Source organism: Canis aureus, chromosome 32 (genome assembly GCF_053574225.1).
Source record: "Canis aureus isolate CA01 chromosome 32, VMU_Caureus_v.1.0, whole genome shotgun sequence".
Classification (NCBI taxonomy): Eukaryota; Metazoa; Chordata; class Mammalia; order Carnivora; family Canidae; genus Canis; species Canis aureus.
Genome location: NC_135642.1, coordinates 38958229 through 39028875, shown reverse-complemented (window position 1 = coordinate 39028875; position 70647 = coordinate 38958229). Strand labels below are relative to the sequence as shown.

Below are 70647 nucleotides of genomic sequence, written 5' to 3'. Positions count from 1 at the left end.
TGCCTGAGTCTCTGCCTCTCTCTCTCTCTCTGTGTCTCTCATGAAAAAACAAATAAAGTAAAATAAAATAAAATGCAGCAGGAGAAGGGGGGCTTGGATGCCAGGAAGCACTGCCCAGCAGGCAGCTGTGTCCCCCGGGCCTAGAGCTCTGGTCCTCCAGGTGCTCCCTGAGGCCGGAGGGGTGGACCACAGCCTCCCAAAGGGCCATTGGAGAGGTGGGGTTGGCGGGAGGCAGTGGCAGGAGGCCTTTCCTGCTCTGGTTGTCAGGCCCATGTGGAGGGGGAGGCCTCTCTCAGGGAAGCCAGGCGTTGGTCACTTGGCTGGGTCCCCAGGGCGGGAGGTGGGAGCAAGACAGTGCAGTGGCTCCCCGTCCTCTTCCCTCATCGATCTGGCTGCAAAGACAGAGCAGGGACGACCAGGTCAGAAGAGCCCACGGATGGAGGAGGAGAGGAGAGGAAGTGGGGGGGCAGGGGCAGGTGTGAGCATGAGGGGGGCAGGACCCAGCACCCAGAGGAACTGACATGAGAAGAAACAAGACCGGGAAGGAGCACCGTCAGGGTGGAGTCCCGGCCGGCGCCACCTGCGGGGTTCATCCAGAAGCACCCCCGCCCGCAGCGGCGTGCAAACCCGTGCAAACCCCTGTGCTCTGCTTCCTGCAGCCCCGAGGGCCCTCCCTAACCTGCAGCTTCCCCCTTCAGCTTGTCCCCCACACGTTTGCCAGAATAATCCCCGAGGAAAGACACGCGTCGATGCATGGCTCCCCGGCCTGTAGTGGCTCCCCTCTCCCCACCTCCTGGGGGTGCTGGGCTGTTCCCAGGGGGGTCAGGGAGGCACCCCCTAAACCAGCTGCCACCTTCTTCCACCCCGGGATGGCTCTAGTCTAGGATTGCCAGGACAGCCACTTAAATTTGAATTTCAGATAAACAACAAATGCTTTTTTAGGGTAAGTATGTCCCACATGGTGCATTCATTGTTTATCTGAAATTCGAGTCTAACTGAGCATCCTGCATTTTTATTTTGCTAAATCTGGCAACCCCTAGTCTCGTCCATCCGCTGGAGACCCGATGTCATCCCATCTGCCGTCCTGTGCTCGCGGGCTACCGGGAGATGGTGGGAAGCTGTCTTGCAGGTAGTTTATCTTCAATTACATTTATTTACGCAGGCTTAGGTTAAATGAATGCATTTATTTTAATATGTTTGTTTTATTTTGAGGAAATCCACTTTTTAAGTGGGCAGGAGGGATTGTGTCCTAGAGGCGAGGCTTCTCCATTGCTTTCTTGCCTGAAGTGACCCAGGGGGTGGGGATTTTTAGGAAAATTGGGGATGATAGCCTTTAAAGTCAGAGAATCTGGGTTCAAGGAGAGGGCCTGTCATCAACTCCCTGTCTGACGGGACTTGAGAATTTCTGTCACTGCTCTGGCCTCCGTGCAGAAGGGGCTAATACTCTCTCTGCCTGTGAAGTGGCCTGGGATTTAGGATTCATGAGCACACCCCAAGAGCGAGCCACATGAGTGAGGGGTTTTGTTATTGAGGCCCTGTTGTCTGGGGTTCCAGAGCCACCTGGACCGGAGGGCCAGAGACGCGGCCGGACCCCTAGGCTCCGCGCTGCTCAGAACTTGGCCAAGTCTGTGGCACTGGGGCCCTGAGTGTCAAACCTCTTGACCTCTTCCGCCCCCTTGGCTGGCCATGCAGTTCAAGTGTGTGGTCACCAGAGGTCAGGCTTGCATGTTGGTGGCCAAGTCCTGCCTTTTGTGGTGCTCCCAGGGGCTTCCAGTCTGAGCTGGAGGGGCAGCGAGGACCGGCTGTGGCACATGTCTCATGTGGGCCTGAGGCTATGACCCGCAGCTCTGGAAGGTGAACTACTAGCCTCCCTTGTATTTGCATTCTGCTCAGGGCCTCCTGGAGGGCTCTCCATCTCTTTGGCCTTCCCCAGGAGATCCCATGAAGGAAGTTAGTTTAGATGGCTAGAGTCCGTACAGAATCCTGGGCAGGGAATTTGGAGAGGGTTCGAGTCCCTGTTGCAGGTCGGCCTCTTGTTAGTGTCCTTGGGGATTATATGGCCTCCTAGGACTCAGGTTCTTCTTCCGCAGAACGAGGTAACAATGCCTCTCCTGCAGGGATGTGTCAAGATCTGGAGAGAGGACTTGTGACTACCGGCAGGGCCGGTGTCTCTAGACCAACACAGCCCCTGTCTAGAAAAGCTTATGTTGAAGGTGGGGGCATAAAAGAAACACAGGGAAAGGACCCAGCTGTCGGGAGGCACCACAGGGTCCTTGGCGGAGTCCTGGAAGCCAGCACCAAGCTCCAAGGAGGGAGGGGGTGCTGGAACCCACAGAGGGCAGTCACTGGTCTGCTCCTTCATAGTCAGGGGGACAGACTCAGGGCTCACTGGGTGGGTGGCCGAGCTGGGCTTAACGGCCTCTGGAAACGGGCGGTAGGTCAGGCACCCAGGGCAAGTGTGCCCGACGAGCCAGGTCACAGCCTGCAGGCTGCTGGGCCTCTGGGATTTCAGATTCCTTCCGTACATTTCCTGAGCACCTGCTCTGGCTGTGGGAGCTTATTCTTGAGGGGTCGACACAGATGCTTCCAGGGCAGGGTGGCGAGCAGCACGGTGGCTCTGATCTGGGTCCAGGCACCAGACTCGGCACCCAGAGAAGGTTCTCCTGCTCATGGTTGCCCATTGTCCTCCAAGAATCTCCCACATCCAGCTCTATACTGCACAGGGCGAAAGATGGATGACCTGGCGGGGGTAGGGGGGCAGTCCCGGGAAGACTGGGTGTCTTTGAGCAGGGCCGCCGTTGCCTATTAACAGTCTTGCCCTCCTCCCAGCCCCAGGCCTGCTGCGTTGCAGCAGGTGGACAGCCAGGCACTGGCTGGAGAACACGGGCTGTTCTCTGGCCCCTGCCCCCACCCCGGGGTCGTGGTGTGGCTGGTGGCTCCGGGAAGCCTGGGCGCTCTGCGTTGTCCCCTTTCTCAGGGTGGGTCCCGATGGCCTTCACGGATTGCCCTCTCACCCCATTGGGTTGCTGCGGTTTGCTCATCAGCAGAAATGACTCCTCACCCACAATTGCATCAGTCTTTCCACAGATGGAGTGAATCACATTGCAAGATGTGGTTACAGGCTGCGTCTGTGCTCCGGTCAGGGGCCAGCTGGACCAAGCCAGGCCGGGGGTTGGGCTGTGACTGGGGACCCGGGAGAGGGAAGCAGAAGCCGGGAGGGAAGCGCCGGCAGTGGCCGTGGGGCAAGGCCAGAGAGGTCGTGGAACGCGTCCATGCAGGCAGGGCAGGGGACCAAAACCAGTCTCCGGCGACCGTGGCTGTGACCACACCGGGGAACCATATGGCTTCCTCACCCCCAGCCCGACCACGACACCAAGAGGAAGAGAAAAGAGGGGGACGAGCTGGTACGTCCTCTGACACAGTGCAGTGTACGGGGGAACCAGGGAGATGAGTCGGTTTTGCTTCTTCCTCTTTCTTCATTTTCAACTCCCCTGCCCCGCTTCCTCTTCAGCGGACACGGGCTGAGGGCTTCCACCCTCAAGCCCCAGCTCTTCCTTCTCTCTGCTCGCAGGCCTGGCCTCCAGCACCCTCAGGTATAACTAAGTGTCCGTGTCCGGTTGCCTGGGTTTTCATTATTCTTGCCAGAGGCAGGGAGAGGCAACCTTGTCCCCTCCCAAGGCGGTAAGAGCCATTGAACCCACTTTGCAGGTGGAGAGGCTGAGAGCCAAAGGGAATGTGGCAAGCTCCTTGCCTCCCTCCCCTCTTTCTGAACCCCACGGCACTGCTTGGCTCATTGCATCAGAACCCCGGGACCCATCAGCATCTGCCAGCTGGACGAGGGCAGGTGTGGGTGGCCTTGTCTTCGTGACAGCGGGGAGAGTAAACACAACAGCTCCAAGGTGGCCCAGCAAGCGCTCTGCAATAGGATTGGGGTTTCAGCCTCCCCAGTGAGAGGGAGACAAATGCGCACTGATGTGTGGAGGGGCCACCGGAACACAGCAGCGCCAAATCTAGGACCGACACAGACCAGATCATGCCTGGGGTGTCCTTAGACAGGTGTGGATTTGCCGGAGTGACAGATAAGCTTGTGGGAGCCGCTGAGATTTGGGTTGGGGGAGGGACTGTTTGTTACTGCAGCACGGTCCCGCCTCTCCTGACTACACAAATGCCAAGCTGAGGAGATTGACCTCGAGCCTAGAGGCCTGGGGGCCACCAGGCAGTACTGGAGAGAAAGGGTAGGATGCATCTCAGTATGAACAGGCACGGTTCTGCCCTCGAGGAACCTTGGTCTGGTGAGGGTCGCCGTCACGTCAGTGCACAGATGCCATCCACTGTAGTGCTTTACCGGAAATACGCAGGGAAGACTGCTGGGAGGTAAGCAGGAAGAAGAGATAGGGCCTCAATTGTGACATTTAAAGACATTTGGAAGGCTAAGGACGGCAAGAACATTTTATCTTAAAGGCCACCTGTGATGAATTGGTGGTGGCTGCCTGGAGCACTGTGTTAAGAAGGATTCTGAGGCTCTGTCTGGTGTTTTAGGGAAGAATGCTGTGAGCAGTTGGTGATGTCCTCCCTAGGCCTGGAACCTGGGAGTGACAGCCAACATGTCATGAGTCTTCCCGTTTCGCTATGGAGCTGTGGGACACCCCAAGGATGTGGGGGAGAGTGATGAGATCCTCATACCAACGTAGAGCAAATAAATGGAAGAGGTGTGATTTGAACTCAGGTCTGTCTGACAACAACAAAGCCTGCGTTCTTACAACGTCTCTGCCTTCTTGGCCAGAACAAGCATATTTCAGCATGGAAGCTCCTCTTTAATTTCATCAGTGATCCTTCTTCTCACTCATTTTCATCTCTTTCTCTTATCGCCTCCTCTTCCCCCGTGCACACCCTCATCGTCTTCTGCCTGGCATCTCCCCTGTTCCCCCGTGGCCTGCTCCAGCAGGGACTCCCAGCTGGAGGGCTGTGGCTTGCCTGTGTGCCAGGAACCTTCTCAGCTGGGAGGTCAAACCTCAGCAGATGAGTAAAGCTTAGTAATTCCTTAATTCTTCGAGGGGGGTGTGCAACTAAGGGGGGGTGATGACTGCAGATGGAACCTTGAGCCGAATGTGGGACGCCGTAGCAGAACCCCAGGGTAACAGCAAAGGAGGGTGGCGGGGAGGCTCTGCTCGTTGTGATGACTCGGGGCTCAGGCGGAGAGGACAAGCCACCATCGTGAACCTCGCCAGCCCGACACCAGAAGGAAAATGAGCCCTGCAGTGGCTCACCCCGAAGCCGGGGCCCGAAGCGACTTCCCTCGGTTCTGCTCACAGCTCACGGGCTAGAACTAGGCACGCGGCCTCCCCAACTGGCAGGAGTTTGGCGGCAAGCTGGGGGGCCGGAGGAATGTGGGGAGCAGGGCTCCCGAGTACCATGGGATACGTCCTGCCCGGCACAGAGCCTGGTAGGAAGTAGATGATCAGCAAATTCTTGATGAAACCGTTTCCAGCCCGACCACAGTTCCCAGAATAGCTCTTGCGAAGGCCCTGCTGGCCTTCACATTGCTCCACGCGGCGGACACCTCTCAACCCTCGTCTCCCCTGACCTTGCACGTCACACCTCACTTTCGTTCTCAATGCACCCTTCTTGGCCGAAGCCAAGACACAAGGCTTATCTGACTTCCTTCCTACCTCTTGGGTCACGGCTTCCCTGTTCCTTCTGCAACCGTTCCCCTCCTCTCCGGGCCTTCCAGTTTGGATTTTCCCACGGCACGGACGCCTTCGCTGCTCACTAAACTGTTCTCAGCTGATCCCATCCACCCCCAAGGCTGGAATATCCCCTCAGCTTCTGTTGGGCTCCCCTCTCTTTTGAGCTCCGTGGTCACACGTCTCACTGGCCACTTGGCGTCTTCTTAAGAATATTCAACGTCATCTGAAGCCTAATATGTTGAAAGCCAAAGCCGTGGTCTTCCTCCCTCCACCCCGGTCCCTCACACTAGCCCCACTTTTCCAGGGCTCTCCACCTCACCGTATGGCAACGCCACTCACCTACTTGCACAACCAGAGCCATTCTTGGCCCTTCCTTCTTTCTCCCACATCCTTTCATTTTAAATCCCTCGCCGAGCCCTGCCAGTTTTGCTTCTTCCTATCTTTACACTCCATCCAGCCCCCCTCCTTCTCCATCACCAGTCCACGCGGCTCTCGCTCGTGTCCCATCTGGTTGCTGTCAGGTCCCTCGAGTGGCCTCCACGCGCACCTGGCCCCGCCCAGATGTTCCCCATGCTGCAACCAGAGGGATTCTTACAAAATGCAAATCTGGGCACACATTCCCTTTTCCCCGTGAAACACTTTTACAGGCTGCCACTGTTCTTGGGACAATGATAAAATAAAATTCTTGGGCAAGGCTGGTCTCTGCTTGCTTCTCATCTTCTCTCACTCCTGTTACAGTGCTGCGCACTTGGTACACCCGGGAAGTGTTTTTTTTTTTTTTTTAAAAGATTTTTTTTATTTATTTATGATAGAGAGAGAGAGAGAGAGAGAGAGAGAGGCAGAGACACAGGCAGAAGGAGAAGCAGGCTCCATGCCAGGAACCCGATGCAGAACTCGATCCCAGGACTCCAGGATCGCGCCTTGGGCCAAAGGCAGGTGTGAAACCGCTGCGCCACCCAGGGATCCCCATGTTTTTTTGATTGAACCCACATGCAGTATAAGAGAAAGTGGCCCTGGGGATCCCTGGGTGGCCCAGCGGTTTAGCGTCGCCCTCGGTCCAGGGCCTGATCCTGGAGTCCCGGGATCGAGTCCCGCGTCAGCCTCCCTGCATGGAGCCTGCTTCTCCCTCTGCCTGCGTCTCTGCTTCTCTCTCTCTATGTCTATCATGAATAAATAAATAAAATCTTAAAAAAAAAAAGAGAGAGAGAGAGAGAGAAAGTGGCCCTCGGTTCTGTGGCATTAGTTCGATCATTTCTGCCATTAAGCAGCAGCAGAGGTTAGCCTGGTATGGCTTTCCTGGATACTGAGGCGGGGTCAGGGTCCCTTGGCAGGACCAGCGGGCACTGATAGGGGCCACCGTTGAGTTCTGAGCAGCTGGTGCGAGGGCCTGGGGGCGGGCAGGCCGATCCTTTGATGTAGCTCAGTCCGGGTTCAGAACCTAGGTCGTCTACACTGGTCTGCACACTCACTGCAGCTGGTACCGAGGAGGTGTCCCGCACGGTGGCGATTTGCATGATCCCGACGGCCTGCGGATGAGACCGTGACAGAAGCAGGGAGCGAGGCCGCTGGCTGGGCCAGACAGGCAGGCTACCCTCATGGTCACCTGCCTTCATCCCGGGGGCTCCCCGAGCTGGGGCCGGGGCCCCCACAGGGTGGGCTAGAAGGCAGTCTCTATTTCTGGGGCCAGGGCTGAGTCAGCCCTCTCCCTGTGGTCTGAGGCTGTCATCTGAACCACGACAGTCATTTCTTTCTCTGTGGCTTTGAGGTCTGGGGGCAGAGGGTGTGGGCTTCCGAGACCCCTCCGGCTGCCATGGGGAGTGCCGTCTGTCGGGACCCAGGGCATACAGGAGGGGCTCCCTGGGGGAGCCTGGCCCGCTCCCCAGCGGCTGTGGCCCTGTAGGAAGAGTGAGAGCTCCAGGTGTGCAGAGGGTTCATCTTCTTCACTCCCGAGGAGGCTGCGACCCTCGTGTTCCACGGCTCACATGTGAGCAAACCAGAGCACGGAGAATTTAGGGGATTGAGCCAAGTTCCCACGGCTGTGAAGTGACACCGCCAGACTGGGTGCTAGGCCTGCCTGTTCCCCAAAGCCACCCCTTTGCCCTTGTCCCACGCCACCCCCTCTGGAGATGGCAACTCTTCCTCTGCTCTGAGGGGCCTAGAGGAAGAGGAAGTGAGGGAGGGGAGGGGAAGCTGAGTCCTGGCAGGATGGGGATTTGCCTGATGGTTCACATGAGGGGACAGAGGGTAGGGGCTTCTTGTGAGGGGCGTGGGATGCTCAGGAGGCAGGGATTCATGAGGGGTGCTGAGGCACCCCAAGACTAGCAAGGGCAGATGCTGTGACCGCCCCTGGCCTGGAGGGGTAAGGGGAGGAGTGTTATGGGGACCTGGTGAGGACTGGACGGACCCTGGAGGGGGTGCTGTGCTCAGGGAGGATGGGGGGCAGCTAGAGGGCATCCCCCTACCTGTTTCCTCCGCCGTCTTACGTCCCGCAGGCCTCCCCTTGCCCAAACCCCAGGAGGATGCAGTCCTAGAGGTCACAACCCTGGGGATGGGGATCCAGGAGACCCACGGGGGCAGTGGGTTGGAGGGCACAGTGTCTCCTTTTGTTCCTGTCTGCCCCCACTGCAGGTGACAGTCAGCCGGCCTGCCTTCTCCCCCGGGATGGCAGTGCTTGTCCCCAGGGCCTCCTCAGGCTCTTCCTGGGTCTGTTTCGTGACAGGTGCTTTCCCAAGGCCGGTGGGGGGACATCCTGCATCATCCTGGGAGAGTGTTCGGGCTGGGACCAGGCCTCCCTCTTTGACTGTCCCCGTGAAGCCTGGCTTCTGAGCCCCCTTCTCAATCTCTCTCTCTCTCTGTCTGCCCCCCCCTCCCCCGCACCCGAGGAGGACAGCCTGGAGGCCCCCTGGTTCTGCTCGCCCTCCAGGGTCTTCCTCCCACCTGACGGGGGCGTCTGCAGGGCCGGCGAGGCCGAGGGATGGGCGGGCAGGCCTGGGAGCCCTCTTGAGCACAGCCTCCTCACCAGCAGCCCTCCCCAGAGCCCCAGAGCCGAGGGAGCGCATCCTGAGCCAGCAGGGCCAGGAAGTGAAACCACCTGCTCAGCACTTGGGGGGGCTGGGCCCGGCGGGGAGCCCCAGGAGGGAGAGACTTCTTGGCCCCGAGGAGGGCCCGAGAGCCCGGCCTCCTCTGTCCTGGAGGCAATGAACCCCCTCTCAAGAACCCCGGCGGCTCCTCAGCGAGGGCGTTAAATATTTATGAATTAGCGGAGTTCACGATGTTTTCTGAGCAATAAGTTTTCATGATGTGTGTTTGGTGAGCGAGGCAGCTGCCCTGCCAGGACCCACCCGTGCATCAATCCCGCTTGTCATCCGCCCCCTCCCCACACCAGCTCTTATAAATAACTTTGCCCGAGATGCTGGGATACCGGGAGCTCCTGAGGAGGGTGGGGGGCCCGTGGCCCACTCTCTGTGGGGCTCGGTGACGTGCCCGCCCGGCCCCCACCCCGGCTGGTAGGAGCGTGTGCCGAGCCTCTGCAGGGCTGCAGTGCAGGGGTCCTGGGGCTGTCACCGCGGGCTGGCTGAGGGGGACAGAGTCCTGTGGGGTTCCTCCTTCTGCTCCTCACGGATCGAGGAAGCAATATGAGGAACGGGCCTGGCTTCATCTGCTCGTTTCCACTTGGCCGAAAGTGAGTGACTTAACCCTGAACCTCCACTTCCTCATCTACGGAATGGAGGTTAGAAATTGTGGCAAGATTGTCGTGGCTCGGAGGCAATATTAGGTGGAATGCTCCAGGGATCCCTAGACGCGGCCCTTCTTCCCCAGGGGTTCCCTGAGGGCTTCATGTGGCCCCAGGGCAGCTGTTGCAGAGTGGAAAGCACGGTACCTGGGCACAGTGCAGGGCTCCGGAAAGCCCTGCTCTCGAACCTACACCAGGGCCTGGATCTGAGTCTTGCGGTGCCCTGTAAGGCAGTGGGAACAGCTTAGGGAGGGCCAGAAGGGGCAGGGGAGGGCACCTGCCCCCAACCTAGTGCCCAGGCTAGCCAGAGAGAGGCCTTCTAGGGTAGGACAGGAGGGCTGGCCCAGCCACCACTGGAAGGGGAGGGTGGGGGGAAAAGGGAAAGAAGCCCCACCCCTACACAACTCCCAACTCAATGGAGCAATTGCCTTTGCCCCGGACTCATCCAGGCTCGGGGAGGGCTCAGGGATGAGGTGGAGGGGGAAGGGAGAGGACCAGACACTGGATCTCCACTTGGCATCAAATCACCAGATGGGTAAGGCAGGAAACTGCCAGGGCAGAGGCAGGAGGCAGGAACGTGATCCCCGTTGATACTGATGCAATCCGGTTAGGTGGATTTCAAAGCCAACTTGAGGAAGACACAAGGGATGACTGGGAAGAGTGGCTCCCAAGGGTGTGGAGACGGAGAGGAGGAGGAAGGGGCCTCGGCTCTCGCCTGGCCCTGCCCAGGCCCGCAGAAGGGTCAAGAGGGGACGCACACAGCACAGCAAGCCACAAGAACCAGGGCCATTCATTTGCTGCCGGAGCAGCAGGTTCATTCCGCCCTTTGGAGGTTACTTCCGTGTCTCGAAAATTCATCCATCACGAGATTACCTCCATTAGCGGATTGGTCCCTAGAAACGTCTCTGCGGCGAGGGGATGTGGTTGGAGAGACTCGGCCTTGGCGGCCTGTGTTGTCGGCCTGACCCTCAAAGAGGAGGCCCCACCGTCTCCGGTGTCCCAGCGAACCCCTGCCCCCACCCCTGCCCCTCCAGTCTATCGTTCCGAAAAGGACCACGGTGACCCTTTAGAAAACCCAGAGCTGATTGTGCTGCTGGTAGACTCATCGAGGACCACCCGGTGCTGTTAGGATAAGTCCCCTCCCCCCCAACCCCAAGCTGTTTCCCTGGCTCTCAAGACCCCGGGCAAGTTCTCCACCCTCAGGACCCCTTCCCTCTGTGCTCCAGCTCCCAGACCTTCGGGCGGCTCCCGGTCCTCCTGGTCTTAGGGTTTTGCACCTGCCATTCCCTCTGCCAGCACTGCTCTGTGCATGTCATTCCTCCCCATCCCTCGGGGGCTCGGCCAGCCGGGCCCTCTGCACAAGCTGTGACCACCCCGTGCTCCTTGAGGATGCTGGCACGCTGCGGGGAGGTGGTCACTTGTCTGGTTGACTTTGACGCTCTGCCCCCCTGGCCTGATCGTGGTCAGCCCGGGGCGGGGTGGGGGGGCCCAGGGCGGGGAAGGTCCCCAGCAGCGTCGATGGCCTCGTAGCTCGCCCACCTCACCGGGTGTGCTGAGAACATCGGACGCTGTGGGACGGTGGGTCCGGGCGGAGCAGAGGGTTGCGGTCAGGCAAGTCTGGGTTCAAGCCCCGACTCTGCCGCTTACCGCACACGCGGGGCTCGAACCTGGATTACAAACCGAGAAGCCTTTATTTGCTCGTCTCTAAACCGAGCCTATAGCTGTTTTCCTGATAAAGCCGCTGAGGGGGTGAGCCGGCCACGCCTCGGTGGCTGCAGGCCACCGTCCCTGGTCACCTGGCTTTTGGCCTCCTCGAGGCCCAGCTGCAAGCAGGGCCCTGCGGGCGCCAACATGAACCTGCCAAGGGGCGACACTGCCTCCGGGGTTGGGGGGCTCCCTCCACCCCTGCTCACCCCTGTCTGCTCTAACTGCCCCCCCAGCCCCCGGAGCAGAGCGGCTGGAGGGGGAGGCGTGCATGTCACCTCCCTCACCTGCAAACAAGGAGACGGAAGGGAAAAACGCAGCCCCCGGAAAGCGGCGGAGGCCCACTTTTGTCGGCAGCCCCGGCGCGGCCGCGTGTTGCTCGCAGGGCACAGTCGGCCCGACTCTTTATTTTTTAAGTAACCGACTCATGAGTCAGTCGGTTGGCTCTTGGCTCGGTGGTAAAACGCAGGCCACTATCAAGGAAATAGCTGATGAACGACAGGCCTGGGACGCCGTGGTGCCAGCGCCGCGCTCGTGACTCCCGAGCCTCCCTGGCTCCCTGGGCCCAGGTGGGAGAGCGTCGGAGGTGGGCGACGGTCCCCTCTGGGCGGCCGGTCACCCCCAGGCCGTGCTTGCTGTGATTAGACAGCGTCTAAAGGAGAGGCACGAAAGACTTGTTGATCTTGGCCGGGGTCCAGCCCACGGGGGGGTTGGGGGGTGCCCGGGCCCAGCAGGAGTGTGGAAAGGCCTGGCCGCGCGGGGAGGACGTGGCGGCTGCAGTGGGCCCCGGCCTGGGCCCTGCCCTGGGCCCTCCCGGCCACCCCGCTCTCCTGCCCTGGGCCCTCCCAGCCACCCCGCTCTCCTGCCCACCGCCCGAGCTGCTCTCTTGGGGTAACAACCCCCCGAGAACAAAACGAGGAACTGCAGCTCCTAGAAAAAGCTGCGCTCCTTCCTCCAGCCGAGTCCCCACTCGACAAGCATCTCTGAAGGTGGCCTCCCGTCCATCCCGAGGCCTCCCCCCTCCCTCATCTCTGCGAGGAGGCGTCCTGGCTGGGAACAGGCCCCTCCGGCGTGGCCGGGACTGGGGGGCGGCCGCCGGAGCCCTGCTTCCTGCTCCCCCAGACAGGCGGTGCTGGGCGGTCGGGAGGTCGGCCGGAATGTGCTGGAAGGGCCCTTGGCCGCAGCCCGGGCGCTGCCCCCGTGTCTCCTGGGCGTGCGCAGGCGCCTGGCCCCTGGGAGCCCGGGTTCCTCCCTCTGCCGCTGGAGGAGTGGAGGGGGCGGCCTCAGGGCCCCGGCCACAGCCACGCTCTTTCCTTTTCAGTTTCTCTACAAATCGGGGGGCGCCACCTCTTCCCAAGGGAATCTTGCTTGGGGGCTCAGCGCAGACAGCAGAGCTGCTTGCTGGAGGCAGGGGTCCCGTCCCAGCGCCCTGTGTGCCCAGCCGTCCCCTGGAGGCCCCGAGGTGGGGGGGACCTTGGGGACCGAGGAACAGGGATCGGAGGCTGTGGGCTTTGGTCTGAGGCCCGGCCCGGCCCTGGGCTCAGGAGGAGAATGTGTCCCTTCGCTGAGGTGAAACCCCAGATGCTGCCTCGGCTGCCTCAGGTGGACCGGACTCTATCCCGGACTGGGGGACCAGGGGGATGGGGGGGCAGGGGGACTGAGGGGCCAGGGGGCTGGGGGCCTGGGGGACTGGGGAGCAGGGGGGCTGGGGGACCTGGGGGGACTGAGGGGCTGGGGCCCGGGGGGGCCGGGGGGCCGGGGAGCCGGGGGGCTGGGGGGCAGGAGGGCTGAGGGGCCCGGGCCTGAGGGCCTGGTCTGGGGAGCCGGGGGGCTGGGGGGCCAGGGGGCAGGGGAGCCAGGGGGCGGGGGGACAAGTCCAGCAAGAGCACGATGACGACGAAGACGACAACGACCAGGACGCTTTGCTGTCACCCAAGTCCCTTGGGCACCTGGCAAGCCGCCACCGACGTACGTACGCGGAAAGTCACCAGAAAAAAAAAAAAAAAAAAAAAAAAACAACGATATAATCTGACAGATTTTTCACAGGCTTAAATATTCATGAATTAAAAAATTGGCAGAATTGTCTACGTTATTAGCTTCCGCCGTGGCTGCAGGAGCAGTTGGCACGCTGGCTGTTCTTCAAGATCCGTTAATCTCGTCCATCAGAGGAGCCCCCATTTTGAGCCCCACTCTCTTTCCCGGGGAGGGTGGGCAGGGGACGTGGGAGAGGGAAACGCTGCCCACCGCGCCGGGCCGCCAGGCAGGGTCTCTGCGGGGCCTTCTAGGCTCTTGGCCTGGCAGCGAGCGCTCGGCCCGCTGAGCCCCCGCCCCCCCGGGAGGTCAACGCAACCTTCTGGGAGGCCAAGCCCGCCAGGCCCACGCAGGGGCCTCGGAGTGAGGAGGGCTCTGGACCCAGGCGCAGTCCTTCCCCGGGGGCACGTGTTGGGGGCAGGAGGGCCCAATAGCCAAGTGACAACACCCAGCATGCATGGAGCACGTGCTCTGCGCGGCCTCGGTCCACATGCGCGCACCCTCTCCTGCTGGCATCAGGGAGGTGGGAGGTGGGTATACACACGTATGCACGCGCAGCGCTTGAGGAAAGGAGTCAGGACGGGTTAAGTCACTTGTCCAAGGTCTCAGAGCCGGTGAGCAGCAGGGCCGTGTTGCGGATCCAGGTCTGCCCCAGAGGTACTGAGAACATGGGGTGTTAATCGCTGGCCCGTGGTGCTTCGTTTTTGTTTTTTGGGTTTTTTTTTAATGATTTTATTATTTTTTCATGAGAGACACAGAGAGGCAGAGACACAGGCAGAGGGAGAAGCAGGCTCCATGCAGGGAGCCCGACGTGGGACTAGATCCCGGGTCTCCAGGATCACGCCCTGGGCCGAAGGCAGACACTCAACCGCTGAGCCACCCCGGGGTTCCCGCCCATGGTGCTTCAAAGACACATTCTCTCAAACATCCAGCATCTGCTGGGAGGAAGCTGCTTCTTCCAAAGCGTCGAGCAAGGGTGTGGGTCAGATCCCCCCGACAGAAATTGGAGACACAGATTAATTTCGTCTCTCCTTGCTCCCTCCTTCCTTGTTTCCATCTCCCCCACTCCTTCCCTCCCTCCTTCCAGTCCTGTTTTAAAATGCAGGTTTTATTATTACTCAGGTATGGTGAGGCCATGAGATCAGGAGAGGATTGCCAGTAAAAAGGGAGTTTATTACTGACGCGTCCCAAGAACCGGTGTGGCAGGCTGCACCATGCAGGGCTATGGGGGAAGTAGTGGGGTCAGCCTGGAGGCAGAGGAAGGGAGGGGAGACCGGGGCCAGAGTCTTTATAGTGGTTTCCGAGGGAGGGAACGGATGGGGAAGGATAATCAGGTTTAGGGTTAATTTGAATAATTCTAGTAGGCTCTGGGGCATAGGGACTGTCCCTAGTTGTCTGGTAGCTGTCCCTGGGGTGCCAGAGAAGGTGGATAGTGGCCTGGAGCCCTGGAGATTGATACAGGAGGTGGTTGGGAGGGGCAAGGGCTTTGGACTGGTTAGTTTGCATATGAAAGGTATACTCACCTGCAGTTGTTTACTATCTCTAGGAACGGACTGCTCTTGGGAGGGGCACTCTCTCCAGGGCCAGCAAAGCCCCAGGTATCAAAGTGTCAGAAATATCAAAAATAAAAAGGTATAATTAATATACTCCCATCCATCCATCCATCCATCCATCCATTCATCCATCCACCCACTCACCATCCATCCACCACTCACCACTCACCCATCCATCCACACCCAACCACCCCCCACCGACCCACCCACTCACCCATCCATCCACACCCATCCACCCACCCACCCACTCACCCATCCATCCACCCACTTACCCACCCATCCATCCACCCACTCACCCATCAATCCATCCACCCACCCATATAGACATCCATCTACCCATCCATCCACACCCATCCACCCACCCACCCACTCACACATCCATCCACCCACCCACCCACTCATCCATCCATCCATCCATCCATCTATCCATCCATCCACCCATACACACATCCATCTACCCATCTACCCATCCATCAAACCACCCACCCACTCATCCATCCTTCCATCCATCCATCCATCCATCCATCCATCCATCCATCCACCCATGTATTTATTGGGCTCCTACTATGTTAAGGCTGAGCTAGGCCCTTGATACCTCTGTAAGCCTCGCTCTAATTTGTTTTTCAGGATGCTGGTGAGAGTCACATGCTCACCAGAGCCTGCTTTTTACCTACCTGCCTTCATCCCAGAGGCAGAGTTCCTGGAGCTAGGCCAGGAATTCCTAGGTCACTTTCTACCCTCAAGTCTGCCTGTTGCCCAGGAGCCAGGGCTCACCAGGGGGTATTCATGTTTGAGTGATCTCCAAAATATTCAACACCCAGAGGCAGAGGAGCCAAGCAGAGGTAGACTGTAAGCAGCCTGACGAGCCACATGGGATGCGTTTGGGTGAATGTCACCTGCCTGGGTGAGACCAGCTCACGCAGTGCCGCTCAGAGGGTTTGAGGGGAGGACAGTGTTTGTCAGCTTGGGACCAGCAGTCTTTCTGGGTCCCAGAATATTCTTCGTGGCTGAGGAGTGATAACTATCTGCAGACAGATTGAGTGGGGGAGCTGGTGTTTGGGTAGCAGTTCTCACGTTTATCATCAACAATAATGATGATTAGTCATCATAATAATTAATAACTATTTAGACTTGCATGGTGCTTATTTGTAGAGTATTTATTCCATGCCAAGTGCTTTATAACAGCTTATAATTGTAGCCAAAGTTTATTCAGCTCTGCTGGGGGCGCATTGCTGCTGAGCTTAGGACTGTCCGGGCCTGACCTTGTTTAGTTCACACGCCACGCCTGTAAGGGAAGGCTGCAAACTCCCTTTTACGGGTGAAGGAGAAGGGTAAGGGTCAGAGAGGTTAAGTCACCCCTCCAGGACCACACAGCACAGTAAGTGGACGAGCTAAGTCTCAAAATCCGCGTCTGACTCCCACCACCAATCTCTCCTCTGCCCAGCCTGACCCTCAGGCCTTTTAGATCCCAGGTGCCAGGAGGTCAGAGAGAAGGTTCAGGGCCTGGGCAGTGGGTGAGGAGCCGAACCAACATCTTGAGCCTGACCCTGTCTATGTCAGGGTCCCAGTCCAGGTGGAACCACGGGAACGTTGAAGGGACAAGTGTTCTCACTGCAAGCTCATGGTCAGTCTGACACCAAGTCTCGGACCCCAGCCTGACATGAGTCCATGGTCGCTGCACCAGCCCCGCTGCCCCTGAGAAAGCCACCAGGATTAACAACCAGCTCCCTAAGTTCAGCTCCAACATATTGGGACTTCCCAACTGGATTCAGAGCTGGCATCAAGATCCTCAGCCAACCCCCTTTATCCCCAGTGCTTCCATGGCTGGTGCTTATGTCACCACCAGGTGACACATGCAGAAACACACACAGGAAATCCTGAGGTGTGCTGTGAGGATGCCGGGAAAACCCACCGGGCCAGTTTTTACTGTAGCTTCAGGACTTCTGGGGAATCGGCTGGTGGACTCAGGGGATTTTTGATGTCGGAGATCAGGATGCCAAAGTTTTCCGGCAGTCACACAGTGTTTGATTCCTCCAGGATGACTTCCCTAGAAGTCTCTCCTTGCGACATGAATTCCTGACTCAGTTAAACCAGGAAGGGTGGCTGGTGGTGTGGGACGGTGTCTGAGGGGTGGAGCCTGGGTCCTTCCTTCTTCGGGAAACCGAAGGCAGAGATGGAGGATGGAGGAGCTAGGGGAGGATGGCCAGGCAGGAGCCCATCGCTCATTGGAGGCTGGCCGGACAGCTGTCCCCGGGACCAGTCAGCCTGGGTGTCCCCTGCATGAGCTCCTGGGCTTTGGACTTATCAACAGAGGTGAAGGGCCTGTAGCTGCCGGAGAGGGGCCCACTTCAGGAAGGAAGCCAAGGCAAGGCCCGGGGGCCACTATCCTTCTGGAAGAACATGCAGGGCTTTTTGCTCCTCAATTACCACTGTCCTCACGACTTCTGTGATGTGGGCAGGAGAGATGGTGGTGCTGCTGGCCCTGGGTGAGAGTTACGCGTTCAAAGGCTCAGCATCCTCATCTGTAAAATGGGGATAATAATATATGACTAATGTTTTTTGGGTGAGGTTGAAACAGGCCAATAGGTTGTCCAGAACACAGCGCACTGCATAGGGGTTAACTATTACCATCATGTTGGTTCGGGCCTTCCAGCTCTGTGATGTTCTGCTTACCTTCCTGAGCCCATTCCCTCCTTTGTAAAATAGGGGGTATAAATCTTGCCGCCCCCGGGGGGCTCGGGAGGTATCAGGAGTAAAGCACCTTGCTCAGTGCCTGCCTCTCAGTAGGTGCACAGTTAACGCTCTTCTCTTTTCCCTCCTTCCGCATAAAACTGAGGCCCAGGGAGGTGGCTACGGAGGCTGGCACAGGAACCCAGAACTAAAACCAGAGGTAGGACTTGTCTTTTCTCTCGGTCCCTCGGCAGACAAGGCCCGGCTTTGTGGCTCAGCCTGCATTTTGGCTGCAGATTCTAAACCCGTCTGTCCCCAGAGGTTGGGCTCTCTCGATCTCTCACCAATCTGGGCCGATTGTCCCTATTACTCGGAGAACAGTTCATCCTAGTTCTAAAGCACAGAGACACTCGTGGCTCCGTGGACTTCTTCCGACTAGATTAGGGTGAGGTCGTTAAAGTCTTTGGTGAGCTAGAAAAGAAAGGTAGGATGGAAACAGGAAATACTCTTTCTGAGCTCAATTAATTCCCGTCTGCAGGCAGGACTGTACCAGCAGACTGACTCATCCCAGATGGTGAGGTCTCTCTCGGAGCTCATCTCCATGCCTCCCACCGCCTGTGTGCAGTTTCCTCTAGAACCCCACCCCCACCCTTCCTTCCCCTGTAGGGTCTGGATCATCACTGCAGAAGAGCCCAGATGCAAAACTTTGCAGATTGAAATCTTCCAGCTCTCTGGCATCCCGTAGCCACCATGGGAGAGGTCCCCAGGCCACCCTCCTGCCCAGAGATCCGGCCAGAGCTCAGGGCCTTTGCACACGAGGCCTGTAGGTGGCAGCAGTTCCTGAACCCGGGAGGAAGAGCCGGGAAGGAGAGGGGGGTTGCAGAGAGGGAGGCAGAGCCAGGAGGAGGCCTGGCGGTTAAAGGTGGGGCCTGGGATCAGGAATCGGGTGAACAGTCTGGAAGGCTGCTCAAGACAGTGTGTCGGCAGTACAGAGAGCTACACAAGGAGGGCAGCGTGAGAGGTGGTTCTACGGCCCGACTGCCTGGTTCAAATCCTTGCTCTGTCATTTCCCAGCTGTGTGACGTGGCCAAATTACTCCCCCGCCACCCCCCTCCCCGTCCCGCGTGCCTCAGATGCCCCATCTGGAAAATGGGAATCATAATAGTATCGGTATCAAAAGATTGTTTCATGATTAAATCCAAAGTGAGTTGGCAGGGTAAGTACTCATTAAAGATTGATTCTGTGCTAAATGTCCCTTTGGTCAAACTATGAATGGCGCCCTAGAAAAATGCTGTGGTTGCATTGGCTTCACCACCTAGTCTGGGAGAGGGAGATGGTGCATCAGCAGGAACACGGGCAGCACCCAGGCTCACAGCCTCGGCGGGGACAGACTCTAAGCCTCTAAGCGATAAGCTGGGACCCCCAGGAAGCTGACCTGTGCACCTGGGGGCTCGAGATTCCTTCTTCCCAACCCTACAGGGCTTAATCCTCTGGGATTTGCTGGGCCTGCTGGGCTGCGGGGAGGGGCAGGGGCTTCCCACTAAGTGGGAAGGGAGGGTTCAAGGAGAAAAGCAGCTGAGGACAGGCTGCCCTCCACATGGTTAGCTCTTGACAGCACCTTTTCATTAAACCATCTCTTTTCAAAGGCTCCAGTCCCCAGCATAATTGAGGCTCTGGTTCCCTCCGCTGCTGTCTGCTTGTTTTCCAAAGAGCTGCCTTGGTGCCCCTCGGAGCCATTGACAGATTTTCAGAGCAACAATTATGAAACCCAAAGACACTTCTGGGAGTGAGCATGAGCCTCTCTCTCTCTCAGCACCAGTGCATCCCAGGCCTCGGGGGGCGGGGCGGGGAGGGACTGGATTGGTCACAGCCCAGCCTTCTGGGGGAAGTGAGGAGGCTCTTTTGGTAGAAAAGTCTGCTGGCCTCAGGAGTCCCCAGCTCCCACTCTGTCTCCCTATTCTTCTCTCGTCCTGCCTGCCAGTGTGGTACTGGCTTTGAACTTGAATGCCCTAGAAATGCATTCATTAGGCAGATAGCACTGTTGATGCTGCAGCATCAGAGGCTCCAGCCTGCCCACGGAGAGTTCAAAGACTACAGATTCGGGCTCCCAGTGAATGACCGAGTCCCCTTTGCAACCTCTTCTCCAAGCGGCCCTGGCTTCTCCAGCCACGGCTAATGGAGAGCTCAGTACCTTCGAAGGCAGCCAGTGACTCCATGTGTAGGCAGCTCAGGCAACTGGCTGGTCCCCGGCACAGGAGGACCCTCTGTACCCCTCCCTCGTAGTCTAACCTCGGCCTTACAAGTGCCCGTGGGAGCTGGATCTGATCCCCGACATTTCACAGCAGGATAAACAGGAAGCTGGACACCTTTGCTCAGGTGCCAGGGGCCTGGCCCCTTTGCGGCTGGGCCTCGGCTTGCTGAGGAAGGATGCTGCACCCAAAGGGGCTTCTGGCACTTTGATGTCAGGCTGGTGCACGATGCTTCAGCACCACCACTCAGGTGTGGCTGCTGGTCCCACGTCTATGCATCTGTCCCTGTGCGGTGAAGGGCAACCCACTTCCTGTTTATCTGTTGCCAGGGGCTCTTTCACCACTGCTGGCCTCGCCCTCTGGGAGGGAGACTGAGGCTTCTTGTTGACCCTTTTCTGCACAATCAGTCACCCGTGTTCTAAGATCGGCAGACTCACCCAGAGCCATTTCCCCTCCAGGGTTCCCTGCAGGCCCTGGAGGTGTGGAGGAGCCACGAGTCCTCCCAGGTTTTCTCACCGCATGACCTTGTGAGGTTGACTTGCTCCCTTTTTGGGGACAGCCACTGCTCCTGGCAGCTGCCTTTGCAGGCTCCTTGCCCCGAGGCTCAAGAGCACCCAAGCTTCTCTTTCTATCTCAACCCTTGTGGCTTCAGAATATTGGAAAGGGAGAAGTGGCATCAGATGCACCTGCAGGTGGACCTCAATGTCTCCATTCGTGTGACCTTGGGTGGGTCACTGCATTCTCGGAGCCTCATTTCTTTCAGTGGTAAAATGAGGATGATAATTTTTAAAAAAATCACTATCAGTTAACACTCTTATTTTACTCTGGGTGCCAGGCGTTATTCTAACCACTTGCATAAATTATCTTATTTAATTATCATAACAACATATGAAATCATCAACATCTTTTAGTGTCTATGTTTTAGTGGAGCGAACTGAGATCAGGCAGGCAGTTTCTAGGCAGCAGGGTGAGGATCCAGGAGGAGCTAGCACCACAGTCCGTGACAGCCATGGTCCTCTCTGCCTCAGGAATGCACACGACCGGTCGACTGGTCTCATCAGTGGTATCTACCCGTGCTGCGTAAGGAATAAATACAATGGTGTTTGTATGTGCCCAGCACTGAGATGGTGCATAATAAATGCTCGCTAAAGCTCACCTATCTTGTCCTCTCCTGGCTCCCCTAGTCTTTTCCTTCTCGGCCCCCCATGTGAGCACACACTGTGGCTACAGCAAAGCAGCCAAGCAGACTGTGTCTGAGAACGGCTGGCAGGATAAGCATGGGCCAGTGTCTCTCACTTCCTTCTCTCCCTCCGCATCTGGGACGTTTGGCAGAGTAGCAAACAAGCAGATGTGGGGCATATTCCCTGTAGCTGACATATACCTCTGACTGTTTCCCAAGGTAGGAGAATAGGAGGTGTAGCAACTGCCCACTGGCAGGAGTCAGTAGGCCTGGGGTCACAGGGCTCCTCCCATCCACTCTGGAGAGGTTGTCTGCTTATGCGTGCATCCATTTCCTCACAGGCACACTGAGGGTCAGAGGTTATGTGGCATGGCATCTGGGACAATCGAGAACCAATAAGGAACAGACCCATCCATTGGGATCCACTGGGGGGACTTCCCGTTGGGTCATACGCCAATTTAGATAGCCAGGGCCTTAAGTAGAATTCACACTCACCCGGTCTCTTTCTTTTGGTTTCTCAAATCCTCAACCAGCTCAGCCCCAAGGGACAGCCAGTTACAGTTCCCCACAGACGGACTAAACCCTGCTGGAGCTCTGGGGAAGTCTCAAGAACCAGTTTGACCACAAAACCAAGAAGCAGGTCTGTTAGGCCCTATCTGGGCAGAGTGGTCATGGTAGCTGTCAGATGAGGATCCAAATTAGTCACGGGAGGAACAGGAGCCAGTCTGGGGGTGGAAACAAGCCCCAGTGGGCTCTGCTCCAGGCCCTGGGATCCGGCTGGGGCAGGAGTAGAGGCTGTGTTGCAACTTCACTGCAAATCAACTGGGTCATCTCTTGTGGGTGGCACTGCATAGAGCTGCCAACCCTCGTGTTTTTTTCATAGATAGGGAGATGGTATCATATCACCCAACTGCCTTTAGCATCGGGGCTGTGAGATGATGCTGGAGGGAAGATGTACAAGAGATGTTGTTGGCCAAGCCAGTGGTTCCAGAGGTAGGGGGTGGAGGAGAGCAGGGTGGAGTCAATGTCCGGACAAGTTGGGAGCAAGTGTTGGAGGGACTATGGGCCAGAGGTCCCTCCCTCGAGGTCAGAGTGAGTCCCTGGATCTGTTTTCAAGAGAGGAGGGAAATATTTACCACCTCTCCAAATTGGACTGTCGCTGACTGTGACACAGGAACCAACTCATTGGCCTGGGGCCATCTTCAGCACCTTAAACACACAGTGCCTTGAAAGGCAGTGAGGTGTGGTGGGAGGAACGTTGGCTTTGGAGCCGAACCAACTTGAAATTAGATCTCCACTCTGCCTGAAATACTGGTTGACCTTGGTTGTACCACTCAACATCTCTGGACACCATTTTCCTCATCTTTGAAACAAAAAAGTCACAACTTCTCAGTAGGGTTGGTTATGAAAAGTAATAATGATAACGTGCATGGAGGGATGGTATACAGTAAGAAATTAATTACGGCCTATCACCTTTCTCCCCCTCTTATGACACACACTATCCTTCAGCCACTTCCGGGTTTACCCTCTTCATCCTGGTCATTGGCTGAACGGCCTCATGGTTGGCTGCCCCCGCCTAGATGAGGGATCGACAAACTTTTTCTGCCAATAGCTAGAAAACAAATATTTCAGGCTTTGCGAGCAGTAAGATGTGTCTCTTAACTACTCATCTTTGCTGTCGTGGTGCAGAAATAGCCATAGATGATACGTAAGTGAATGAGTGTGGCTGTGTTCCAATAAAACTTATTTATAAAAACATACAGTGGGCCAGATTTGGCTCACAGGCTATAGCTTGCCAACCTCTGCCCTAAAGTTTCAAGTACAAATATACCTGCTTCTCTCTCAGGGGACTTCCCCCGGTTGGGTTCACATTGTCCATCCAATCAGGTGTGTAATGGCTCTCTTAAATGTTTCCCAACCCTATCAAATAAAACTTCCTTTTGTTCTTTGCTCATGAGGTCTTCAACCCTGCCTCTGAGCCTTTGCTCTTGTTCTTCCCCCTGCTTCCAGCAACATCCCATTTCTTTCCTGCACTTCCATATCCCACCTCCAGCTGTCTCCCAGGTTGTCCTATAAAATATTTTTTTTAGTATATGTGCTGCCGAAGCGAGCACTGTCCTATAAAATAAAGGGCTCAGATCAAGGTGTCTTGACACAACATTGGATGGACATCCTTCAACACTCTTCAAGGCTGAGCTCAGGTCAGCTGCCCACGGGCATTACTCCCTTTGCAGGAATCCCACGTCCATTTCCGTTGATGCCAGCAAGGCCTTCCTGTGGATCCCTAGGTTGCACTGGTGTCTGCATTTAGGTGATGATTGCTTGAGGTTCAGCCCTCAGCTTTTCTACATCGAACTTACAACAACTTGCACTTCCATCCTGGTTGGTATCTTTGGGACCTCTTGCATATATGGATCTGGAAAAGTCTCCGGCATGATCTCTGCAAATATTACTTCTCTCTCATTCTCTTTATTCTTTCCTTCAGGTTCCTCAGATGCTTACATCTCGCCCTATCATATTGTCCTTCTCTTTTATCCTGTCGTGTTTTCCTCCCCCCGCCCCAGCCCTTGGTTCTTCTGATTAGTTGGTGTAATTTCTTCAAATCTCTCTTCTATTTCGTTCATTCTTTATCTGCACCTAACACATCCATGGAGTTTTTAATTTAATATTTTCATTTTCAGCTTGTGCTAATTGAGTCTTTATAAACATCTCCCCGTAATTTTCGATAGTTTCTTATTCCTTGATCATTTTCCTCCATTCTGTCTTCCAAGTCTTTAAGCCTTTCATACATAGTTATTTTACGACTTACCTCATTCTTTTAATGTTTGAGATCTTTGAGGATCTGAATTAGTGCTTTTCAAGTGGGGGCCGTTTTCCCCTCAGAGGACATTTGGAAATCTCCGGAGACATTTTTGGTTGTCAAAACTGGTGTATGTGTGTGTGTTGTGTGCGCGTGCACACTCACAGGCACACGCCATCCGCATCCAGTGGGTAGAGGTCAGGCATGCTGCTAGACAGGCACAGACAGCACTCACAGCCGAGAATTACCTGGCAACATGTCAGTAGCTCTGAGATTGAGAAACTGTTTGAAATCTGTTGCTTGTTGTCTCTGCTGACTCTTGCTCATGGTGACTCACTGCTTTGAGTGCTTTTTTTTTTTTTTTTTTTTTTTTTTTTTTTTGTAGTTTCTCTTTGGTAAACCAGATCGAGAATACATTCTTCTAGAGAGAGTTTGTGTTTGCTTCTTCCAGCCACGAGGGGGCAACGCTGGAACCACTTTACCTTTCCAGCTTGAGGGTTTCCTCATCACACCTGCAGCATAGATTGAAACCCCAGACTCCCACGAGAGAACTCGCACTGTGGAAAAGTGTGCATTAGTCCTGGATGACCTGGAGCTGACACTCACGTGCTGACTTTGGATTGCCCTGCATCGACTGAAGATCTGAGCCTGGAGCAAGAGGGCACTGTTTCAGCCATGCTTCAGCTTACTCCACATGGTGTGTTCATGCAAGTGACCAGGCCGTAGTGTTTCGTCCTATATCATTTCCTAGAAGTGAATAGGAGACAGATAAATGCAAAAGGTGGCGTAGGGACAATAGATTTCCAAATATTGATACAGTTGTGCCAAACGTGGAAATTATTTAGCATGACCAGGGCTGGGCCCAGGGCACCAGCACTCCCTTAACTCGATTGTGTCCACCGGGGGCTCAACTATGAGGATACAGAACCCTACGGATCGCAGGCACAATATGCCAACATGCTGATGTTATATCGTCAGAAATGGTTTTTAAAAGGTAACACTTCAGGAGGGGTCATCTTGCAATACGGCCCCTTAGCCAGTTTCAAAATCCAGAAAGATTTCAAGCACTGAAAGTTGATTTTGTCAGTTCTGCGCAGGCCCATTTAGGAGCAGAATCTGACTTCAACTGACCTGTGGTAATGCGGTCTTGATACTCAACGTGAGCATTCCTGCATTTTGCTGCAGAAATACTGTGACTATACGGCACTGCCCCCGACTCAGCTAGGAGCACTACACAGCAGACAGAGTTTGTACGTGAGCATCTACTAAAATGATAATAATTCTGATTTTCAAAACACATCTGGCTCCCAGGGTTCAGGGTAAGGAGCTGTTAGCTCACATATTAAGTTTCAGAGAAAGGATTCCCCCTCCCCAACTCTCACTCCCACCACACATGTAAGGATATGTGTGAACCCTCACAGCTCACTACCCAGAATTTTAATTTTTTAAAAAGATTTTTATTTATTTATTCATGAGAGACACACACAGAGAGAGGCAGAGACACAGGCAGAGGGAGAAACAGGTTCCCTGTGGGGAATCTGATGTGGGACTCAGTGCCAGGACCCCGGGATCATGCCCTGAGCCAAGGCAGACGCTCCACTGCTGAGCTACCCAGGTGTCCCCAGAATTTAAATTAAAAAAAAAAAAAGATTTCATTGATTCATTAGAGAGAGAGAGAGAGAGAGCATGAACGGGGTGGTGGGGGGGGGGCGGAGGGAGAAGCAGATTCCCTGCTGAGCAGGGTACTCAATGCAGGGGCTCCATCCCGGGACCCCAGAGATCATGATCTGAGCTGAAGGTAGACACTTAACCATCTGAGCCACCAAGTGCCCTTGGAGTTTAATTTTTTTTTAATGTGATATGAGAAAGACCTTGATCCTAGCCCAAATCATATAAGGTTAGAATTGTGACCCCATTTCTCCGATAAGGAAGATGAGACTCGGAGTGCCTGTGTGACCAGTTTGTGCCACACAATTAGCAGAGAGTGGGATTCAAAAGCAGATTCATCTCATTTAAAAAGATGTCCTCTCCCAGGAGTCCAGGTTCCCATCTATACCCTTAACATAAATTCTGTGGGAGAGAAGAGGAAACAGCAATAGGTGTGTATGCACACACACATACACGTGTATACACACATATATAAACCCAGGAAGAATAAACCAGAAATTAGTGGAGGAGCATGGGAACAGGGTGGAGAGTGTTAGCACGGGAGTAGAACTTCTCCAAATACAATTTTCAATATAGTTACGTGTTTTTAACCATGTCCATGATTTATATGTTCAAAAAAATGAAAGAAAACATAAAAAAGAGCCTCCCCCTATATTGTGCACAAACACAAACAAACGAACCTAACTGCAAATTAATTTGGGAACCTAACCATATAGCAAAGACAATGATTTCAAGTAACGAAAAAGTACCCTGACCATATACCTGCAGTGGAATATATTCCAAGGACAAATCCAACTACAAAATACAACTACAAAGAAGTCTTCAGCTTTGCTTAGGAGCCTTATTGTTATGATGCACACTGTACAATAAAGCAGGGACATATATTAATGCTATTAGGAACTGAGATTCTTTATGTAGGAGAAAAGAGATTCCCATATTAAGTTAACAACAAACAACAGAAAGAGTTAGGAAGAACCACCCAGAATGTTCTGGGGTTTTTTTGTTTTTTGTTTTTTGTTTTTTTTGTTGTTGTTGTTTTTTAGAGAAGGGAAAGCGCAGAGGGAGAGGGAGAGAGAATCCCAAGCAGACTCCCTGCTGAGTGCAGAGCCCAATGCACAGCTCAACCCCACGACCCTGAGATCATGACCTGAGCTGAAATCAAGAGTCGGCCACTTAATCAACCGAGCCACCCAGGTGCCTCGAGAATGTTCAATTTGAGTCGACAATATTGTGAATCGATTCTCTTTTTCCTGCCTCTGTCCACTGCAAGAGCCTAGAAAGCAGGAACAATGAGACTGGCCACCCGGTGTCCAGATCCTGCTTTCTCAGACCATTACCGACCAACCCCAGTTTTCTGGAGAAATGGCTGATTCCAGATGTGAGGGAAGCAAAGTACGACGAGCAAGTCTGGGACATCTTACTATTCTTAGAAGCAAGGACGTGCCTAGTGGGGTCCTGTCAAAAAGATGCAGAAGCAGACTTGAAGAGACCCCTCTCGCTGAACTTGGAATTGCTGAGCATCAGCAATGAGCTATCATTATCAACAGATCGAGGGAGAAGGAGAGAAAAAAGAGCGAGAACAGGAAGCTCTTCTCTCCGTGAGAGTTCCCGTTGTGTAATGTAGAATGATAATGATAAAGTTGGAAGGTTACCATTCGCCACCCCCAGTGTAATTCTTGATGCGGGCCAGGATCATCAGTAGATGCCAAAACCAGTGAGTGAAGGGTGTTGGGGGATAGGATATCTGTGCGATTACGAAGCATCTTCCCCCAGATTACTTACTAATTAAAAAAGGGGGAAAATGTACATTGGATTCGGTGGTCACCAGTTTATCCCAGTTGGCCAAACTTAACTTCATTAAGTAATAGGATGACAACCTGGCCAGTAACCCAGGCCTCCTAATGCAAGGTGATGTGAGGAACACAGCATCACCTCTGGAGTATTCTTGCCAAAGACTTTAGCCTTTGAACCTAACCGCCTATGCACAGGATTTACAGGGGATAGAGGGACAGGTTGATATTATAATCAGACAAATCCATGATGTGGGCCTTTCTATTTTTTTTTTTAAAGATGATTTATTTATTCATGAGAGACAGAGAGAGAGGCAGAGACACAGAGGGAGAAGCAGGCTCCATGCAGGGAGCCCGACGTGGGACTTGATCCTGGGACCCTTGGATCATGCCTTGAGCTAAAGACAGATGCTCAACCCCTGAGCCACCCGGGCGTCCCGATGTGGGCCTTCCTAAAAGACTCTCCAAAAGGCTGATGTAATGGGGTGGGGGAAAGCCAAGGCCATGTTAGCGTGAAAGACATCAGATACCCACACGTCATGTGGGAAACATCCTAAGATCCTTCTGTAAACAAACCAAAGAGCCAACCAGTCAAATAGACAGAAGATATTTTGGGGCAGTTGGGAAGTGTGACTGGAGACCAGAGGTACAGCTACATGGCACTGCAGTGAGCGGAGTGGATTTGTTATTATGTCGTCAAATGTCCCGGGAGCAGACGAGAGCAGAACCACCAAGGAGACAGGTGTCCTGTGCTCTGTAACTGGTCTCCCAGCATCTCAGCAAGAACCAGTGTTTATAGCGCAAGACAAAGCAAATGTGTCAACAGACTAAAATCGTCCAACTAGGCCAAGGCTAGGTGAGGCCGGCAAGGGGCCTCAGGTGCAGCATTGAGGGGGACAGCACTCTGCGGGGCCACCCTGTGCCTGCCCACCCGGGCGGGGCCTCCCCTGCCCCGAGCGCTGAAGGGCTGCTTCAGCCCCCTGGCCTTGGCCTGGTCCTGGCGCAGCTGCGGAATCGGGGGTGGGGAGGGGGGGAAGATGGGTGCTCGCGATGTTCTTCTTTCCACATTTCTGTATGTTTAAAAATGGTGAAATAATCCATAGATTCATCCATGGACAGATTCAATGGAATATTATTTAGCCATAAAAAGGGATAAAGGACCGATGCATGCTGTAGGAGGACGAGCCTCGGAAACACTGTTATGGTCGGTGTGAGGAGCCAGACTCAAAGGCCACGTGCGTGATGTGTCTTCCTTCTGTCCGGCCGACCCAGAGCAGACTGATCTGTGGAGGCAGAGAGCAGATGTGGGGTTACCAGGGGATCGGGGGAGGGGGCAGGAATGCGGAGTGACTATTTGATGGGTACAGGGGGTTTTGAGAGGGCCGGTGGCCACGTGACATGGTGAGTTAATAAATATCACTGAGCTCTATGTTCAAAATGGTCATTATAGGTCGTGGGAATTTCCTCAAAAAAAAAAAAAATGTAATCACCACAAAAAGTTGAAAAACCCAGTGGTCACAAATCAGGTGTAAGTTGGATGCCTTTTCAGAAAGAGTGAAAATCGTGCACGTATGCATCCAAAGGAAGAGTTCTTGGGGGCCAGAGCAGGGACAGGGGTCAGGTGAGGTGGGCTAGTATTGGCTGCCACCTGCCCGTGGTGCTTTCAGTGACCCCCTTGGGCCTGGGCTCCTGCTGTCCAGTGGGCTCTAGGTTTGCTGGGGCCCCCCTGCAGCCCCCAGCCTTAGCTCTTCTCCCGGGCGTGGCTCCCCTCTCTTTGCCCAGCACACCTGAGCCCGACTGCAAGTGTTGCAAGGAAACGTGCTGCTCCGGGAGCTCACCTGCACCTTTCCTGACCTGACCCCAGGAACTGGGTTCCTTGCAGGTGGCCCCAGGGGTGCCAAGTGTCCCATAGGTGATGTTGATCGGGTTGGGAGGTGTGGGTGATGAAACAGGTTCTTCCCAGGGCGGCACCTCCACCTGGCTCTCCGGGGGTCCCAGGAGCCGTGATGCCCGTGACTCGGACACGCGGGAGGAGCATTGTGTGCCTCTGTTTGGGTGTGAGGGAGAACAACTACAGAACCACACACATTTGCTGAGCAGCACTCCCGCGTGTCCATGACTGGCTTCAACCTGTGTCCACAGGCCTCCTAATGGCCTTCTGATGTGGCGACTTTCATGGGTCCCTATCGCCAAGAGGAGAGGGAGAGTCAGACAGGTTAGCTTGGTCGCCCAAGGCAAACCCAACCGGTGAGTGGCGGGGCCAGGATTCCAACCCACGGTGTCCTCCCCAAAGAGAAGACCCCAGAGCCACTCAGGCTGGGACAGGGCAGCAAGGCACCTGGTGTCTGTTGAACACCTGCCATGTGCCACCCCCACTAAGCTCAGAATCCAGATGTTCTCACCGAATGCTTGCAAACCACCCCACGCAGCAGGCTTCCTGTGCCTGTGCACATTTGGGGAGTCGGGGGTGGGTACTGAGGCTCAGGGGAGTAGTGTTGCTAGTAAGCAAGCCGGGCAGGATTCGAGCCAGCTCCACCAGAAGTCGCACTGCTGACTCCTTGTTTTCCGAAGGCAACAGTGTCTGCTGGGCTCTTGATTTTGGGTCTCCCCTTCCATACGAGCATCTCAGCCTCGTGAGAAGAGACAGGAAGAGGCTGTTTCTGTCTAGGACAACACGCGGGGCTGGGAGGTGTCCTGTGCAGGTGGCCGAGCGAAGGCCTGGTTGTGTCTGCAGCATGAGCCTCCTTGGCAAACCTGATAGGGACGTCAGGACCCCCGGCTGCCATGACATGGCCTCGTTGGAGGAGCAGTGGCCTGGCATTGATGCCGCATGGAGGACAGAGGGGCTGGAAATTTCTAGCAGGGGGAACACCCATGGCAACCTGGCTGCCCACAAGCCAGGAGCATAAATAGTTCTCCAAGGACTCCAGGGCAAGGACACAGGTGCGGGCAGGGTTCTCTGGACACCTAGAGCTAGAGCTCCCCCTTCTCTGGACGTCCCCACCTCCAAACAGCGCTGGGCCAGGACTGGGCTGAGGAGACAGGAAGCCTCAGCCTTGTTGTTGAGTGTCTGGGTGCCTCCTGTGGGCGCACACTGGGGCTCGTCCCACAAGGGCCCTCGGGCGGGGGGCCACCTCTCCTGGGTGCTCCGTGAGAGATCCAGCTCTCAGAAGCACCCAGGCTTCCAGGTACCTCTGGCCGCTCCAACTCACAAAGTGTGAACCACTCACTTCCTCCACTGCTCAGACAGAGCAAAACTGGCTAAGTCTGGTCTAAACCAGTTCCTGTCAGCCTCTGCACACCTCCTAGCCCTTGCCCATCTGCTCCAGGCATGGCAGGCGCTGATTCTGGGTGCCTGGGGGCCCTGGAGGCAAGACCCTTTCCTGGGGCCGGGCACCGATGTCACCCCAGGTCGTGGAAGGGCTACTCAGGGTTCCCAGGCCTGGGCAGGAGGGAGGACCCGGGGGGCCGAGGTGTGGGCCGGGGCTCGCCAAGGGGATGCATCTGTCATCCTCTGGTGCATTTCTAAGGGGAGAGCTGGGTTCCCATCACCCCCTCCTGGCTTTGGGGTCCAAACCACCTCACAGGGGTTTGGCACTTACTTGGGATCCAAGGTATGAGAGTATGAGGATGGAGGAGAGGCCCTTGAGTGGGGCCTCTGGTGTGAGAGGGAATGTAGAAGGCTCTGTGGCACATGGGGGACCCCGGGGTCTCCCTCCTAGGAGGAGTGGCAGGTCCAGCCAGATTCCTGGGAGGCACCCCCACCCCCAGCCTGGATCTGCCCTGCATCACCCCATGCACACATGCGTGCATCCCTCAAGTGCCTGCTGCTATATGCCAGACTCTGCCCTAGACTTTGGGAGCAAGAGGTAAATTAAGGCACGGTCCCTTTCCTCACAGCTTAGAGGGGAGACAGCCAGGGAAACAGAGGGTCTTGACGGAAGTGTGCGCAGAGTGGATGACCGCAGAGTCACACCCGGCCGAGGGGCTGGGGCTCAGGAGTTCTGCGCTGGGGCCCAGGGACGTCGTCACAGAAGAGAAGATACTGGAGCAGGGTTCCAAAGGAGCAGTCAGGCGGGAAGGAAAGGGAAAAGCGTTATGGGCAGAGGAACCGGCGGGTGCAAAGCACCGGGGTGCGGTGTGCCTGGCCAAAAGCCTGGTGGTTGAGCCACGTCCACGGGGCAGGGGGAAGGAGACGAGCTGAAACAGTGGGCTGGCCCCCGGGGAGCCAGCCAGCCTCCAGGGCCAGGCTAAGGAAGGACGACACAGACCCAGGGCCGTGGAGCGGCGATGGGTCCCCCCGTCAGAGGGGCTGTCTACACTTCGGGTGTGTCTGAACCACCGGGTCTAGACTCCACAGTCAGGCTCTCCCTCGAAAACGTTCCCCTTTCTGTGCTGGTCACTGGGCCGTGCCACTGCCCAGGCTGGGACCGTGTCCCCACTGAGGCGGCAGGCAGGGGGGTGAGGAGGCGGCTGCTGGCAGCCTGCGGCCCGAGACACCCGCAGCAGAGCCGTGTCCCGGAGCAGGCCCGGCCTGCACTCCTCTCTGTTCCTGTCACCCTTCCCCCCAGCACCCCAGCTCCGCCAAGGGGACCCACTGTCTCTGCCCAGGGAGGGCCCCGTGTGCGCTCCGTTGCCAGAGTGGGAGGGCCTGGCCTTGCCCTCCATTGTCCCTGCCTGCAACCTGCTGGCCCCGTGCCCAAGCACCTTGTTATCTCCCGCTCTGTGCTGTCACCTTTCATTACAAAACCTGCAGAAATTCTCCGAATCGGCTCACCGGTTATCTTGCTCCCCACAACCGCCTGCATGAGCCTCTGGGCCTGAACCACAAGGCGACCACAGCGCATCAGCGGCTTCTGCTCCCAGCCCAGTGGGGGGCCCTTCCTCCCCCTGCCCCGGCCCTCAGCCAGCTCGCCACACTTCCCTTTCTCTCTCTCTCTCTCTCTCTCTCTCTCTGGCTTTTTCTGAATCTTAGAGCAAGGCCTGGGCCACAGAGGAGAGCTGCTGAGGCCGGCGCAGCAAGGGGGCAGGTCGGGGAGGGCTCTGTTCCCAGGAAGGCTGCGGTGGGGGTCTGCTGGCTGAATCCACCAGTTCTCCCCATGGAGTTCCTTCTGGTTTCCAGAAAGTACTATCAGCCAAGGGGCCTCTCAGGAGAGCAGGGAGCGAGGTGCGCGTGTGTGGGTGTGTAGAACACGTGTGTGGGTGTGTAGAACGTGAGTGCGCCACAGAGGGATGGAAACCCAGTAGAGCACAGAGAAGAGCTTTTATGTGACAGAGAGAAGCCACAGGGCATCTGGATTTTTCCTTGTCTTCCTTCCCGGACTTCTGCATCCCCGTGGCTGTAGAGTGACCGCTCGGGAAACGTTTACTAAGTAGACCAAGACACTAGGTAGACCAGATCCTTGAGCTACCAAGATCAAGGGAGACCAGATGGTCCACCACTTAGAGGTACAGCAGGCCTCGTAAGCGCTGTCCTCCGGGGCTCGGGGGCCCCCACCTCTCCCCCCGCCCCCACCACGGGCGTGACCTGTGATGCTTGTGGCTGCACACCAGAGGCCCAGGTGAGCACGGGCATCAGCGGGCCCCCACCTGAGCACAGGCGGCGAAACACGTGGTTGCTCACGAGCACCCACAGCTCCCAGGGTACTGCCCTTCCCTCCTCACCCCGATCCAGCCGGGACTGGCGGTCGCCGCTCGGATTGGAGGCTCATCAGCAGGCTCCCCCCACCTCACTTCTAAGGCGAGGGGGTCTCATGGTCCCTGAGCAGGTGGGGAAGGGAGAGGAGGGGATTCCTTCTTCTGCAACTTTATCTTTTGAAACCCCAGTGCTCCTCCTTTAGTTTGGACCACTCCTATTTTAAGGGAAATGAGTAGCATCAGACGACTGTCTGCTTATCACCTCGTTGAGCGATGGTAACGATAATACCCGTACACGTTTACAAATCACTTTCACATCCAGGCTCGTACAGGAGGCCCCTCAACCTTACGGAGGATGCACGCTCATCCCTGTCCTGCGGATAAAAGACCGGCACCGGGCTACGCGGGATGCGCCGGGGGGAACCACATTTGGCCAAGAGAAAGAAGGAGCGAGGTGTTGGAGGGTGGGCTCATGACCTGGGAGTGTGGGTTGAGGACAGACATGCCAGCATGAGCAGGGGGTCTGCTTCTTACTATCTTATATGTCCCCAGAAGATGTCCCCAGAAGAAGGCACATGTAGGTTTATATGCAATTTCTAGGGGTTCAGGGGGCTCACTCAGGGAGAGGGAGGAAGCCCAGGAAGGGAAACAGGACAGTCCCGAAGCTTCCTGTCCTCCAAGTGAAATCCTGCTCCTTACCTGTCTGCCCTCACCCCAGAGCCAGAGTTCCCAGAGCTGGACCAGGAAATTCTTTTTTTTTTTTTAAGATTTTATTTATCTATTCATGAGAGACACACACAGAGAGAGAGAGAGAGAGAGGCAGAGACACGGGCAGAGGGAGAAGCAGGCTCCATGCAGGGAGCCCCATGCAGGACTCGATCCCAGGACCCCAGGATCACACCCTGAGCCAACCAGCTGCCCCAGACCAGGAAATTCTTGACTCACTGAGGGTGAAAGCAATTTTGGAGAAAATGGGATTTTTCCTCCCGAGCCCAACACAAAACATATAGGATTCGGGGATACCCTGCTTCTCGTCCCTCTGGGCTTAGCACCTCTAGTCTGGCATGCAGGACTTGGTGAGGATGTTCCCAACCAATGGCCCGATGACAGCTAAATCAAAGCAGTGACCGACGGTGTGTCATAGAAGAGGTAACAGCTATAAACTTCTGTCGTAATGTAAAATATAACACTATTCTCCGAGTCCTATAAAACGGACATAAACGGTTCCTTCCCACCAGGATGACGAAAGGGACCCCTGTTTACTGTAAAAATCTAAAGATAGACAATGCAATGGCCACCTCTGCTGTCTCAGGAATTCAACCCCAACTCCTATATTATTAACTTTAATAAGCATCCATTAAACTTTTATTTCAGAACCTTTTTAAAGACCGTGTTGTGATTTGGAAGTGCAATTAGGCAGGATAATATCTGAGGGGGGAAAAAGGGGAAAAAAAAAAAAACGACTAAAAAAGTGTTGGAGCTGGTGACCCCCTCCCTTTTTTAAAGTACGGACTCCTGCAGCAAATAGGATTTTTCTGCTCCATTCTGTTGCCTTTTGAGGTCGCGTCCAGGACAGCAGTGGGAGAAACAGGCCCCGACCTATACCCAGCTGTAACCCCGGGGAGGTTGCATCTTCCAGGCAGGTGCAGTAACGGGGCCCGGCCCCCCGGTGCTTGAATGTGGGCCCACTGTGGTCCTTGCAGAGAAGCTGTGTCCCTTCCCACGCCCGCGGGGAGAGTGAAGTGAACAGCACAGGGCGCGGAGGGCCAGCCAGGGCCTTCAGTAGCTGCAACCGAGGTGGAAGCTCTTGGGAAGAGGATCGACCATGTCTCTGACCCCGTGCCAGGCGGAGAGATCCAGGGTCCAGGGCGGCCACCCGACTGCGCCTCCTCCTGCTGGCCTCCTGGCTTGGCCACCAATCTCTTGTCTTTCTGTTTCGGTCCTCCTGACCCAGGCGGGGCTGGAACGCCGTGTGGGCGTGGGAGAGGGAGTGCGTGTCATGGAGAGCCCACTCGGTGTTGGGTGCTGTGAGGTCCTCTGTGGTCCTCACAGCGGCTCTGCAAGGTCAGTGCTACCGGGTCCATCAGACGGAGGGGGAAACTGAGTCTGCTAAGTGCTGGCCAGTGTTTTATAGAGTTAGTCCCTGTTGCCTTTGGGGTCCAGAGTACAGAACCTGAACCCCTGACTCCCTTGGAGACAGGATCAAGGGGAAAAAATCACCACCTGAGAAGCACAGCGACTCAGGAAAGAAGGGAAAGGGGAAGGAAGCTGATGTGCATTGACACCTACTGTATACCTAGCCTAATGACAGGTGTTTCAGAGATGGAACCTGGGTGTCCCAGCCACCCCCCCCTCCACCCCAGCCTGTGGTGGGAAAATCTCGGCCTGTTTGCTTTCATTGGTTCCCGCTGCTAGAAATGAGTGTTCCCTGGGTGTTTGGGGACCTCATGGTAGCCACCCCACCCTTCCTCTCCTGCTCTCATCCCCACGTCTGTGCTCACTGCCTCTCCCCAGGATGACCCCTGCAGAGCGAGAGGGGCCATCCACAGCCAGGGCCTTGAACACTGAGCGCAGAACATCCCAGGCAGACGAGGGGAGGGTGTACCTCTCTTCACTTCCATGCCACAGGCTCTGCTTCTGTCCACAAGCCTACAGAACCTTTTAGCTTCTGACTCTCAAGATCTAGATGTCAGAGCTCAACCCAGTCCCAGGGACCACATGACAACAGGCCCCGTATCACCTCTCCTCCTCTGCCCTCCCCTCAGGCCAAGCCGCCAATCCAACACTTTTCTTTTCTCTCTCTCTTACAGAACGAAAGCGTCTGGCGTATCAGTGGGGAGCAAAGATACAGGAGGATGTTGGTGGGAGTGCCATCTGCCCTCGGAGCGTCTGTGCTCACGCTCAGCAAGTCCCACATGCCAAGCTGCGTCCTGACAAAGATGCTGTGGGATAGGTATTATTCACCCATTTTATAGATGGAGACACTGAGGCTCAGAGAAAAGAAGGGACAAAGATGACTCAACCAGCGAGTGGCCGAGCTGGAGTGCAGATGCGGGGCCGTTTGGTACCACCCTGTATCCGGAGGCTACGGAGAGGAAGCCCTGACGGTGGCAGGGCGGGCTGGGGGCAGGTGGCAGGGGTCTCTGGGTCCCTTCCTTCCCCCTGGCCACTCAGGCCTGAATTCATGAGCCCATCCCAACTTTGGCTTTCCTTACGCCTGCCCTTGAGAAAGTCAAGAAACTCTCCATGCGCAGAAGCCTAGGCTCCCGCAGAACCTTCTAGTGCCGCTTGGAAGCTAAGCTGGGTCAGGCCTGCTTAGCACTGGGATGGGAGGGTCTTCTTCCGCTGCTGCAATCCGGAGCCCGAGGTAAATATGGACTCTACGCCCTTGCTCCTCAGGGATGAAGCGGCCTTCATCCTGTCCTGGGGGGGAACTGCCTCCCACCCCTCCTTTCCACTGGCACCTTCTTTCCCATTCTTTTCCGGATCTTAAATACAAACTGCCCAAGACGCCCCATCGTTTTCTCCCCCTGCCCTTTGTGTCTCTGAATCCTTAAATCACATGCCACACCAGCCAGTTTAGCATAAGAAATTAGATTAATTTTCATGCTCCAACTCCAGATGTAAATGCCTTTATTAATAATTTAAAGCACATTTATTTATGCAGTTTGATATTCTTCAGGTTCAGGGAGGCAATTAAGTTTTGTTCAAGTTGTGGATCAGCGGACAGCATGTTCTTTGCCCTCTGCCCCTCCAGAGCCGCCGGGGGGAGGAGGGTGACAATCATGCAGGCAGGGCCCCCCCACCCCCAGGGCCTCCAGTCTTCACACCTCCCGAAAGCCCCCTCCCCTGGGAGATCTAGGCCTTTGAAATTGAGGAGAGCACAGCTATTTGCTCGGGCTCGTTCCCAGAAAGGCCAATTTCCTCCTCAGCATCGCCATGGGTCATCATACTTGCAGACCCCCCAAGGTCCCAGGCCCTGGAAGTTCCCTCACCCACTTCCTGGGGAGGCCATCGGCGTGGAAAAGTCACTATTCACTTTTCTCTCTATAAGCGACATCTCATCTAGGAAGGGCTCACTGCGGGGGGCGGAGGGCTCGACCACCTCGGAGCCCGTGAGTGGGGACAACCTGCCTACTTCTGTCCATCTCATTCCCTTCTCTGAACAATGAGCAACTGGTCTTGGCCTTTATAGGGCTGCTGCGGCCTGAGCCCAGGTAACACCTGCCCAAGTGCTTAGCGGATCTGCCCACCGGCTCCTCAGGCCTTTGCTTGGGCCGTGCCCCCGGCCTGCAGTGCCCTTCCTTCACGTCTTCATGTCTCGACCCCACCCCACGCTTTGTACAAAAACTATTTTCTATTCACTTACTACTTAGTACTATCCAAAGAGCTTTTGCGTGCCTGGTGTCATTTTACCATCAGTAACAATACTTTTTAAATTTTATTTTATTTATTTTATTTTATTTTATTTTATATTTTATTTTATTTTATTTTATTTTATTTTATTTTATTTTATTTTATTTTATTTTATTTTATTATTATTTTATTTTTTATTCACGAGAGAGACACAGAGAGGCAGAGACACAGACAGAGGGAGAAGCAGGCTCCCTGCAGGGAACCCGATGGGGGACTCGATCCCGGGACTCCAGGATCACGCCCTGGGCTGAAGGCAGGCGCTCAACCACTGAGCCGCCCAGGGATCCCAGTAACAATATTTTAAACAGAGATGGCTAGTGAGTTCCCAGGTGACGTAACTTCTGGAGACAGATCGGGGTTGGGAAGTGTGCTTGGGTCCCTGGCTATCCATCCCATGCTCTGGGTGCCAAGGACCATGTGAGATACTGTGGGTGGGGGTGGGGCACGCCCTGATGACCAGGGCTCGTCTCCCGCATCTCATGCTTTCGGGGTACAAAAAGAAGCCGTACCACTCCCCCTGCCCCTGCCCAGGGCCCTGCTCTGCTCAACCCGAGCTGTGTGTTGAAAAACAGACCAGGAGTTGAGGCTGGAGCCTGGGTGTGAGGCCTTGGGCACATCTCATCGATCTGAGCTTCAAATTTGCACATCAGATCTTCCTCACCAGCATTCGCCTACAGAGTGGGGCCTGGCGCCACCCCTGACTTCGTTCTCCAGTAGCCGTCCCCTCCTGCGATGCACTGCCCACCCATGCTGACCTCACTTCTGGACTTCGTATCTCTGGGATGCACCCCCTCCTCTTCCTCCTGCTGTCACCCCTCCTCCAAAGCATCCTCCTCTTCGGTGGGCACCTGCACCAGCCTCCAGACAGGTTGGCCCGCTGCCACTTCTGGCCCCGCCAAGTCATTTTCCCACCTGCCTGTCAGGGCAAGCTTTTGAAAATGAAAACGCCCCTCCTCTCTGCATTGTCACCCCTTAGGAGCTCCACAGACTCCTCATTATCTCAGGGTCAAAGCCAAATGCTTGATCATACCCATAACTCACCCCGTGGTGTGGCCCCCACCGGCCGTACTGGCACCCCTGCTGTTTGTACCTCGAAGCCATACCAGCCACATTGCCCTGTCCCCAGTTCCTATAACTCACAGTGCTCCTTCCCACTGGCTCTTCCTTTGCTGCTTTGTCTCCTCCCCACCCCGCCAGCCTTTGTTAAGTGCCAGATTATTGGTCCTGCCTCCAGGGCCCCCAGAATAAGTCAGATCTCCTCCTTGTCAGATGCCCTCCTGTCACCCTTGCCTTACCTCTCGCCATCCCCATCGTGGTGTGTGATCCTATGGTCACTGCCCATGCCCTCTGCTAGTGAGCAAACTCCACGAGGTCAGCATCCTGTCCGTCTCACTCTCCACGGTGTGCCCACTGCCTCATGGTAAGTGGCACGTAATCGGCGCTTAATGCATGCATGCGATGACAGAGGGAGCAAGGAATAGATGAGCGACTCAAATGAGGCATTTGGATTAAATCCTGGGGCCACTTCTGGCTAGAAAGCTCTCCCTGAGATCAATTCAGCAAGCAGTCTGCCCCATGAGCAGCTCCTGAGCGCCTCCCCTAGGGGCTGCTCCGTTGGCTGGGCTTGTCTCTGGAGCTCCTCGGTTGTTTGTGCTCTCAGCCATCGCGGTAGATGATGTGCGGGGCGCCGGGGTGGTGGTGGATGGGAGGGGAGGCGGTCCCAGGTCAGGGGGATGTAGAGGAAGGCTGAGGTCTCATAGGCGGCCTGGAAAGCAATGGGATTTGGAAACGGCACTGGGCTGGAAGTCGAGAGAGCTGGCCTCTGGGACAGGTCTGCATGGGCTCCCATGTCTCTGAACAACCTCTGGGAGCCTCAGTTTTGTCATCCATGACTGGGGACCATCTCTACCTTCCCTGGCAAGCATGTGAGTCCAGTGCACATTCAAAGGGCCTGGCCTAAGCTGCTTTTCTAGGCTCTGTCCTGGCTCTGATTTCGGCTCCTGCAATTACCCCCAGAAGGGCTTTGGGCGAGTTAGCCAGCCTCTTCGAGCTCCAGTGAGGGACAGGAAAAACTGAGGGTGGTTTATTTGTGGTCATTGCCCTCAGAGGAAAGAGCCACATGCTGGTGTGGGTGGACGGAGCATCTAGGCTCTGGTTTCCGAGGAAGGGAGAGCCTTCTATCACTTTGTTAACACTGGGGCTATCCTCTAGTGGGCCCTTCCACCAATTTCTTGCAGACCTCAGGGCCTTACTTGGGGCTGGCCCAGAGTCTGGGTCACATCCTCCTGCCCCTCCCCCACCTGCCCTGGACCTCACATGAATGGGAACTCAAGACTTTCCAGACTCAGCTGCCATCAGCTGTCCACGCGGACATCGCCAGGCAAGGCGCTCTAGGCACGGGTCAGCCCCAGCGCACCCTAGTTGGGTAGGAGGGCTAGGCCCCATCATTTACATGTGCAAATCCAGGTGGTAGCAAGTGTGTGGGTAGTTCTTAATTCCTTGTTTTGTTCAAAGACTGGTGCTGAATACCTTCTAACTGTCATCCCTAAGGTCTTCTCCTGGAGGACAGTGACTTTGGGCAAGACTTGCCACCTCACTCAGCTTCCTCTAAAAATTGGGGGTAATAGTATCTGCTTTGTGGAGTTATGATATGAAGAAAGAAATGAGATAAACTATACAGTGTCTAGTGGGCAGAAAATGCAGGAAAAGAGATCTCCTGGCTCCCTCCTTTTCTCCCCAGAACCCTAAAAACTGTGTGTGTGGGGGGGTGCAGGACAGCTGGAGGCCCCTCTGTGTTCTGGCTCCCATCGACTGCACACTGGCCCTGCAGGCCCAGGCCCCCTAAGTCCTTCCCCGCCCCCCCCCACCGCCTCGCCTGCCTTGATCAGTGGCCTCCCAAGTGTTGACATGCCTCTGACAGACCTCCACTCAAGGAAGCCCCTGGCTGAGGGTGGCGCGGGACCTGGGCTGAGCTTCCCTGTCCTCTCCTGACTGTCACTCGTCACTCAGCCAGCACCCACAGGTGGGCACCTCTCCCAGCCAGCTGGGTGGGCTCCAGGGAGCAGCCCGTCCCTCCCCACTGATGGGGAGAGAGACTGGTTTGCACAGGGGCAGCTCCAGGCTGGGGACATGGCTCGGACGTGGCCGGGAGCATGAAGGGATGAAGCAGAATGTGGTGGGAAGGCTTCCGCTGAACTCAGAAAGCTGAGGCACTTCGTTGTTCATATGGAGAAACCAAGGCCCAGAGGGAGGGCCTTGTCTAGGGTCCTTGAGGGCAAAGGGCCCGAACTCAGATTTCTTTCACCAAACGGGATCTGCAATGGCCCAAAGACTGGGCGTGGTGGCGGGGGAGGCTGCTGACGGAGACTGGGCCCCTGCCTCTGGGCTGGAGGGACCCTGTTCCAGAGCTCCCGTGTGTGGGTGACCGCACAGTCCTGCGGTGCCAGAGCCCTGGTGTCACCCTGTCAGCTCTCTGGGGACCTTGGCCCTGCTCTGTGCCCCACGGAGACCTGAACATGCTGCAAGTCCGGGGATTCAGGGTCCCACAGGAGCGCTGCCCAGGCCTGCCTCTCGCCTGCAATCTCCGGATCGGCCCTCTGACCCCTGGTCAGCTGATGATCAATGCCACCGGGGCAGCTTTAACAACCCACGCTGCATTCTCTGAGATGTGAACTGCCACTGAGACAGTCACTTAAGCCTCTGCACTGTATAAGAGTTAGAGATTTGGGGAGGCCTGGGGCTCTTTTACATCTCCTCCCTTCTTGTTGGGCCCTGCATAGGCCCTCGGGGCGGCAGCTGGGGCCCATTTCTCCAGGAAGACTGCAGGGAGGCCTGACAGCAGCTCCCAGCCATGCCGGGACCCAGGGCTGGCCCCTGCCCGGGGGGCGGGAGGGTGGTGGTTAGGACGAGTCAATTCTCGGACCACCCAGCTGCTTCATGGCATTTCCCAAAGCTGTGAGCTTCTTCCTGCCTTGGGCAGAGCACTGTGCTAGGCGCTCAGGGGTGGGATTCAGACTGACCCCCTTGAGCTGAATTTGAGGTGCACCTTCAGCAGGCGGATGGCATGGTAAGATTGGCTTTAAATCCTGACTTTATCATTGTTTTTTTCCTAAAAAATGATGCATGCTCATTCCAAAAAAAAAAAAAAAATCAAGTCATACATCGAAGTACAAAAACCATGCCTTTTTAACATTAGGTGAACATCTTCCCAACATAGCTCCCCACATATGCAGACCAAAGGTCAGACAGGTAGAGTAGAAATAGCATGAAATGAGTAGAAAGACAAAGAAAGGAAAAAAGAGAGAGATCCGGGAATTCAGTGGTCTCTCTTCTTACAACGGATAGTGTCGGGACTGTGTGCGATGTTTGGAGCCGTGGCATCCATCTTGCCACCACGAGGGAAGCCAGCTCAGGACAGTGGACACACTGAAGCTGACAGAGTGGGACAGGTGGAGAGCATGTGAGTTTTGATGATGTAGGGTAGCTGCTGTCTTTTACATCTAGATCATCATATGTCAGCTCTGGGGTTCATACGCGTATGATTTCTCTATCTACCTAGATTCTGAACTCTCAAGGTTCAGCGTGGGGTCATAACGAAGCAAGTCAGTGTGATGTAGTGTTCGAGAGCTCCAGCTTTGGATTTGTTTCCCAAATGTAGGATCTTCAAACAATGGGCATTGTTGCTTAAAGGAAATTTATTTTCTGGGGGAAAAAGACTTTAAAGGACCCTGTACTTGAATTGAACTCCTTATAGGGTAATACTTAATCTCTTAGTGCCTCAATTGTCTCACTTCTTTTTTTTTTTTTTTTTAAAGATTTTATTTATTTCAGAGAGAGAGAGAACATGCATGAGTGGAGGGAGGGGCAGACAGAGGGGGAAAGGCAGGTTCCCCACTGAGTAGGGGGCCTGAAGTGGGCTTGATCCCAGGACTCTGGGATCATGATCCGAGCTGAAGGCAGTTGCTTAACCACCTGAACCACCCAGGCGCCCCTCAATTTTCTCATTTCTGAAACAGGAATAGTAAAGTTCCTTGCAGAAACATCGTGAGCATGGCATTGGATCACATCCATATGGTTCCAACCACCATGCCCTGAAGGCACTCGGGTAATGATGGTGAAGTCTACAAATGGATCTGAGAAAATACTAAGCCCGCCCCTGGGTCAGGGGAACATCGTACTTCTGTTTCTTCAGGCCTCTCAGCAAAGACTGAGCTGACTCTGAGCTCTGATGCGGGCGGAGTAATTTTGAGCATTTCTTTACTTCTCTGACCATCCGCCTCCTTAGTCAAAAGATGGATAACATCAAGTGGAGGCTGGAGGAAAGGTTGATGTCCAAACATTAGCTCCCTCGTTCAGTAGTCGTCCTCAACACAATCACACACGCACGCACACCTACATTTCTGAGCCCCAGAACCTTTCAGGAGGAATTTTATGAGTGTGCAAACCTTAGGTGTTTGAGGGAGCTGTCCCCTCACCTGTCTGCAAGGTCAGCCTGTGCACCTGCTGCTATCATGGGGTCTTTGTCTTTCTCTAGATTCGTTTCCCCAATGTAGGATCTTCAAACAATGGGCGTTGTTGCTTAAAGGAAAATGACTTTCTCCGGGGAAAAAAAAAATACTCAAGAATGTAATTCTGTATTAGATACGCATCTAGTAAATACTCTAGTAAATAATGAGACGTGTGCAGCTGGATACGAAGTGCCGTGTTTCTGCAGACAGGAGAGCTCTCTGGGCCGTCGGAGGGAGTGGGGACAGAAGTGAAAGAAGAAACCATGTTCTTCCTTTCTGTCTACCTCGGGGCCTGCTAGGCAGGCTTTGGCTGGAACACGGGGAGGGGAAACAGGAAGCGGGCTGCAGGGGCCACGTGGCTTCGTCCAGGTGGCGAGTAAGTACACTTGTCCATCTGTCCGTTCGTGGCCATCCCAGCATGGCCATCCGGGGGGCACCTTTATGGGATTCACTTCCCAATTCCGTTCTTTCCTACTCTTCCCTGTTCTGTGGAGCATCACTAGAAGTAGGTCCTGGAAATGACCCCTCGACTCCTCCCTCCATGTCTACTTCACCAGCCTGGCTTTCCAGGGGAGCACCGTCCTGTCCAGCTGCCCCCGTCAGCCCGGCTTCCACACCCCACAACCATGCCCCGTCCCAGAAATCCTTAGGCCCCACCCTAGGCCACATAGCTGGCTGGACTCACAACTTTTTTTAAAGGCCAAATCGACGCATGAGCTCAGGCCTAAAGCCGTTCTCTCTGAGCCACCTTGCACTCCTCTCTCCAGCCTGTGTTTTCTCTTCTTGATGTTTCTTTCCATCTCACCTTCTTGGGCTTCTCGGGCTAGATGGTCAGTTGTGCTTGACCGTCTTTGACCTGACTCTCCTGCTAGCAGGTGGCTTGGATTGCCCTTCCGGCCAGACGTCCATTCCTTTATGGAGGCTTCCTGGGGCACGGGCCAGCCATGCCATGGAGGCACGAACGGTGCCCATGGTCTGGAAGATGAGGCCATTCGACGATTCACTGAGAACTCACTTTCCGTGTGTGCGTGTGTGCGTGTGTGCATGTGTGTGTGTGTATTTGCAGTGGGGACTGGTGTTGGGAGGGTGGGGGGAGTACAGTGGCACAGAAGAATAAAACGTTGTCCTTGAACTCTGGCAGCTAGCCAGAGGCCAGTCAATGGAATTTTATCCTTAATTGATTTATCAGATTAGCTTTAATGGAACCCAGAGGAAGCGGGAGCAAGGCAAGAAGTGATTACCAAGCAGAGACTACACTCAAGGATTCCTTTTGATCTTCAAACAACCCTGAGAGGGAGGGGGTTGTTCCCATGGCCGAGCCTGCTTCCCAGGCTCAGAGAGGCCTGCTGACTTTCTTGAGGTCACCCAGCGAGCGGTGCGGGAAGGCTGCAGACCGGAGCCCTGTAGACTGATGGGCATCCCGCGCTCACGGTGGAGGCTGCGCTGCCCCCAGGGCAGTGGTCAGCTCGCCTCCTGAGCCCCCTTCTGAGGACCTCTGGCTGCAAGGCCCTTCCACGGGGCAGACGAAAGCCACGCTCTTGCTCTGGACACCTTCCTTCACCCACCACCTCATCTTCCTGGCGTCCCTGCCTTGGCCGGCAAGCACAAGGGGAACCTCTGAGCTGTTACCTGAGCACACAGCTTCTGCAAGGCTGCATGGAAAAGGGACCTGGTTTATCATCAGAAAGCCACAGGAAATGCTGAGGAAGGAGCAGGGCAGTGGGGGCGGGGGAGCAATAAGAGATAGAACCAAAAAGAATAAAAAGAACCCCTAAGCCTTAAAGCAGAGCCCGCCCTCTGATTCCTGGCAGGCGTGGGCCCGGGATCTCTGGCGTAAGACTGAAATGGAATCATGAATGAGGAGGAATCATCTTGGGGCTGGGGTGTGCCTTGTAGGACTGAATTACATTAAAAACGTATCGACGGACCCCACTGATTAACAGGCTTGGCACGCGAGGAAGGCAACCTCCCGGCGAGCAGCTTGACTCTGTCCCAGCCCGCCAGCGTCCCTCTGCCGCCACCGCGTCACCTCTGAGTCTTGGCGATTTTATAATTGGCCCGATAGGTTATGATTTGAAACTGGAGGAGCCAATTAGCAGGAGTCTCCCCTGACCTCCGGTTTGGGGTGGTAGGAGACGAGGTAGTGACTCGAGACAGAGTGAAGAAAAAAAAGAACACACTAAACTAAAAATAAAAATAGAAAATATCAGAGCAAAGACCTAAATCTTTTTGGCTCCCTGATTAATAACCCTGTCATGCCGATCACAAACCCTAAACAGCAATGCTGGTTGCAGCTGAATTTTTTATACTTTCTATTAATCTTTAATGATAGCTTGGTCACCTAGTCTCTTTTATCTTGTCAGATAAATGTATGGTTAACAGGATAATGAGATTTCTAAAGCCCCGTTCCAGCTCCCAGCTATCCAGTGCATGCGGTGACCTCTGACCCCTGGCAGACAGCGGCACCAGGGTGCTGGTAATTGGTAGGTGTGCTGGGAATGTATTGGAAGCTGACGGATGGTTTAAACTTTGATTTGAGGTCAGTGAGGTCACTGAGCTCTGGAAGACCAGCCCGGTTTTATTACCAGCTGCCTCTGATGGGAATATAATTAGATTTAGCTATTGCTTTATTAATAAGTAATCGCTTCCCCCATCGCTGTGGGTGGGCAAATGTATTCCTTGGATAATTTGAGGACACTAGTCTGGCTTTATTAATAAGAATATATCATGTGTATTTGGCCAGGGGCAGACACCCATTCGGGTTTCTGGACTTTAGAGCAATTTTATCATTTTTTACTCATTTGCAGTATTGAATAAATTGCCTGTGCCTTGTGAAATCTGTCCTTGTCTCAGTGACCCTGAACTCTGATGTCATAGGGAACTTCTGTTTTGACCTGTTTCCTGTGACTTAAGAGTAAAATATAGGCAAATAGTTTCATCCAGCTGTCCATCCATCCATCCATCCATCCGCCCATTATCCCATCATCTGCTCAGTCATGTGAGTACTTGCTAAGTGTTAGTTACAGCCCTAGGTTCACAGGGAGTTGAAGACCTAATCTCTGCTTTAAGAGATTCACAAGACGACTAATAACTAAAATTTAAGGAAAGGTGAGCTAAAAGCAATAAGCGAACTGGGGTAAGGATTGGAACTAACACATCAAAACTGTTCACATTTGGGAAAGAGTTTTTACCATTACTCATATTTTTCAGAGAAGGTGCAGAAAGAAGGCAGACTGGAAAAAAGGGCTGAGGCTTTTCTTTAAATATTTAGAACTTTTGAGAGTTTCTCTCCTGTATCCCTATGATACAAAATGAAGAAGGAATGGTGGGAGGGGAGAGAGAGAAACGGAACATAAGAGAAACAATTAAAGAAAGATTACTCATTAGTATTAGACTCTAATTAATTAACTCAGAACTATCTATTGAGTGTCTACTGTGTGTAAGTCACTCCCAGTCATTTTCCCCATTCACCCAAAGATAAGTCCAATATAAAGATTGCAATTTATTGTTCAGTACCCCAGTACTATGTCTGTCATTCTATTCTGAAATACTGCAATCTTGGCTTTTTTGTTGTTGTTGTTGTTTTGGTTAAACAACATATCATTCAGTTTTGTTTTGTTTTTTAATCTGAAGTTTGCAGGGCGCCTGGGTGGTTCAGTCAGTTAAACGTCTGCCTTCAGCTCTGGTCATGGTCCCAGAGTCCTGGGATTGAGTCCTGCGTTGGGCTCCCTGCTCAATGTCCCCCCAGCTTGCATGCTCTCTCTCTTTATCTCTCTGTCAAATACATAAATAAAATCTTTTTTAAAAGATCTGAAATTTGCTATGCTTGATACTCTCCTCCATGTGGTGACTCAGGGATTTTGCTCCTGTTATCTTAATATGTACCTAGAGACATAAATGCTGCACTAAAATTTCTAGTTGAACAAAGAAATATTCTTTCAAAAACGATTCTGACCACATCTTGACTACCTTTCATCTGATCTAAAGCACACCATTACTTCATGTGCCACCAAAAGAAAAAGCATTTGCTAATATATGCTGTGATGGGCTATTGTTTGTAAGATGCATTGTGATTTCCAAAATGTCAAAATGTGAAAAGAAATGTGTTTTACCATTGATAAAATATAGTACTTTAAACCTTCCCCAAATATATTGTTTTTAATTCCCATTTCTCAGGCTTCTTGGAAGAGTGAACATATTTTCTTATGTCTACTAGCCATTTGTCCTCTAGCACCTGTTAGGCTTGGATCTACCTCCCACAGTCTTGAGTGGCATATCTTCCAAAGAGAGAATGGGCTGGAGTGGTGGTGGGGAGATGGGAGTAGAGGGAGGGGACCTCAGGCCTGATTCCTTGCCCTTACCTGGATAGACCCTGCCATCTCTTTTGCTCTAGAGGTAGAGTCTCTCTGGCCTCCTCCCCATTCTTCTTCCAGGGCCATATCCATTCTTCTAGGGCTTGGCCCCCTTTGCAGGAGCCAGTTATCTTCACTAAGAGACCCTCAAGAGTAGTGGACAGGAAAATCCCACTGGTGGGGGGGGGGGGACTCAAGCCAGAGCAAGGAAGTTCAGTCCTGGACTTAGTGGTCTCCCAGACAGAACCGTGTCTGAAAGCAAAGAGTAGAGGCAGTGGTAAGTTGTTTGGTAAAAAACTTACTATTTGGTGAAAAGCTACCAAGACGTTTTTCTCTATTTGTTGCAACCACTCTTAACCCTCACCCAGCAGTGAGTTTATAGATGCAACTAGAAGGATGTATGTGGCCATATGTCACAGACCCCACCTGATATTTACCCAGAGTAATGGCTCCTTTCTATGGACCCTTCCAGAATTACATTTGTTGAGCACCTGAGAAGCACTGGGTACCATCTTCCCAGGTGTGTCAGTCAGGATAGGTTGGGTTATGCTGCAGTAACAAGCTTCAAATTCTCAGTGACTTAACCCAAAGAAAGTCCATTTGTCTTACAACTAATGCAAGGTCCAAAGTGGATATTGCCATCAGATGGTTTTACAGGGATTTCACCCTCTTTTACTTAGATTACTTTACTTGGCTTTGCTAACCCCAAGGATCTAGGAGTCTTCTAGGACCACAGCACCCTCCAGGTCCTCCTTGGGATCTTCTGCATTCAGTTCACCAGCAAGTAAGGCAAACATAAAAAGGGGAGCTTGTGGAGGCTTCAGGGGCCAGGTACAAATCTCACCTCAACCACATTCCACTGAACATAACTAGACTCATGGCCCTTCCTGGATGCAAGGGCCATGCCCCAGGAGGAACATGAAAGGGCTTGAATAAACATGTACTGTTAGCTCTTTCTCACCAAAAAGCCCTCAACTGGTAAGTAGAACAAGATTCAAACTCAGAAAAAGTTCTCTTCCTTATTGTGCTACAGGCCTATAACCTGCTGTGGGGACAAAAATAAAATAACCAACCAACCAACAAAACAACCGAACACAAAGAGAAACACACACACAGAGAAGACACAGCTCTGAGATGCCACAGGTCCCCTTGCTTTGTCACTCCTTGGAGGTTTAGATGGCCCAAAGAGGACGGACAGTCTGCGGAAGGGGACAAAGGATTCATCTGGAAGCCACAGGTCCTGGGTTCGAATCTCATCCTCCCCATCTTAGCTTATGACTTTAAGCAAGTCACTTCCCCTCTCTGAACCTTGGGATTCTTCTCAGTTCTCCATGCAAATAGCAATGGAATTTTCTGATCCTATGCCAGGGTACTGACAAATTCTATATTTATGGAGTCCACAGGACAATGGTTTTGAAGCCAGGACCAAACTGGAAGATTGGCTTTTATAGGATGACACAGTTTCCTGCAGTTGCTGTAATAAATTACCATGGACTCAGTGGTTTAGAGCGACACAAATGCGTTCCTATAGTTCTCGAGGTCAGAAGTGAGAAATGAGCTCATAGTCTCGTGGAGCTAACATCAAGGTGTCAGCATAGGTGGTTCCTGGTGAGGGCCCCAGAGAAGAATCCCTTCCTGGCCTCTTCCAGCAGCTCCTAAGGCTGCCACACTCCTTGGCTCATGGCTGCATTTCTTCAATCTCCGTTTTGACATCACATTGCCTTCCTCTCCTCTGTGGTCAGATCTCCCTCTTACGAGAGGCTCGTGACTACCTTCAGGGCCTATCTGGTCATCCAAAGTAATCGCCTCATCTCAACACCCTTAATTTAATCAAACCTGCAAGGTCCCCTTTGCCACATAAAATACACTCACAGATCCTGGCGATTAGGATGTGGATATCTCTGGGAACCACTGTGTGGCCTACTTCAGAGATATGAAGCATCCATAGGGAAATTAGGTGCTTTTCCAGAATGGAGGGCAAGGGGTAGGAAGCTCAGCGTGACCAGTCCTCCGGCCTCAGCCCTGAAGTCTTTGAGAGGAGATGCAGCACAGAGTCCAAGGGCTTTGGGAATGGCCAACACTGCGCTCGCATTTCTGCTCTACCCGTTGCCAACCGTGTGGCCTTGGACAAGTCCATTGACTTTCCTGGGTCTGTTTATTTTTAAACCCGAGAGAGTTGTACCTAATTGCCATGGCTACGGTAAAGAAAAGCAATGGCGCGTGAAAAGCATTTTGCACTATGCTCAGCACCTAGCGATGTCCAAAGGCTACAGGTATGATCCTAACGCCCTGACCCAGGACCTCTGCAGGTGTGTTAGCCCTCCAGGCTGCTCCGAGTATCATGGGCATCATAGACCTGGCAGTTTAAACAGCGGACATTTATTTCTCACTGTTCTGGAAACTGCGAGTCTAAGATGAAGGTGCCAGCAGACTCAGTTCATGTTGAGAGCTGTCTTTCTGGCTTGCAGACACTTTCCTTTTTGCTGTGGCCTCTCATGATACAGAGAGAGACAGAGAGAGAGAGACAGGGTGTGCTCTAATGCCCCTTCCTCTTCTTATAAGGACACTGATCCCGTGACGGGCCCCAGCCTCAGGACCTCAGCACGATTATCTCCCAAATGCCTCCCCTGCAAATACCACTGCACTGGGGGTTAGGGTCCAACACATGAACTTGGTTCTTAGCAGCAGGTGAACGAGGGCAGCGGTGGAGGAGATGCTGGCATCTGGACGGAGCAGAGAGCCCAACCAGGCACCCACATCCGCAGGGGAGGGAGGCGGGGCACATCTGGCAGGATCGCTGCCTTTACCAGCATTGCTGGGACAGAATGGAACCGAGGAAACGGAACCCGTGACTAGGAGGTATTTTGGGGACAAGCAGTGACACTGAAGGCTCTGATCGAAGGGAACCCCCCAGGAGCAAGTTTCCAGCATCGAGTCCCTGCCGGCTTCCTTCCCCGGAAAGGCTGGGGCAGAAACCTCGGCGCCGGGCTCATATTCTCACAAACTGTCAAACTCTCCTCTCACTCGCCTCCTCTTGGTGTATTCCCTCCACCTTCTAGGCCTTTCCTGAGGCTGAGAACAAGTCTCCAGCGCGGCGGCGAAGAGCGGGCTGGGAGCCAGTCCGTGTGCATTGAACTCAAGCTCTACCACTTGCTCTGTGACCCAGAGAAGCTACTTAGCTTATTTGTGTTTTGGTTTCCCTGCACGCAGCTGGGAGGAGAACCGCAGCCCCTACAGCATCGCTGTGAGGACTCCCCAGTTAATGCAGCTGCTGGAGAGGACACTCTGGGGCCCTGGGACACCCCCGGATCACAGGCTCTGTGCACCCCTTCCCCGCCACCCATACGGACCTCGGAAGAGACAAGCCGCCGCCTAAATGAACGGACTTCCAGATCAGTTTATTATCAAAACACAGTATAAATGTTGTTTTTATGCTCAATAAACAGTTCCTCAGCTCTGCAAAATGAAATATTCCTTTCATTATGAAACTGAGAAGCCATTTATCCCGTGTCTTAAGTGGTATAAATAGACTATGTGGCAGTCAGTGGAGGGATAATGACACTGTTTATTTTCACTAGCTCGGGACAGGCTGACACAGTGTGTACCGGGGGAGTGAGCGCGGCTCCTAGAAGGGGACCCACAAATCCGTCACGTGTGCCAAGAACAAGGTGCACGGCATCTGTTCGCAGGCTCCTCTTGCCAGGCCCGGGCAGGTGAGGGAAATGTTGGGATTCCATCTGGCACCTTGCAGAGCCAGCTCTGAGCTTCAGCTGGAGAGGGGTCCCCGATGGGGAGGGACTGGATGGGCCTGGGCAGCCCTATGGCACCACCCACCTGGCTGCCTAGACGGCCGTTGCTCAGGCACTCAGGCACAAACCAACTTCAGGCTTAGAAAGCAGCCAGTGGCCGATGGAGCCTGGTGGGACTGGGTGCAGAGCCTGAGAGCTGCTGGGGCCAAGGTCAGGCTCTGGCCCTCTTGGTCCAGGGGTTACCAGGCAAGTCCTCCACTCTCTGGCCTCCATCCTCTCCTTTCTGCAGTGGGGACACCTGCCTTGCCTTGAACACGATTAAGTGAGAAAGTACATCTGTAGGTGTTCGGTTTTGCACAGACGCACCTGAACATTCTGGAGAGGAAATGGAATCCCATAGAGGGAGGGTCAGTGGCTGGGAGGACATTCCAGATCAGACTTGGGTCTCCTGACCCCTAGTCGTGAGCTCCTTCTGCCACTGTGTCCCTTTGGTTAAACCTCGTGGCTGGAAAGGCAGGCCCGCTTCCAAGCATGCACCGCCTCCCTCCAGGTGGTAGGTGCCATGGACAATGACACCCCGACCGGGGTGGGGAGGGCACGACCTGCACAGCTGGAGGCAGTGATCAGCTCAGAACAAATGTATTTCTAAGGAACAGAGGACACACTGGCTCATCAACACTTCGGCACAGACGAATGTTTCAATTCCCTGGCAGAAAACGGCACCCGACAGACTCTAAGGTTGTGTTGTGTTGGGATCTCAGGAGTGGCAAAGTCCGGGCTAGGGGACTCAGCCTGAGGTGAGGGCGGTGTGCAGCTCAGGGCTGTGTCCAGCCCACGAGCACCTGAAAGGGAAGTGGTGGGGGCTGGGGTCACCTGAGAGCCTTTTCCAGAACAAGGCCATGGGCTTTCTCTCCTTGAAAGTATCTGTTTTTGCCTGTACAATGGGCATAAGACTGTCTTGCTGCGCTGAAGAGCAAAGGCGAGACCAGAAGGTCTCCTCAGGGCTGCTTGAGCCCCAGAGTCATCTCTGAGTTGTGCTGGGGTCAGAAGCCCTTCCCTTCTCTGTACTGTTGAAGGGATGGGTTCCCCACGCATTTGAGGATCCTGTCCTAGTGGGGTGGCTGGGAGCCCCTGGCAGGGTGGGGAATGAGTGCCTGAAGAATGTAGGGAAGTAATTAGGACAGAAGAGCCGAGCCCCTTACAGAGGGGAGGGCCAAGGGTTCAAGTCATCTGTTAGGGCAGAGTGAGGCGTGAGTCTGGGTTCTGATCTGACGGCGGGGCAGTACGTGCCTGTCGGGTGCCCAGCTGGTTCTTGGCACCCCATCGGGCCTGGACTAGGGTTCAGAGAAGGATGCACAGCGTAAGTGGTAAACCCTCCAGATGCAGGCCACCTGCTGTCCGCAGCACCCATCAGTGCCCAGGCATGAGATTGGAGCTGTTCTAGATGTTTCATGCAGGTTTAATGTAAGTAATTAGTTATAGGGGCTAAGCGGGTCAGAGGGCAAAAGGACATGGAGGTTCTTACCCCCCATCCTGGAAGCTGTCCCTGTCCTGGGGGCTGTGGCCCACCTGGGAGCCCCCAGAGCCATGGCTTCGCCCGGGCACACGGCCCCTTGTCTCTCCTGGAGGCCACAAATGCCTTCTTCCTCTTTCTGCCGTCCAGCCTCCCGCCAGTGTCTCCCGTGGGCTGAACCTAACGGAAAGCCAGTGGGCAAGGGAACCTGGGAAGTGTAGTTTCAGGGGTAGCCCCGGGCAGGGAGTCCAAACAGGAGATCCTGCGTGGCACCAAGAGCCAGCGCCCGCTGCCTGGCACACGTACCCACTACGTGACGGAAAGACCAGAGGAGATTGGACACGTTATGGGAGTTAAAAGTTAATTCTGAGTCTTTCCAACCACCTTTGAAGAAGGTAATGTCGTGTCTGCTTTATGTTTGAGGATCACAGGGCTTGACCATGCCCAGGATCACACAGCTGGCAAGTTGCAGAGCCTGGATTTGAGCCCCAAGCAACTGCTCCCTTACTGTCGGGGGCCGTGCTGGTCTCGGGGTTCGGTGGAGTCAGGTGTCTGGGCAGAAGCCAGGAGGGAGGGGAGCCTTCCTACGTGGCGGCGAGGGCAGGGGGTCTCTAAGGCCCACGTGGCATCTGGGGGAGGCAGCAGACGTGCCCACTGTCTTCCTGGAGGTGGGGGGCGGTGCTGCCCCCACTGCGGGCCGGTGTCTCATTGCCCAGAGCAGACCTGGGGGAGACCGGGCCTGAGCTTTGCCTGGACTGGAGAGGAGAGCTGTGTCCGCGCAGCAGCACGTCCACCAAGTCTGGGGTGTCCGGTGGCTCCTGGCCCCCGTGACGCGGTAGAGGGGGAGAGATCCAAGCCTCAATCCAAACTTGATGGAGAAAATGGCCAGCCGTGTGCCCCCCCCAGGAGCTGGGGCCACAGGCTCCTACACAGGTGATGCTCTGGCTCACGGGGTGGCAGGGCGATGGGCACGGCTTGAGGGCGGTGGACCGAAGTGCAAGCTCAGCCTGGAGTCCCCGCGGTCACCTCCTCGCGGAGGGGTCTCCGCATCAAAGTCCCTTTGTTTTGGGGCCTCTGTGGTTCTTCCAGGGAAGGACAGTGGTTGCATGGAAGACCCTCGGAGGAAAGCCCGGTGGCCACTTGGGGGCGACCCTGAACTCCCATCCCCCTCCGAGCTGAAGCTGCCGTTTTGGCTCTGGATCACCCTGGCTTTGCCAAAGCTTCCTACTTCTGTTTCTCTAAAGCCCAGCTTGGCTCTCTTGTCTCTTCATCAGCCCACGTGGCCTTCCTGTAACCATTGAAGGGGCTTTGGGGGGCTTAAGCGGACTCCCTCGCTGGCAGATGGGAGCCTGGGGACGGGACGGGGTTGCAACTTGTTTCAGGCCACCAGTTGCAATGGATGGTGGAATTTTGGAGGCTGGGGCCCCTAGCTCTCTCTTCCAGTGCTCTTCCTTCCAGAAGCATCTGTCAGGACCATTGGCTCCCAGAAGGACTCTTCTTTTGGAATTGGGGTGCTATGCCAGCATCAGTGGGATTATTTGGGAGAACAGCTTCCTTCCCAAGAATTGTCTTCTCCACTTAGCTCCAAACACTCCAAACGTATCCTCACCTGTAGCCTTTCCACCTGCCTCAGGTGACGATGGCCGTGTAAGAAAGCACACCCAAACTTAGTGACTTAAAATGGCACTTAGCTCGGCTTGTGTGTCTGCAGCCCACCGGCGGCTTGGCGGGGGGCTGGCTGGCCCGTGCTCACACTTCTGGTGCTCACTAGCCGTCCGCCCGAGGGCCTGGCCTTCTCTGCATGTGATTCCTTATCCTCCAGAAGGCTAGCCCAGGCTCGCCCATGTGGCAGCAGCGTTCGAAGAGTAACACTAGCGGAGTCTGCAAGGCCTGCTGAGGCCTAGACTGGGAGCTGGCTCTCTGCCACTTCTCTGACACGCTATTGACAGAAGGAAGCAACAGGGCAGCCCAGAGGCGAGGGCTGGGGTCATAGACTCCACCTCTCATGGGAGGCGCTACGGTGTAGGGTGGCCTCCTTGGTGATCCTTCCTCTGTCCTAAGTAGATGCTGTGATGGCTTAACCCAATACCTACTCTGCCCTTCTTCCTTAAAAATAGAGCCTTGACACTTACCTGGGCTTGAAATTATGGCTACATTTCTCAGACCTCTCTGAGGTTAGGATTGACTATTGTATAACCAGATTCTGGCCAATGAGGTGGTTAAAGAACCCAGCATAAATCCTTTGTCGCTTTCTCTTTCTCTTCTTTCTTCCTGCCACATGGATTCTAGATGCAATGGCTGGAGCTTAAGCAGCCATACTGGATCACCAGAAAATGCACTAAAGATGAGAGAGGAGCAAGATCGGAAGCACCGAACTCCCTGGTGGCTTATTATCTTTTATGTGAGTGTAAAACAAACCCGTGTTTTCGGTAAGCCATCGTTATGCTGACTTTTTTGTTACTCACAATTGAACCCAATCCTAATTGATAGACTTTCCCCCACACATGAATTGCTTTTTTGCCTTCTTTGTATTTGTTACAGTTGTTCCTTGTACAACTGTGAAGCCTTCCTTGATTGCATTCATCTCTTTTCTGGATTTCCAGAACACTGCTGCCTGTTTGTATGAGTCCCTGACATCCACCTGCCCACCTGGCCTTGGTCTCATAGTTCTGTTTGTTTTGTTCATCTTGGTATTTTATGTATATATCACAGCGTTCATTTTATTGTAGAGCTGAGATCTGGAGTCCCCTTCATTATAGAGCTGGAAGCTGTAGTCTCCTTTGTATTTCCCTCGAATTCATTCATTCAACCATTTACTCAGTTATTCAAAACCAGTTATGGAACACTTACCATGTGTCAGGAACAGTGATAGGCTCTGAGGACATAAAAGTGAGCAAAACAAAATCACAGTTGTTTGCCATCACGGAACTGAGGGTTTAGTGGAAGTGAAGAGGCTTTGAAGAAATAAATAAACAAATGACTATATAATTTCAAAGTGTGATGTGTCTCGAACAATACTGGGTGCATCTAGTTTAGGTCAGGTGCTTAGGGAAGACCTCTTTGAGGTACTTAAGGTGCAATGGAAAGATGAGGGAAACCAGGTGGGTGTTGTAAAGAGTGTCCCCCCTCCCCCCGCTGCCAGAGGGATAGCACATGCAAGGGCCCTGAGGCAAAAAAAAGAGGAGTTATTTGAGGTCCCCAAAAAAGGGTCACGTGAATGAAAAGCCAAGGAGAGAATGAAAGAAGGGACCAGAAACAAAGCCAGCAGCCAGATCACACAGGGCCCAGTGGCCCATAGAAAGGAATCTAAAATTTTATTTAATATGCAATGAAGGGATTTTATACCCAGTAAGTCTAACTGTTAGGATTCGATTCTCTGCCTCTAACTGAAAACCCAAGTACCAGTGGCTTAAATACACCTGAAGGAAGGCAGCCCAAGGTTCACAAGGAGGTTCCAGGCTCCTTAGCTTTCTGCTCCTCCATCCTCATCGCATGGCCCTATTCTCAAGTCTCTTCATGGCCCACGGTGGCTGCCCAGCAACAAACATGCTCACACACTAGGAACAAGAAAGATGGAGCCAGGAGGCCTTGTGGCTGGCTCGATCCCCCATAAGGAGCTCCCCTGAAGCACCACAGAGTGGCTTCCACTGCCTTACTACGTCCTCTTAGCTGCGGGGAGGACTGAGAAATGTGGTTTTTCAATTGTGCTTATGACTATCCTACATGAGCTGGAGTTCTGCTAGTAGGAAAAGATGGAGAAATGGGTGAGTGATAGGTAACAAGAAGTCTTTGCCAGAATTGGGTTCACAGGAGACATTCATTAAAAGCCTATTTGTTCCGATACCTACACACAACATGGATGAGTCTTGCAGACAGAAGGTTGAGTGAACAAAGCCAGAGCTGCAAGATTTCTCTCGACGGTTCCAGACAGAAGTAATCTATGGAGAGTCAAAGGTTGTGGGGGGTTACTCCTGGGGCATTAGGGAGCTCTCTGGGGAGCTGACCATACTCTAGTTCTTGGCCTGGGTACTAAGAGAAGAATTTAGTGAGGCATCTACTTAACAGTCATGCTCCCTATTGCATACATGTTAGGCTTCAATGACTTTTTAAAAAGTACATTCATTCCAGGACTTGTCTTCTAGGAATTAACCAGAATATATATGTGTACGTACATACATATATATATATATATATCTTCTTTCTGGAAACCTCTAGTGTCGGAACAATCACCAGCTTTGCTATATGCATTTTTTAAATCCCAGCTCCACGGCTTTCTCCCAAAAAACTCTCTCCAGCTCCAACCCCGGGGTGCCATACCCTCCTTAGAACGTCCCAGCTCTGTCTGCATCCCTTGATAGTGCAGCAGACTTTCTCTCTGCCCGAAATGAGCCCCACACTCCTTACTCAGCACCATGCCCGGCACATGCTCCTTGACCAAACGGACAACTTTCCGACCCACCACCCAAGCACTGCACCTGCCATGTAACAACCTCCATTCGGCCTATTTATTACAACAGGCTCTTTTATGTGCTGGGGGGAAGAGGGATAAAGACACCGTGAACCTTGTGCACAATGCAGTCTTACCTTGGAATCGATGGAGTGTTGAGGGAACAAAGATAGGGAGAAAGAGGAGATTGATGTTCTGGGAGCAAACCCGGGAAGCCTTCCTGGACAAGTTGGCGCTCCAAACCGGGTGTTGAAAATGAATGAGAATTTGCTACTGGGTGGAAGTGGTTGGAGAGGGAAGAGGCAGGGGAGAGGCTGGTGGCCTGTGCATGCAGGTGACTGTCTAGGAGCAGGACAGAGGGAGCAGCAAGTGCAAGGCCGTAGTGTGGTCCTGCAGCAGGTCTATCCATGTGTCTACCTGTGAGGAATAGGGGCCCCGGGGGGCTGCAGAGTGGTGACCTGTGTCACTGGGCTGGCACTTGCTGCTGGGAAGCCCGCTTCCCTCTCCCCGCCCTCCCCCCCCCCGCCCTGCTTCTCACAAAGTGGTCCTGAAATGACACCAAGAACAGCTGCTTAGGCAATTTTGCCAATTAATGGGTCTCTGAAATTAAACCGCCTACACAGTCTGGATGGGCCTTCTCCAGGAGGGATTTCAGCAATTGTCTTCATGATAATCAGCCTTGACTCGCCTTCACACACATTAATAAAAAAGTGAAGGCGTCGGGAGAGATGCCCTTTCGAGGGGAATATCGACAATATCGTAATGAGGCTGTGGGAGAAGATGCCGAGGCATGGTGCTGCATGCTCAAATCCCGTCCCCGGGGCCGGCGGCTCTGGCTGCAGGCAGCTGGGCTCACAGCAAGGAACGGCGGGCCTGGGAGCCGGGAGGCTGCGTGGGGCCGGGACAGGAGAGGAGGGGCGGGCTGTGGGAGGATGCAGCTGGGAGGGCCTCCTGGAGGAACGAGCAGGGGGGTGGGGGAAGAGGCAAGGTGCCGCCCCGTCCAGAGCCAGGCACCCAGGCTGCTGCCCACCTTCTTGGCTCGTGCCCCGCAGCACCCACGGCGTCCACATCGCTGCTGGTGGGCGTCGTCAGCTGGCCAGGCGTGCCCTCCCCCAAGCCAGAAGTGAACTCGCAACCCTTCTCGCCGCGACACTCCTGGTGGCCCCACAGGCTGGTTGAAGGTTGGACCAGAATTAGAACCTACTTGGCACCAGCCGCAGTGTGTGTGTGTGTGTGTGTGTGTGTGTGTGTGTGTGTGTTTGCTGTTAGCACCTGCCCGCCCCTTACTCTGCACTGTTTCTGCCACGCACAGGTCCCTAGATTTTCTCCCAGCAGGCACTATATTTTCACAAGGATCGGAGGCTTAGCAGACGATGTGCTAATGGTGGAAATTCAGGAGAGCAACCTGGAAGTAGGGCGGCATGGCTCCCGGGGGCCTTGACGGAACATGCGAGGAAAGGACACCGACGCGGGGTGCCCGCCTGCTGTCTTGTCCAACGTGCGGTAGTTCTCCTGGTCGGCAGGCCGTCCACCTGCACGCAGCGAACGGGAGGCCTAGCGAGGTCACACGCGTGCCCGAGGGTGCAGGGACTAGATGCACAGTCGGGGGGTGGGAGCCCAGGTCCGTGGGACTCCCTGGGGTGTGCCTGAGGGTACAGGGACTAGATGCACAGTTGGGGGATGGGAGCCCAGGTCCGTGGGAATCCCCAAGGTGTGCTGTTTCTGCACCGTCAGCCTGAAGAGTGGACACACACACACACATGCACGCACACACCCCCCCCCAGCTGGGCGCCTCTTGTGTTATTTCCCTCAGCCTAGTGCAGGAGAACTCAGTGAAGCAAAGAATGTTCTTCACACGTTGTTAGTGTCTCCGCTGCCCGGACGGAGAGGGTGGGGAAGAAGGGGCGAAGGAAGACAGGTGGGAAGGCAGGGGGTGCAGTAGCAGCATCCCCGACCTCACTCAACCCCCTGCTAAGCACCTGCTGTGTGCCCAGCGGAGTGTCCAGGACACGAGGGCCACTCCCGAGAGATCTCAGAGTGGCTCTGGCCCCTGTGCATGGAGTGAGTGGCTCCTGCAGCTCGCGTTGGGCCCCCCACACGTCGGAGCCTCGCTTGTACCCCTCGCCCCTCATGTCACTTCACACCGTCAAAGTCTCATGGTTCCCAAGGGACCCTGGGAGGATCGGAAAGCCAACTGGGCTCCCTTCACGCTGCCACCCCCGCCCCGTGTGCCCCTGTACCCATCACTGAGCCCAGGGGCCACCAAGGAAGGGGTCGGCCGGTTACCTGGTGGGTGAACCCGCACGGGGCCCTCCAGGCTCATCCCTGGAGCCGTCCCCAGGCTGTGGTGCCCACATTTAGCAGAGGGCTTCTTGTTTTTTTTTTTTTTTTTTTACTTTTTATTTATTTATTTATTATTTTATTTATTTATTTATTTATTTATTTATTTATTTATTTATTTATTTATTTTTGAGGACTTCTTGTTTAAACGGCCCATGCCAGGCTGTCCCTCCTCCCGGTCCTACACCGTCAGCTCTGAGAGCCAGAGACTACATCTCTTATCTGTCTCTCTCTCCCAAGTCCCAGCAGGGTAATTATTTTTGGAGTTGATATACTTACTTTAAACTCTCAAATAATGTAAGGCAGCGTATGATTGTGCCAAACCCACACTAAATATAGCACACAGTATCTATAGCTAAAAATGCAATTTTTTTCTTTCCTTAAAAAAAAAAAGTCTATATTTGTTTCTCTCTTCCCTCTGTGTGATTGTATGTGATTCATTGTCTGAGGGAAGGTGGTGTTTGGCGTCGGTTTGTTTTTGCTTGAGTGATTTTAAGCCAAGCACACACATACACTTCTGTCTCCCAAGGCCACGGCCAGGCTCAGACGGAAGGCCCACAGGCTCAGCTTTGGGGGTATCTGTTCGGACGGAGGGCAGGGGAGGCTGTCTCCTTCTCCGTCCCACCCCGACTGCCTCTTTCCTGGCTGCACTGGCTCTACGTAGACTCCCTCGTCCGCCACCACCTTCACTAACTGACCCAGTGCAGGTACCTTGTGCTAGGGGGTGTCCGTGTGTGTCCTCTTATGTAGCCCTCACTGAATCTGAAGATGCAAGTACTCCTAGATCCCCATTTTCCAGTTGAATAAATCGAGGCATCAAGACACCACCCGCATTCATCAGGCTCCTTCCCTGGGCCTCCCCTGGCGACGGCCATGCCCTCCACTGGGGCAGATGCCAAGACCGAGCCAGACTCAGCTCTGTAGACGGGGGTTCTTGGCTTCTCTGCTCAGCCCTGTAAAAGGCTGAGCCCCACAGCCCGTGTGCTGGAAATTCATACTACCAGCCAATGCTGGGGCTGGGGCTCAGTCAGGGACCACGACTCCCAGGCTCCCGTGACTCCTTCACCCCAACGGGATGTGAGCTCGCCTTGTCGGCTACACAGGCCCCCGGAGGAGGTGCGGATACCAAGACGGGTGGCGCCTGGGGCCCAGAGTCTCCACGTGGAGGAGAGCTGCCCGTCAACCAGAAGCACCTTCACGGAGCAAGAAATACCACTTATTTCATGTGAAGCCCTGATCATTCCAAGCCTATTTGATGTATAACAAAGCACACTGGCCTGATGCAAGCATCTGGCTGGGGAAAGCCCGAGATCCCTGACGTCTCCTCTTGGACTCAGAGCGCCAGCAGGGCCAGGGCCTGTGCATAATCCCTAGCGAGGCTCTCTACCAGACAGCGTGGCAGCTCGCCCGTCCTCACGAGTCCCTGTCAAGGGCTCATGATGTAGAGGCAGGAGGGCATTCAACACATATGCACAGATACACACACGCACACACACACCTGCACATGCATGCACGCGTGCACATGCACAGACTCACGCACACGCACACCTGTGCAGCACACGGAGAGGAAACGTGATGCTTCTTCCCTCACCTCAAGGTCTGTGTTTTCCTCCATATACACCTGTCTCCCGGGCCAAGTCCCTCTGATACCCCCCGAAGGAGCTCAGGCGTGCGGGGCTGCAGAGGAGGGGTCACCCTGGGCCCCTGCCACTAGGCTGTGTCACTGAGGGCCACACCGGCTCCCGGCAGCCGCGGTGCTGGGAAAAACCCGGGCTCTGAGACATAAAGACAGAAAACACAATGTTTTATTAGTGCTTGAGACGTTTATTTCCTGAGTTAACAACAATAATAAACTCGTTTACGGCTGTGAGTTTCATTGCCTTCCCCGGTGGGGCTCCCACCTGCTGCCGTCTGAGCTTGCAAAGCTCCTTCCGCGTGGAGGGGCCGGCCTGGCAGCTGGGAGGCCCGGGGAGTGGGGGGGGGTCCCCAGGATGCTGTGCTGTCAGCAGGGCTCCCGCCTTGGTGTGGGGAGAGAGGCTCACTCCCCTGGTGGGACTGCAGGCAAGCAGGTGTCGCAGAGGCTTCTGGGCCCTCACCGTCTATCGCTCAGGTGTCTTTTTCTCATCAAAGAAGGAAGTGATGTCTTGACTCAGGTGACTCATTTGGGAGAAACCAAGACTCTAATGTGTGGGGATGAGGCACCCAGGGAGCCAAGGTTTAGGAGGCCCTGCCTGGCGGGGTCGGGCGAGCATCTCCTTGGATTCTGTGTCCTAGGCGCCTGCCCCAGCCTGGCCCCATCTTTCTGCTCCCTCCACTGACAGCCTGTGGGGCCTCCTGGGCTTTGTCTCCCCGTCTCCGTGGAAAAGCGGCGGCGGTCAGTCTTTTCCAGATCTCACGGAGGCAGCTGCTGAAGCCGCAGGCACCCCCACCCCATTCTCAACTCACCAGGTTCCACAGGCTGGAGGAACACAGAGAGGGAGGGAGCGCTTAGGAATTTATGAAGATATGACTTACCTTATGTTGTTGTTGTTTTTAAAAATTCATTCAAAGTGAGTCTCCTCCGGCTGGTACGGACTTTCTCTGTGATTCTTTTTTTTTTTTTTTTTTAAGATTTTTTTAAAATGTACTTATTCATGAGAGACACAGAGGCAGAGACCTAAGCAGAGGGAGAAGCAGGCTCCATGCAGGGAGCCCGACGTGGGACTCGATCCCAGGTCTCCAGGATCACACCCTGGGCTGAAGGTGGTACTGAACCGCTGGGCCACCTGGGCTGCCCGTCCTCTGTGATTCTAATCGTTCCTTTGAGCCTCACCTTCTCAGCTCTGATAGATGTTCCCTGCCTGACACTGCTTCATAAGACGCTTTGAAAAATCATGAAGCTTTGTCTCAGTGACAGGTGGGCGCACAGTAGGGAGCTTGTGGGAGTGTCCTGCTCTATCTGCTCTCCCAGGGGAGCCTGAGCCCCCATCAGGATCCCCAGGGGGGCATGCAGAGAGCTGGGCCTGTCCCCAGAGTCCCTGCCTCAGTGGACCTGGGTGGGGGGGGTGCGGAGAATTTGCATTTCCAGGGCTCCTACCCCACTTGAGACCCACTGCTCTCACTGACTCGAAGGTGCTCTGGCAGCAACATTCTGCAATTGGTCAGAACTGAATTCAAATCCAGCTCTACTGTTTAGCAGCTGTGTGACCTTGGGCAAGTCATTCGAAACTTCCTGAGCTCATAATAGTCACTCAGCAGCAATCCTGGACTCTTAGAGCCATGACGGGAATTAAATAATAAGCTGTGCAAAACACCCAGCAGGTGCTCCAAGGCCTGCCATGGAGTCCCCTCCCCCAGAGGGTAAGTCCATCTTGCTAAAGATGTCGGATGAGGCAGGAGGGGAGGAAGTCAGGGGCTGCACTCACCGAGGGGTCAGCCTCCAGGTGAGCCCAGCCTGCAGAAGGAAGGAAATGGGAAATGGTGTGCCAAGAGTCTAGGGTCAGCTCGGAAAGAAGCAGATGCAGGTCTGTTTGCCTTCCGAGGTTGGAAGGGCACTTTGGGGTCCATTTCTGATGCACAAGGAAGAGAACACCCCGTTGTCCCGGCAGGACCTGTGCTTCCTCATCAGGAGGCCCTCAGAGAGGTCAGAGTGTTCTCCTGGTCAGAGGCCTGGCTGCAGTGTCCCCGCATCTCAGGGGTGCCCTTGGGGCCTGTCACCAAGCCTTTCCCTGTGCACTTGTGTCCAGGCCATTGGCTCTAAAGCCTTTTCCGTAGCAACAGCCCACCCATCAGACCCAGACCGGAGGCAGAGATGGACTCTCATGATCCTTGCTTACTGTTTTCTCTCCACTTTGCAAAAATACAGTTACTGTCATGTGTGCCCCATGACTTTGACGGTGCCATTGTCGTGAAAAGGAAGCACCATGATGTGTCGACTCTGTAGTGCCCTGCAGGGTAATGCAAAATGGGGGTGGGGAGGTCCTGGGGTTGAAATTTCCAGCAGAGAAGTAGCAGGAGGTTCCCAGCCCAGGAGCCCGGATTATCTCCCGGAGAGCACATTTAGACCAGGCTCTTTGGACTGGGTACACCGTGGAAAGACTCCTGCCACCAAAATGCACCACCTCATCTAGGAAAGGGGTGCAGGGAACAGCTGGTCGATGTGATGAAGAGGCCTGTCCATCCTACAGCTGAGTCTACGTGCTGGGCCACTACCTTAGGGATGAGCCTCCAGAGCCACCCAGATCTGCTCTCCCAAACCACCCCATTACCATGCAAATAACCTTCTTCGAAGCCCAAAGGGCCTTCTCCGTGAACCTCTGCACTGGAGGGACCAAGGGCTGCATTCTGCACAAGTGGCAGCCCGCGTTCTCTGTCCTCTACGCACCAAGGAACCCACAGCGAGCAGGTGCCCGGTGAGTGTGTGCTGGAGGAAGGATGCCGCGGACAGTCCCCGTGCCCGGGGCACAGTTACCCCACCTTCCCGAGTCTGCTGCTTTTCACGCCATTGCCTTCCACCTCCTAACGGTCTCCGTAGCGTATGTGGCAGCGGGCATTTTTCATCCGAAGACATTAGAGCAAGTTGGTTTGTGAATGTCACTGCTCCTTTGGCTGCCACGGGGGACAGGGACCATGCCTCTAACAGTGTGGAGTAGCCTGGCTTCAGTTAAAGAAAGAAAGGCCGCAGCAAGGCATGAAGACCAGAGGGAAGGGGACTCTTCTTAGAAGCCCACAGAGCCCTGTCTCCTACTGACGGTGTGACTTTGGGCGGGTCACTTCCATTTCTGTCTCCTCCTCTGTGAAACGGGGTTCGAAGGGAGGCTGTCCCCTACAAGGTGATTTATGGTCGAGCCACTGCTTGGAGTAGATGTCTGGGCAGTATTTGTAATAATGATCTCCCATATTTGGATGGGGCTTTACAGTTTCGAGGCAGTTTCAGTTGGGTTCAGGGCTGGGGGCTATGACTGCCCGATACAGAGGCGGAGAGTGAGCCCTCGGCACCGCCGACCGTGGGGAGTAGGTTCCGTGGGTCTCCAGGGAACAGGCAAAGCTGCCCGTGTCCCACCTCAGCACGCTGATTCTGGCCGCCGCTCCTTCAGTTCTTCCCGTTGTATCAAGACCAGAGATGTAATTAAATGCTGGTTTGTCGTTAACAACTTTGAAAATCCCTTTGCATTCTGAGAGCTCAGAGCGACTTGTCAAGGGCATAGGCATAGGCCGCCCGTCCAGGCGTGGAGGAAACATCCCACAGCCCCGTTCTGGTCTTCTGTATCATTCAGTCCGGGGTCCCTGCCCCTCCAGCTCCGTGGCACGCACACATTCCCTGCAAATGTCAAGTGATGAAGCCATAACTGTTGGAAACCCCCATACAAGTTAGAGAAGTTAGAGAAAATGCCGCAAGCCCCAGAACCACATTCTGATGCTGGTGAAGCCTGAGATGGGTTTTTTTTTTTTTTTTTCTGACCTCTAGACACCCCTCCCCTCGGGCCGGGAGTCTCAGCATCACACCCAGTCCCCAGACCCATCCGTGGAGGTGATTCAGGCGGGCAGGTGGGGCCAGGAGTCTGCATTTTAACAAAGCCCTGTAGAGATCCTCACTCCGGGGGCAGGCGGACCCCACCTTTCGAGGCCACTCTCATCTTGGCCGTCCAGGTCTTGATGAAGGTGTGCACCACGCCGGCCCTGGGAAATCACTTTCCCCTCCCCAGAAATGGAATCCCTCCGGATTCACACCTTGGAGGAAGCCGCAGTGTTGCCTTGACAACAGATGACTAATTTAGAAGTCCCTGTGAACAGGTGGGAGACAGGAGGGGACAAAAGAAGCCACATGGGCAGGGGCCAAGTGGAAACAAGAGACTCTGAGCAGCCCCCGGAGCACACAGTGGAGGGGAGGAGCCTTAGGGCCCAGGCAAGGAGGGATGATGCTGGCCGAGGGAGCTCTGTTGGGAAGGTGGGGAGGGTCTCAATGAACTCTCCTGGGCAGGTTGCTACAAGTCTGTCCCGGAAGCTAATTTTTGAAATTAAACTTTATTGAGAGACGTTGCGGTCAGGAGGAAATTTTAATTTTGAATAGCTCATTCGAATAGGAAACTCCAACAGAGAAGCAGTATTCCAGGCCAGCAGCTGGCTAGATGTGGGGCTCCCAGAGGGGGACTTGGCATCAGATAAATCTGGAGAGAGCTCACACCTGGCAGGACCTGGCCCAGGGTTCACAACTTCAGCTCTTGGCAAATTCCTTCTGGGCCACCTGGGTGCTGTCCCGGGCCCTCTCTGGTTTCCTCTCCCAGCAGAACCCTCTGGGGCCTCTGTTCCAGCCAGCCTCCAGCCACCGCCCAGGATTTCCTATCTTGCCTTGTGCAAGTTAATCCGCCTGTCTAAATTCCACGCATCCAGCCCCAGTTTCCGCCGGCCCTTCCCTGACAACAGCATCATGTGCTCTCTCTCACACACGCAAATCTCTTCTCTTCATATCTCTACCTCTTATCACCAGCGGAGCTTCCTGCACCTCCCAGGCAAGGACCAGAGCCTTCAGATGGCCTTGGAGGAATAGAAACCTCACGATGGGGGCCTAAATCCTGCGCTCTATGTTGCTTTCTCAGTTGGGCCGGCAGTTGGCACGAAGGTGTTCACCTTGGCAGCACATCAGAACCACCAAGGGAGCCATAACAAACGTTGATGCCTGCCCCTGCCCAGCCGAAACCAAATCCTTATGGGGCAACCAAATCATTGCAAAAGCTCCTGGATTATTCTGGTGCACAGTGAAGGCTGAGAACCACCTCAGTGGGCTGTTTCTCATCCTTAGCCATGGAAGGGCGATTCAAGAATAGTGCACCTCGGGACACCTGGGTGGCTCAGTGGTTGAGCATCTGCCTTTGGCTCAGGTTGTGATCCCAAGATCCCAGGATCGAGTCCTGCATGGAGCCTGCTTCTCCCTCTGCCTGTGTCTCTGTCTCTGTGTGTGTGTATGTGTGTATGTGTGTGTCTCATGAATAAATAAATAAAATCTTTAAAAAGAATAGTGCACCTCCCCAATGTTCTAATACTGTAAAATTCAACCCACAGCAGCCACTTTTGCTCTACTTCTTCAGGAATGGGGGAAGTTCATCCGAGACTCTGTGAAGCTTTAACTAGCCAAAGACCCAGGGACAATTGCCAAGGAGGGCAAATACCCATGTCTCCACCCCTCCATACCATGGCCTTGACAGCCCCTGCTAATCAATCATGGCACACTTGCTCTTTGAACCAGAAGTGTCCTCGCAGCATTTCACCACCTGTGCTCCAGGCAGCCCCGCTCAACTGGAGCTGGCACCCTAGCTGAAACCTCTTGTAATCCTTGGTTTGGAAAGGCAGAATCACAGGGTTAAGGAGAAGCGGAGATAATAGGGGTTCTCTCCCTCATCTCTTAAGTTTTCGTCCCGGAGGCCAACCATATGTAGCCTTGCCCTAAATGTACTTTCGGATCCTTGGGACCTAACCTGAAGTGAGAAAAACAGTTTTGAATGAGTTCGTTCCCTCAGCTTTCTTAGAGCTGGGTGTGGTCTCTTCTTGGCTCCCTTAGCTGACCCAGGAGAGAGTAGGCCATCAGATAAGGGTGGCGTAAGTGCGCTTTCAGACAGTTGACAACACTGTCAATTTCCCTGCTGTGCGAGCACGTACTGAAAATAAGCCAAATTCCTTCTTCTTTGGATTTCTCAGATTCCTTATTGTCTTCCTCCTCCAGAGGCCCAACTGTCAGCTCGCTAACCCAAGCTCCACTTCCAAACTGTATTCCAAATACCCCTGCTTATTATTCTCACCCTGGCATTCAAGGGTGCCCATACCCCCGGACCCCGGCCTAACCTTCCGGCCCGATTTTCCTCCTCATCCTGCCCAAGACTCTGGCCGTACTGACTCTCCCAAGCGTGCCTGGTCCTCCAGGCTTTTATCTGCACCAAAAACATCCTTGCTCCCATTCCTGTGTGCTGAGATCTTCCTCCACATTCAGGCATGTCGACATCATTCCTCTTGCATATGATTCCTCTCTCATGGCTTTTGCTGCATCTCTCCTTGTCCTGTTCTCCCACTTTGGTCGGTTTGTCCTTCCATGTTAGCCAAGGGGAAAGCCTGACTATTTCTCAGACATCTACCAAGTGCCGAGCACCATCCTAGGCAGCAGTATGGGGACTCTGCCTTCGTTGAGCTTTGTTGGCATTTCTGGTTCTTAGATCTCACTAACTGCACTTTATTTATGAGAAAATAGGGAACCTTGGCAGTTTGGTGATTGGCCTGAAGTAGGAGAGGTGCTAATGCTGTAGAGCGGGGAGCAGACCCCACATCTCTCCCTTCCGAGGCTTTATTTATTTTTTTTTTTTTGTTCTACCCCTCTCCGCTTCCAATGCAGAATTTCCCCTTGTCTGCCTTGTATGTAGGATTTGGCGTCAGAAGATAGAGAAGGCCCGCACCACCTATCTAGTTACTATGTTGTTTTGGCTGTTGGCTGAACCTCTCTGGTCTTGTTTTCTCTTCTGTAAAAGAGGATTAAAATCCTACTCACTCTGTCTTGCTCACCCAGGAGAGCTCCCTTCCCCGTGGGCTGTGCCTCTTGGGCTGAGGCCTCATTATCCTCATCTTGGTACCTCCATAGCACTTGGTTGGCACGGGCCCTGAAATGGTAAATAAATCAATAAATCCTTGTGATTCAATTAAATGAGATTAAATTGAAAGAGACAAGAGGTTAGGGGGGAAAAAACCCAATCACCTCTGCTTGAGGTTCAGAATTGATCGTTCCCACCAGCGTCACCTGGAGTGGGTTGGTTGTTTTATTTTTTTAAGATTTTATTTATTTATTCATGAGAGTCACAGAGGGAGAGGCAGAGACACAGGCAGAGGGAGAAGCAGGCTCCCTGAGGGGAGCCCGATGTGGGACTCGATCCCAGGACCCCGGGATCACGACCTGAGCCGAAGGCAGACGCTCAACCACTGGGCCACCCAGGCGTCCCTGCAGTGGGTTTTGATCACAATCACTTGTAACTTGTTTGCTCTTTGCTTTGTTTAGCGAATTCCTTCACAGAGAGACAGGAAAGGAGTCTGGGAAGGCAGGGTAAGGGTGTGGGAAGATGCTGGAATTTGAGAAGGAGCTCAGATTGTTGGTTGAACATATTGCTGTCTGTGTGGAAAATGTTCACAGCAGTTACAACTTTGGATGAATATGTATTAGCGGTGGTGCTGCAATTTGCTGGCGTGTGCCACGCTACACTCGGAGACTTGGCAAGATGGGTAATTATCTCCACATTATGTGCCTTGTCTCTTTCTCTTCTTAATTAAGTAACTAATCTGGTGGAGGAGAGCTCTGTTTGTGTTTGTTTGGCAGGTGCAGCCTCGTGACAGTTGTCTGGAGAAGTTTCTTGGAAATTTATGAGATTTTCAAAAAACAAACTGCTCGGAGCTGAGCCGACCTGCTGGAGCTGGGGAGGGTCAGAGTGAGGCCTCTCCCGGAGCACAGGACAGTGTGGCAGGTGCAGCTTCTCCTAGATGGTGGGGTTCCTGCTGGTGGGGCCCGAGGGGGGCCTCTGAACCTACGGAGTGGAGGGAAGCAGGGTGCTCCAAAGGGCAAGGGAAGGGATGCCAGAGGCCAGAATTAGAACAACAGCGTTTTCTTCCTTCTACCTTGTTTCCCTATAAATTTCTCTATTAAGCAGATGTCCCCCCTCAGATCTTCCAAGCTCTCTGTCAAGGAATTGATTAAATAAGCTACGTGCTGACCGATTATTAAAGACTGACCACACGGCTCATGGGCAAACCAGCTGACATGACGGCGCTTGGCTGGGGTGGATGGGACTCTGGATGAGCCTTCTGGGTCACTGGCCGATGAGCAGTCCAGGGACCCAGGACACGTTGGGTCCCACAGTGCATGGTCATTTAGCCACGTGCACAGACTACCACTCTGATGGCTCCTCCAGGCTGCCTGGAAACCAGAGCATCTAGCCCCGGAGGGTGCAGGACGGTGAGCTTCTTTTGAGGTCCATGGGTTCCTTGCAAGAAAGCGGTGGAATGGGCCAGGCCAGTTAATGGCAGGATGTAACGGATCTGGGGATGCCGATTGAGGGAGCTACCAAGGAGGTACCAAGTGGCGATGCTGAATCTGGGGGGCAGTCTTGGGTAGATCACAAAGTGTGTCATTAACTGCGAGGAGCGTTCACTGACCAACACAGTGGCGTGATGCAGCTGTAGTGGGCTGCTCTGCTCAGGTGGCTCTGCTGGCCCAGAGGACACTTTGCCCTGACTCCTAAGTTCTATTTTTTTTTTTTTTTTACTTGAGGGAAGGAGCTTGCCTTCTGCATATTCCCAACATACACACCAGTTCTACGAAACAAGTTGTCAGACGGCCCTCATGAGTGGCCCATTCCAGGGGGGGCGCTGCGGTGCTGTGGGAGATGGGATGCTAAGACGGCCCCCCAAGGTTATTGAACCCCAGTGGACACAGACTTTCTCCTCTCAATCAAGCCTTACTCTCGGTTCTGCTATGAAGGGAGTTTTCTGATCTGCTTAGGATCACTAGTCTGTTGACCTTAAAATGAGACATTATTAAGTGAAACTGCCCTAATCCCATGGGCCTTTTAAAAGCAGAGTTTTCTCCAGCTGGTTGCAAAAGAAAAAGTCAGAGATTTGAAGCATGAAAAGGATTCACTATACCATTTATGGCTTACAGATGGAGGGGATCACATGGCAAGAAATTTGAGAGTCCTTTAGAAATTGAGAGCAGTCCCCTGGTGACAGCCAGTCGGGAAATAGGGTCCTCAGTCCTACAACCACAAGGAACTGAATTCTGCTAACAACAGAAATGAGCTTGAAAGTGGATTTTTCCTCAGATCCTCCAGACGAGAACCCAACCTGGCCAATACCTTGATTTCGGTGGTGTCATACCCTGAGCAGAAATCCCAGCCATGCTGTGCCAGTCTTCTGATCTATGGAACCACAAGCTAATAAAAGGGTGCTGTTGGAAGCCGCTGGGTTTGCGTTGATTTGTCGTGCAACAATGGAAAACTGATACAGGGGTTAAGCCTCACATCTGACCTGTGAGAAGAGTTGGGAAGAGAGACTTTGCCATTTCTTTATGATCTAAACACATGGAGAGTCAGACCCTAGTCCAGGTTGTGCCAGTGATCTTGGGCAAGTCATGTCTCCTCTCTTCTGTGAAAGGAGGAATGAGATTCCATGTTTTTTATGGTCCCTCGTAGCATGCTCATTCCAACTACGGCTATGGACATGGATGGAAGAAATGCATAGGGATGGCCACCGGGAGGTCATAGCTTCCTTTGCCTGAGATCTCTGGCTTCAAGGTCAGGGTAATCCCCACCGCGAGGCAATATCCACCTTGCCATATTCAGCTCAAACAGCTTCCATGGATCAGCATTGCCTATAGGAAAAAGAAGGACACTCCTCTCTTTGCCGCTCAGGGTGGACCCAGCCAAACTCCTGACTCTAGGCCCCATGCCTCCCCTGGGCACGTCTGTGCTTTGCCCACATACCACAGGTCACCACTGGTATCTGAGCTCCTTTTCTCTTCCCCAGTTTCTATGTTCTGTTAACCCCAAAATTAAGCAAATAAACTTCCCATCTTCTGAGATGTAGTTCTGGACCTACCTGCTCCAGGCAGCCTTCCCGGC

The 70647-nt window shown here is 54.1% G+C and overlaps 1 long non-coding RNA gene across 1 annotated transcript in view; it reads left to right on the top strand.

The window, feature by feature from the left end:
- LOC144303477 (uncharacterized) overlaps positions 1-495 on the top strand; it is a 3518-nt gene extending 3023 nt beyond the window's left edge. The window contains exon 3 of the long non-coding RNA XR_013370526.1: positions 1-495. This exon is cut by the window's left edge and continues 819 nt beyond it. This is a non-coding gene — a long non-coding RNA (uncharacterized LOC144303477).
- The last annotated feature ends 70152 nt before the right edge of the window (positions 496-70647 follow it).